Source organism: Lepidothrix coronata, unplaced genomic scaffold (genome assembly GCF_001604755.1).
Source record: "Lepidothrix coronata isolate B3197 unplaced genomic scaffold, Lepidothrix_coronata-1.0 Scaffold81, whole genome shotgun sequence".
NCBI classification, from domain to species: Eukaryota; Metazoa; Chordata; class Aves; order Passeriformes; family Pipridae; genus Lepidothrix; species Lepidothrix coronata.
This window is the reverse complement of record NW_016690261.1, coordinates 487797-559885: the sequence shown is the minus strand read 5'-3', so window position 1 is coordinate 559885 and position 72089 is coordinate 487797.

Sequence of the window (72089 nt, the reverse complement as noted above, 5' to 3'; positions counted from 1 at the left end):
CAAGTTAAGATTCCCAAAGGGTTGGTTTTCAGGTTATTATAGGAATAACAACTATCTTTCGAAAGCAAAAGGCATTTCCAAAAAGATGTCTAAAACCCCTTTGGTGTAGCTATCTTATTTTCTGCTTGTTTATAAAAGGTATTTTTCCTCAAGAGAAAGAATTTAAAAGCACTAGTTTTGAAAGAAGGGCAATTAAGATCATATGGTCACAAGAAAATTCAGGTTGGAAGCTACTTTGAAAGGTCTCCAGTCCAACTTCCTACTCAGAGCAGGACAAACTCTGAGATCACAGCATGATGCCTGGGTATTTTTCCACTTGAATCTTTTAAACCCCCAAGGATGAAGCTTACCTCTGCGGGCACCATGACTGCCTTCAAGAGTGTCATTTCCAGTGAGGACGTCTCCTGTTTCAGCTTACACCCCTGTCCAGCCACCAAGCTGGTCTGTTAAGACCTGGCTCCCTCTTCTCAGTGGCCTCCCTTATAGTCACTGGGGCACTACTGTTAGGCTGAATTCAGTCCCTGGGAAAACTTTTGTGTGATTTACCTTGGGGCACATTTCTAGGTAGATGAAGGATAAGACTTTGGGAACAGTCAAAGGGTAAGCAGTAAACTAGATCTGATTGTCTTCTGTGCTAAAATAACTGGGTCTGTGGAGAAGGGGAGAGCACAGAGTGAAGGTCACTGACTTCCAATACAGCAATTTCCCATTCCTGCATCCTACTTGGCATATAACAGTGTGGGTGGGAGGACAGATGGGTAAAACACAGGATGAATCAGCGTAGTGATGAAGGGGTTCAGCTCTTATGAGTGTGTTCATATTTGGAGAGGATGTGTAATACAGTTTATTAACCGTTATTACAAGAAAAAAAAAGGAAAATCATGAAATGCACTGTGGGCCTGATGCAGCCCCAGCAGAGACAGTACAGGGCAGGTCTTCTCAGGGTCAGGGATGGTAGTAGCCAGTTGGAGCCAGCTGGAACTGATTAAAGACAGTCAGAGATGGTTGGAGCAGATTCCTCCTTTCCTGTTCCCCTGTTGCTTCCCAAAGGGAACTGACTTGGGGAATGCTTCTCACTGGTTGGGGTAAGGATGGGAGAATAGCAGCCCTTTGTGTCACAGGGCAGGGAACACCTGCACCTCCTCCACAGGGCCTCCAGACCAGCTGACAACAGGCTCGTTGCAGTTTTTTGAAGATAGACATTTAAAGGAAAAGCATGATGTCAAAGGAAGAGAATAAATAATTACTTTTGGGTTTTCACTTTTTTTTTTAATTTATTCTATTTTATTTTAATTTATTTAAAGCCTTCTTAATGAAGCTTCTCTGTACAAATAAGTAAGTTAGCTAATAGATTCAAATAATGCATACACATAATTAAAGTGTTAAAGCATTATTTGTTCTAACAATAAATGTTAGCTCCACATATATATGATAGGTTCCTTTTTGCCCGTGATAGAGTTTAACAGGAAGATTTGAATTTTAATTTCCAGATAATTTTTGAAAGATCAGTGACATTTGCAATAGAGCTGTCAGCTGGTATTTTTTCAGTCTTAATTTTTCTGCCATGACATCATTCCCTTTAAAAAGCTATTATAAGCTTAATATTAGCAAGGTGTACTCCACTCCTAAATAGAAAAATCCTAAAATCCCTGGCAGATTAAAAAACTGGGGCCTTGAAGCCAGAGGAACAGAAGGAACTTCCCGGATAAATGCTTTCTAAAGTAAAACTTCTTTCTTGTATTCTTGTAAACTTTTTCTTGTATTCTTTCATGGACTCATATCTTCTTGAATCTACAGTAGATGTAAGACAGCATAAGAAATGGAGAACACAATTACCTGGATCCTCAGGTGATCTCAACTGCCTCGTCTAGTACTTAGAGAACTTTCCTCAGCTATGGGAGGCACAGGTTCAATCCATTTTGGCTAAGAAAAGACTGGGATTTACATATTCTAACTCTTCTTTCGCTGCTCTAATAATCAGATTTGTAAAACATGAGGGTACAAAGAATAGCCTTTTATTATGGTCTTACACTAAGAATAATTTATCTTTTTTTTCAAATCAAGAAACTGATATATCAGTCAATGCAAGAAGTATACTTTCAGACGTTAGAATGGTACTCTGGACCCAGGAGCATATCTTTTGTGAATTAGACTCTCAATAAGATACTTAAATTAGAAGTTCTAAATGACACACAAGTAGTTTCTGGTTTAACTTTGTTTTACCTCTTTTTCTCCAGTCTTTTCTCTAGCTAACATTTTGAATTATTTTGTGGTACTCAATTTTATGAAATCTTTTATATGTAATATATAAATAACAGTTTATATGTAAGTGCTAACAGTTAACAGGGGACAACTGCTAACATCATATATAGCAAAATTATACAGATATAGAATAGATTTAATTCACTGTATTCTTGAAAATTTTGTGTTTCAAAATCAAGATATTTAATGGGTAATTTCCTTTATCATCCTTGCATTTAATTAGCATAACATTAAGGGATCTGAACATCATATGATTTGAACAGCCATTCTATTTGAAACAAAAAGGGCAATCTTATGAGCAAAGCTCTTACAGAAGCAGAACATAAGGAAAAATAAACCTTTTAATGATCAACCTATTTTTATTGAGCGGCATAGTTCTCCTTGTATGGCAAGTATCACCTAATATATATGTTAATATTTCCCAATAAATATTATTTTCTCCCTATTGCTAGGGGGAGGAAATTTCCCAAGGAGTGCAAAAAACCATTATTTTATTTGGTAAAAGAAACCAAAACCAAACAAACAAATAAGCCACCCCCCAAAAAAACTTCTAAACAAACAGAAGAAATGCCCCTCAAAAAACCCCAATATTTCTCCTAGATAAACATCACTTAGAATTAACTTATGTAAATGCTTTTTATCTGAACTCACCCAAGCCATTACCTTAAGAAGTTAGTCTAAGATCATTAATTAGTCTAGTTCCACTCATTTCACAAACTTAGGCTTTTATTTTCTCTGTAGGCTTCATATTTTTGATTGATATCAGAGTATTTTGCCATAATTCAAAGAAAAAGCTGAGTTTATAGCATGTACTTGCATTATTATCATGAACTTGTAGTAGCCATGGCCATTTTCTTCAGTGTAAACTGTGCAGTGATCTCATTCCACCATAGAACACAGTATAAGCTTGACCTGCTGTAAATGCTCAGAGGGAGCATTTTTTAGATACACTATGATCTCATACTACAGGGTTTTTTTAAACCTAGTTGTTCTAAAAATACCATGTTATTAGACAATTCCTTAAAATATTTATTATGAAGACAATAACCAATAGTGCCCAATGATTATTTATATGGAAAACATATGTTATTTCAAAATTATGAGACAAAAGTTCATACAATATGAATCCAAAAGAAAACACCCAAGCATATAAACACTAGTAACAAATCAGTATTCTAGGTGAGTCCTGAAATAAGGAATTAGCTGTATAAGGATCTAGTTCAGTTGCAGCCTTCTGGTTTTAAGAAAAAAACAGATATTGCTGCAATATACTGTTGCAGGAAATTAATCTACTGGAAAAGGAACAGAAAGAGACATATGCTGTGTTCCCATTACCACTTCTCAGTGCTCCTATTTTGACAAAATGGGTATTTATAACATTGTCATTGCAAAACTATTCTTAAATCCTTTCAAGTGAAAATACATAGTAGCATGTCCATGTAACATGTTCCAATCTTTATTCATTTTTGCTTACTGCAGATGTGTACCTAATAAAGCATTCATATACCATATTCTTTAACAGTCTTTTGAACTAAAGAATATAACTTTTTTTCTTTTTCCACTCCTACCAACATATAAAAATATATCTTACATTTGCTAAAACTTATGAAAAAATAATCTTATAAGTCACACCTTCATGAAAAATCAACACAGTATCTGTCTCTGAAGAACAAAAACTAAAAGAACTGATATTTAATTTGTACTTGTCTTTTTCTCCTTAAATTTTTACTATTGAGAGTTTATGTCTAAGATTAAATCAGGTAGTTATAACTTTCTTTATAGATAAAATAGTGAAAATATATTGCCGTTATCAACTACCCTGTTTTATGTTGTATTTCTGCTTCAGATTCAGGGAATTTTACTTACTGAAAGCTTGTTGGCATACTCCATTTTTTTTCCTCTCTTTTTTTTCCTTTTCTTTTATTTCTAATAAGCATCGTGGTAAGATTTTGCTACAGTAATTGCAGAAGGTAGTGAACTACTTTGATCTGAATTTAGTCCACCTAATTTTAGGCTCATAAATGAGGTGTTTATATTGTGACTATATTTGATGATGGAAGACAGCAAGTTGTAGAGGATAGTTCAGATAAATAATACTTACTTCTTTCCACTTACTCAATAGTGAGATCATAGCAATCACACTCTTAGCTCAAGTATTCTATTACAGTACTATAATAGACGAAACCAATCCAAGCTGGTTTAACAGACTGTAGAAGGGTTGAGACCAGTTGCATTCCTTTGAGATAATGTTCTATTCAGTGAAGATAAGGATGGCAGATTCACAATGTAAAGTATTTTAAATTTCATTCTGACAATATAAATAATTTTATTTACTATTCTTATTTTTGAAGAATGAAAAAAGTTCATGTGTCTCTTTGAGAACTCCTAGATTAAATACTGGAGAAGTTTTCAGCTCTAAAAGCCCTTCTTCTCTTAGGACTAATAGAAACTCTAAGACTTAAATTGCATTACTTAAAATATTACAGTGCATCCTCACAGTATTGCATAACATTTTTGCAGTGCCTCATATATCATTGAAATAACCTTGTACATAAAATAGTTTTCATCTTTGTAGACAGGGAAAATCCTGCTTTAAAACTAGAAGACAGGACAAAAATCTTTCATCCATTTATTTCATATTTGATAATATCAAATGAAACAAAATTTACTTGCAAGTTGATATATTTTGTCAAGGTTACATTCTAAAGGTTTAGAGATCCATTAGCCAGCAAGCGAGTTGGAGAAGTTACATTATTCTAGTAGAAACCAAGGACCAGCAGGAAAGAGATTCTGGGTGACCTCCCATTTATTGAAGTGAACTCTGAGTTGACTAAAAGCCTTTCCATTACTTGTGCAGTGCTACAAGGCCTGATGGAATAAAGTCATATTCTCAGGAGTAAAGGTTATTGATTTATTGTTATTTATATCAGTATTTAAAGAGTATGTTTAACAGTGTGAAGTTAATTTCGAAAGCTGAGAGGTTTTCTGTTGGTATTTTTTCTTTGGTTGGTTTGGAGTTTTTTAAATTGCTGGTTCTTTCATTTCACATATAAGCATATCTACAATACATAAATAAAGACTTGATGTTGCATCAAGTGACTGAAAACGTCACTGAAGAGCAAGAGAAAAGACAAGTATTCTCTTGTTTTGAGGCCCTGATTCCAGAAAGCCTTCAAACACATAAAATCCCTGTTCAGTGAAACCTTTAACTTGAAGATGCTGTAAACATTTTTCCAATCTTAGAGAAATGATATAAGTATCTCAGGTGAAGGGAAAGATAGCCGAAGAGAGAGCATAAATTATTTGGTTGAGGCAATCCCAGACATGACTGAGAGCAGCCCTACAGAGAAGAATTTGGGGGTTCTTGTGAGTGAGAAGCTGTACACTGACGGTCCCAAAGCAAAAACGGGTCTGCACACTTCAGGGATGAGAATGAAATGGCTCTTTATTAAACATGGTCCATCCCCCTGGTCAAATCAGAATGAACTAGGACATGTAGCCTCACATCCATGTACTGTTAGGTTTGAATAGCAACAGGGACATACGCTACAGACTTCCTGAACAACATGTTCCAGTGTTTGACAACCTCTGCAACAAAAAACTGTTTTTATTCTGTTAACAAGATTGATTTTTTTTTTTTTAATTTAAGTTCAAAATCCATTTGTCACCTGTTCTCCCAGGTAACATAAGATAGGTCAAGATCTCTTGTGCCAGAGGAGGGTTAGATTGGATATTAAGAAAAGTTTCTTCACCAGAAGGGTGGCCTAGCATTGGAACTGACTGCCCAGTGAAGTGGCGGAATCATCATCCCTGAAAGTGTTTGAAAACCAGTGTAGACATGCCGCATAAGGACATGGGTTAGTGGTGAACCTGGCAGGGCTAGGCTAATGGTTGAACTCCAAGATCTAAGAGGTCTTTTCCAGCCTTAATGATCATATGATTCTATGATTTACCTCATTAAATTGAGATAGACAAAAGAAGGTGATTGTCTTGTGGGATTTTCTTTCCAAAGTAATTATGTCATAAATGTATGAAAACACACCAAGATAACACTATATGAACTTTCTTGTTCTTTGTTTCCATTCCTTACTTGGTTTAGCCTGCTTTTTTTAATGTATATAAGTAGCTTTCTGGTTGTATTTAATGTTCATATTAGCATTGTTTTCAAGCCAGTTCTACATAATACAGACTATAAAATGTCACTAGTGTTTCTTTTATTCAACAACTGCCTACTCAACAGTTTCTTGAAGATGCTTTCTTTCAACAAATGTTATTTGGCCATTTTTCAATTTTCTTTTCTGAGTCAACTAGATTTATATTTTCCTGCAAACATGTCATTGTTCTTTTTGTTTTAGACTTTTAAAGGTGTTTATCACCATGACATCTGAGCGCTTGGTAAATGCACATGGATTTAATCCCAGATCCACACTTCCATGAGATGGAAGCTGGGGCTATGTTCCAAACCTCTCCAAAAGGGCTTATTATTCAGATTCCATCAGGATTAAGGCTTTTAGAGACATGGGAATTGAACAGTTAATTTGATCACTTTTTAAAAAATGTGTACACACAGTAAGAAATATGCTAAAGACTTGCAGCTGAATTTGGTTTGAAGATTCTGGAATTGCAACATGTAGAAAAATGCTGCAGGAAAAACAAATGGCTCTTTGCAGTTTCCTTCATGTACATACCTAAAAAGTGGCAGAAGCCCACATACTGCTTCGTTGTTACATGTAGTTATACCGAGAAAAGGAAAAACGATGACACCTAAAAGAGAATGTGTCTTGAAAAACCACCTCTCTCTGCAATGAATATTGCCCACAAATCAGAGCTGATTAACAAGTCTAGGAATCTTTTCATTGCCCTTCTTGCAAGCCACTGAATAACAGTTGAGCTATTGTACAGCATAATATTTATGGCAACTCCATCAATTCATGTAGTGAGCCTCAACAAGGAAAATGTCTATTGGATAGTAATGACACATCCATAAGCATTCTTTCTTCTTCTTGTTTCTGTGATACCTCTAAAAGATGATACCATCATGAAAAGATGACTGCTCTACAAGCTCTACAAGCTCTATATGTATTGTTCTTTTTATTTTTTTTTCATTCTTTAAAGTTTTTGATCGGATATTCAGATGACAAAAAATATTTCCTTCAAAAATATTTAGAGAAGGCATTTTTAATAGCTTGGCTATAAGCACTGAAATTCATAGAATCATAGAATATTTCAAGTCAGAAGGGACCTGAACAAGTCAGGTCAGCAAATGAGTAAGATTGTCTGCCCTTTGTGATTGAAAGTCATCGTCTACCTCTCCCAGTTAGTGTGCCATACTTGACTGAGGCTCAGGTGGGTCTAATGGCAACTTTGACTAGTGTCTAACCTGTTGCCAGGACACTATCCTTTTGGTAACCTCAGTTCTGGAGACAAAGAAGGAACTTCTCTCTGTTTCCAGATGCCATAAGTTTCCAGTAGACTTCAGAAGTCTCCATGCATTTTTCTTCTGACTATTTTCTCTCACTGTCTTTCTTCCTTGCACTGTATAGTTCAGGCTCCTGCCTCTGCAACATCTTTGGTTAGACTGCATCAGTCACCTGTTCTCCTCCTTGAGTCTGTGCTGCTTGTCCACATACTCACACCATTCCTACACCTTGTGACTGTGTGCTCAGTTGGACCATAGCTCCCCTCCTACAGGTGAGGGGGCATCCTTGCCCCAGCACTTGCCCTTCCTCCAGTCCAAGGTCTGGACAATGTCATCATCTCTTTAGAGCTCTAACAGGTCCTTGGCTTTGAGTGCCAAGGGCAACAAGAGCCACTAATGGGGTATAAGGCTTTTTATTCAAAATCTTTTTATGGGCAAAAGGAAATAAATGGTGTTTATGAAACCAAGATTTATTGTTAATATAATTAATGTTTTCACAGTCCAATCAAAAATATTGTCAGCAGATATTACTAGTCCATTTACAATGCCAGTAACAGTCATATAAAAATCAATACAGAAAATTCTCATTAACACAATGTTGGGTGTGTGGGTGTTGTGGTTGCCCTTCCAATGTCCTTCAGGGGCACAGCTTGGCAGTTTCAGGTGAATGTACCTACTGGAAGGGAAGGATACAACTTGATGCCTTGCAGTCCTCCAAGAAGGACCACAGTGCCAATGGCAAAAGTGTCCACCTCTTCCTCTGGCTTCTGTTGGGGCTCTGGAGGTGTACTTCTCCCTTTTACCTTTACACAAAGTGCTTTCCTCCCCACCTCTGTGATCTGTTAGGCCATTGTCCCTGGTCAGCTGGTTGTGTTTCCTTAGCTAATGGCAGTCATATGATCATGGCACCTCCAACCAGCTGCTTCCAACCAGCTCAAACCATCCAAGGTTGGTCCATCCACCTGGAGAGATCTGCCCTACCACTGCTTGGGCTGTGCCACTGGGTGTGTAAAGGAGGGTAGCAAAAGTGTACACTACTTCCAAGGAAAAGACATCAACTAACAAACCCCTTTGAACGGAATCATCTTTATTTTCGTTTCCTGAGAAATATCAAAATGCATATTACGAAATTGCCTATGTCTTATTTTAGTTTATTTGAAGCATAAGTTGGTTGTGAAGTCAAAAGTTTCTGAGAATTGTCAAAAAGTACTCTACTTTTAGTTTTTCTTTTAGTGAAGTAACATACACTATTTTGTCATGACCAATACCTTTACCCTTATTCCAAAACACTCTTGTCCTTTAGAAAATAATTAGCTATTGAATTTTAGTTGCACCTGAAGAGTCCTGAGATGAATAATTTAATTTTATGACTCAGACATAATTGTACTTTTCCATATACAGTTTTCCATATACAGCTCTTTTTGGGAAAATGTCGGCCCCTTTTCAATTGCCACCAATCAGGAAAGTGATAGCAAAAGTTATGGTAAAAAAAAAAAATCTCAGGGATTTTGTGATTTACTCAGTGATCCAGTTTTTCTTGTTGGCTCTTAATGCCCTTTTCATAATGCTCTGTTTTTGTAATATGTCTCTGTATTCACTCTAGGTCGCATAAAGGCGAATTAAATCTACAAGTCCTAGAATATTATAACAGGCAGGCTTTTATGAAAAGAGAGGTCCACTTTATGAAGATATTTCTATACAGAAACAGCTTTCATACAAATAACAATTTATTTTGTAGTTTCTTCTCACTGTAAATAACGCTGTGCTTCCCTGTCTCTTACACCAGAGCTGAGGAGCAGAGCTGTGTGAAATATTCATTTTACACCTTGAACTTGTTGAAACGGAGCTTGATTTTTGAGTTACAATATATTGTGCAAATTCCTAAAATGAAAAGGAAAAAAATCAAGGCACGTGTTCCACCACTGAATTCTGTAGTATTTCCTGGATTCGGGCACACAGAGCAACTGACTCCCGATTTCAGATTGTAGTGAAAGAACACCACCACCATCTCAACCTTTAGCTTCTAAAGGGAAAAAACTCAGATACATAAGTCAGGTAATAGTAGTAGTGTAGTCTAAGAATATAAGTTACCGGAAAAATCTGGAGCTAAGTGCAATTTGCCTCAGTAGATAGTCATGCATTATGATACTGGACCTTATCAAATATGAAATAGGACACAGGTATTCACTTGTAATCAATATGTAGAATAAGAAAATGTTTTTGAATACTTGACAGAACAAGTTTTGTCAGAGGTCCAGAGGAGGACCATGAAAAAGATCAGAGGGTTGGAACACCTCTCCTATGGAGAGAGACTGAAAGACTTGGGGTTGTTCAACCTGGAGAAGGCAAGGCTTCTGGGACACTTCATTACAGCCTTTCAGTACTTAGATGGGGCTTATAAGAAAGACAGACTTTACTAAGGTGTGTGGTGACAAAACAAGGGGTACTGCTTTTAAACTGAGAGAGGGTACGAGGGTACGTTTAGGTCAGACATAAGGAAGATACTTTGCTATGTGAGGGAGCAAGGCACCAGAATAGATTGCCCACAGGAGCTATGGATGTCCCATCATTGGAAATGTTCAAAGTCAGGCATGATAGGACTTTGAACAGTGGAAGATGTCCCTGCCCATGGCAGGCAGGGTTGAACTAGCAGAATCTTTAAAGATTCCTTCCAACCCAAACCATTCTGTTATTCTATGAACTGTAAGTCACTTAAAGTGGAGTTATTTGAAACTTTCTATAGTGAAGCTTTTTAAACTGAATCCTTGCTTTCGTATGAAGTTCTATCTCCCTGGAGATTCTGCTTCAGGGAAGAAACAAATTTGCATTGTGCACAAGCAAACCCTAAACTGAGTACATACAATGCATCATTTACACAGTAAATACAGATATTTAGGAAGACTGAGAGCATAAAAATATGAACAAATGAAAATAAGAGTTTATGTGTAAAAACATATCCACTATGCATCTGGAATCCAGACAAATAAATCAATTTTAAAAAGGTAGGCTCAAGGACTGCTCCTCCAGAGCAGAGCTCCTTCCAGAGAATTGAATTCTCTTCCTTGTGCATCTTAATTGGCCTAAAGATTAGACTGACAACCAAATTGCTTTATGTCATCTAGGTTGTGATAACTGTCATACGTCTGTTCCTAGAAGAATCAAAGTAATATAGTACTGTTTAACTCTCATTCATTCCAAGTCATTGATCATGACAAATTCTACACTATCTAAAAATGAAGAAGAAGTAATAAAATTAGAGCCTTGCATAAGAATATGCACTTTTAAAACATATTTTTAGTTTGCTATGTTCCACTGAAGTTACCTAAATGAGAAGGATATTATATTGGGTTTACATGGGCAGGTTTTTGGTAGGAGGAGTGCTACAGGGGTGGCTTCTGTGAAAAGCTACTAAAAGCTTCCTCCATGTGTGGCAGAACCAACACCAGGCAACTCCAGGGCAGCTCCTGCCACTGGCCAAGGCTGAACCAATCAGGAATTATAGTAATACCTCTGTGATAACATATTTAAGAAGGAAAAAAAAAAGTTATTAGGCAGATGCAATTGCAGCTAGAGAAGAGTGAGAATATGTGAGAGGAACACATATACAGAAACCAAGGTCAGTGGAAAAGGAGGGGGAGGAGGTGCTCCAGGTGCAACAGCTGAGGTTCCCCTGCAATCTGTGGTGAAGACCATGGTGAAGTAGGTTTTCCCCCTGCAGCCCATGGAGGTCCACAGAAGTGCAGAGATCCACTTGCAGCCTGTGAAGGAGACCCATGCTGGAGCAGGTAGATGTGAACCTGCTGGTTATGAGGGTGAAGAGATCAGAAGGTTGTGAACCCATGGGAAGGTCATGCTGCAACAGGCTCCTGGCAGGGACCTACAGACCTGTGGAGAGACAAGCCCATGCTGTATCGAGTTTCCTGGTAGGACCTCTGACCATGTGGGTGACCCACACTGGAGCAGGCAGTTTCTTGGACTGCACCCCATGGAAAAATGACCAACATTGGAGGAGTTCATTAAAAGTTGTTGTGGGAGGGACTTATGCTGGAGAAGTTCATGGAGAACTGTCTCCCGTGGAAGGGACCCCACTCTGGAGCAGGGGAAGGACTCCTCTCTCTGAGCAGTGTCAGGAACAACATGTTAACTGTAACCCTCGTTTTCCGTCTCCTTGTGCCACTGGGGGAGGAAGAGGTAAAGCTGAGAAGGAGGGAGAGGTGGGGGGAAGGTGTTTTTTAAGATTTTATTTTGCTTCTCATTATCCTGTTCTGATTTTGTTAGTAATAAATTCAGTTAATATTCCAAATTTCAGTCCGTTTTGCCTGTGGTAGTATTTGGTGAATGATCTCTCCTGGTTCTTATCTCACTTAATACTATGAACGCTTCATTACATTTTCTTTCCCCTGTCCAATTGTGGAGGCAAGTGAGAGAACGGCTTTGGTGAGTACCTGGTGTCCAGCCAGGGTAAACCCACTACAGATATGCAGTACAGTGGTATTACTAGACTAGAGTCGAGTTTTGCTGATACAGAAACAGTTTTATTGTATTAGATATGTTTTGGTTTGGGTTGGATTGAGCTTTTCGGGGTGGTTTTGTTTTGTTTGTTTTTTAATATACAAAGAGTTCCTCCATTCTCATTATAATATTTTTAAAACATTATTCATAAAATACAATCTGAAGTGAATAAAACATTTTATATTAATCAATCAGATTAGAAACAACAAGAAAAGACATTTCAATAATCCTATTTTTTATTTCATAATATATTTTTTTGTTTCTCTCCTCAAACCTTTCTGGTAAGATTTTATCTTTTATTGAATAAGAATCTTTTAAAAAAAGCAAAACAAACAGAATCTGTATTTAGGTTAAACAAGCTCTTCCAGCTTTGGCTCAAATGGGCTTTGGCATCTGTAACTCTTGACTGTACTGGGCAGATGGTAACACAACAGGACAGAGTAGGATGTCAAGTCCTATAGTGAAGTGACAAAAGCTTTCTCTTCATATTAAGTGAACACCTCACCCTGAGAGACTGTAGAGATTCCTCCATGTAAAACAGTGTCTGCACCTGTGGTTCCTTGAATCACAAGCTGGAATTCACATCAGGCAAGAAACAAGTTTTATTAAAGGTAGCTGAATCTGGAAGACTTCAGGACTTGGAGGATTTCTACATCCCAGTTCACTGCAGTAGAAGATAAAGTCAAATTGTGTGGACTTTCAGGCACAGAAAATTACTATGTCAAAGCACAACAGATGCATATGTTTCTGTACTCCTAACTGCAGGTGATGGTGAAGCTGAGGATGTGTTCCTAATAAAAACACATGTACAAGAATGCACTGGGGAGTCAATGCTGGGCTTATTTTTAGGCTGATCAGGATTGATCACCCTCATTTTCTTGATTCACAAGCACACTCACATTGATGGATATCTCAATTACTAGGACAAACTTCAAGTCTGTCCAAAAGCTATACCAGACCACAGACTCCTTATGCAGTCACTATCTCTCACCCTATCAAATTTTCTAGTGGTGATACACATTTGTGTCTACCCTGTCACTGGTCTCCAGACTTGGTCTTTCCCCAGTCCCTGGTTTCCTCCAGGGCAGTTGGACTCCTTGTTTGTGGGGGGGATCTCTCCAGATGTTTGTCATCTCCAGATGTTTGTCATCTCAATTCAATATTACTCCCTGAATAGCTCACCTTGAAGTTTACTAGCTGTTATACACATACACTCAGAACATAGAGAAAAAATAAGTTTGAAATATGATTAAGGGAGAAAAAAGGACAGAATGTGTCAAACACAGGAGTCTGTAAAGTTTAGACCTGTTTGATCAGACCCTACTTACAGTCAACCCATTCCTTTTAACTATTTTCCTTCTGTTTTCCCATGGTTGTTCTTCCCTGTTCCACCTTAATGAATCCTTTTCCCTGCGTTTTGCCCCTACCTGAGACATTCCATTTTAAGGTTTGTACAGTACTAAAATTCATTTCCTCACCGCATTTATAATAAATCCTATAGCCCTTTAGACAGTAATCCCATTTGGTTTGCATGGTGTTTCAAAGAAAGACTTTCTTTCCTTGACCCTTTGGCGAGTTTCACACTAGGGATAATGGTCTAATCACTGTCCTTTGATGGTTTTAGGAGTAGCTGTTCCATTCCTAGGTTTCATGGTCTGTCATTGTTTATCTGATCCTAGCTAGGTCTCTGTGTTTAACTGGATTAGCTTTTAGTCACAAAACCTAACATTCCATATAGTGAGCCAAGTTACAGTGAAGTGACACCACCATTTTACTTTATGTTACAGCAATACCTCGCTCTGCGACACTGTGGAGATGTGTCTATGTAAAATGATCCATGGTTGCCATGCCTTCAATTGCTAATTGAAACTCACAGTGGACAAAAACAATTACTCTTCATGAAATGCATTTCATTCTGGAAGATAGCATAGTGCACCAAGATTAGCACATTCTGTGATGATAAATCATACCAAGGAACACTCGTAACAGGAATCATGTTAAATTAATCCAAAGAGATCACAGGAAAAAGTCCATGTGATTCAATGAAAGAAAGAAAGAAGTTGTTGGGAGGCACTGTACCTTGACACAAGGAATTTCCTTGCTGGAGTGTAGGACTGTTCATTAGATGTGAACGTACTGTATGCAGTGTTGGGCACCACAATATAAAAAAGACATTAAGCTCTTAGAGAGTGTCCAAAGGAGAGTCATGAGGATAGTGAAGGGTCTTGAGGGGAAGCCTTATGAGCAATGGCTGAGGTCACTTGGTTCTGTTCAGCCTGGAGGAAACTGAGGGGAGGTCTCATTGCAGTCTACAACTTCCTTGTGAAAGGAAGAGGAGGGGTGGGTACCGATCTCTTCTCTGTGGCGATCAGTGACAGGACTCAAGGAAATTGCCTGAAGATATGTCAGGGGAGGTTTAGCTCAAATGTTAGAAAAAGATTCTTCACTGAGAGGGGGGTTGGGCACATGGTGTGTTTCTTGGGATGTCCTGTGAGGGACCAGGAGCTGGACTAGATGATCCTGATGGGTCCCTTCCAACTCAGCATGTTCTTTTATTTTATGATTCTATTCTATGATTCTATGATTAAAATCCTTAACTGGGGGATTGAATTGAGTTCATTACGATTTGGACCCTTCCTCAAAGATATCAGCAATGTATTTAACCCTTTGTGGGAGGGAAGACGAGGTGTCCACTGTTCTGAGCACATAAAGCATGGCTTTTGTGAAAGGCAGAGTTGAGTGTTTACCAAGAGCTGGTTTTAAAAGCCATTGAAAAAAACTTCTGTCATTCTGACAGAATCCTGAGTAGTGGTCCCTGTACTGTAGTATCTAACAGTAAACTTAGAACATTTAAACTTAGAACAAAGAAGATTTCTGGTGTCTGCACTCCTTTTTCCTATGAGGGATGTATTTTTTTAAGTCATCTGATTGAGGCTAATCAGGATAAACACAAAGACCAGGAAGGATCAAGCGAACAGTGACAGCTAAGAAACCGTATTAACCCAGTCTGTGCAAACCCAGGTCCTTGAATTGGCTTCTCTTTCAGATGAATAAAGAAGAGGATTAGATCATTGTCCTTGATGTGAAAACTGTCAAGTTGATGCAACTAAAAAAATTCTCTGGGGACCACACAAAATAAAGGGCACTATTGCCTCAAGAGGTATAGGACTGTTGTGGTTTTAGATAAAATTGACAGTGTGGAGATTAAACGGACTTGGCAGCAAAACACTTCAGTCACAGATACGTGCAATTTTTAGGAATTACTCAATTCCTCTGTTCCATGGGTTGATGTCAGGGTTCAGAAGAATAACTGAGAGCACCAATGCAGTGATTTCAGCTGTGGGGTGCACCATCCTTGGACTGGGACAAGGATCCTTGGGTTGTCTCTTGGGTGTTTCTGGAGTCACTTAGATTTTCCTCTTCATAAGGAGTCATACTGGTCACCATTAGGGTAAGGATGCAGCACAGAATACCCAGTTCCTAACAGATCTCTTCTGCGTCACCCAGAACCTAAAACTGACTGTCATTGTCACTCATAGTCACCATCTGCCCATCTGGGGGGCTCTTTGTCTTGTCTGCAACTTCACAGTGATTGACAAGTTGTTTAAGGTCGAGATACTCTATTCTTGTAACTAGGTTACTTCCTCATCTGATAGGGTTAGGTGTAGTTTGTATGCTAACATTGCTGCCAGCGAGGTCCAGCTGCCATGCCACATGGACATATCATGAGATACAGGGGCAGCATATAAATTTGGAACTCCTAAACCTTATAATGGAATTTTTAAGGAATATTTATATAATTTAGTTCATATAATGCATATTTTTCTATATCGTATATCATAGAGGTTCTTTAGGTAAATGCAATGTATATAATTACATGCATAACATATAATATATAAATAGTTATAATTTAAATAAACTGTATAGATGGTTATTTTCAGATACTTCCATAATAAATATCATGCATTATTATGATTAGGCATTACAGTTTTGACATATATCTCTTCATATGCAGTTAGTTGCCTATAGGCAACTGCATGCATGTGAGGTAATAGCTCATATCCCAATGTGTTTTGTAGTTACACAGGTTTCTTAGGATTGACCTTGCATCCTGATAAACAGGAAATCAGTCAAAGGGTGCAAGAGATCTATGTGTATGAAAAAGGAACTCCTGTCACTACTCAAGTATAAGCAGGAAATACACAGGACATGGAAGAAGGTCACTTGGAATGAATATAGAAAGGTTGTCAGAGTAGGTAGAAATGAGACAAGGAAGTCCAAGGTCCATCTGGAATTAAATCTGCCCAAGGATGTCAAGGACATCAAGAAGGACTTCTTCAAGTACATCAGTAACAGAGAAAAACTAAGGATAGTGTGGGCCCATTATTAAATGGATAGGGGACCCTGGTAACAGGACACAGAGAAGGCAGAGTTACTGAACACCTTCTTTTCATCAGTCTTCACTGACAAGATCAACCCTCGGGGATCTCTGACCCAGGAGACCAGGGTAAAGAATCTTGGAAAGAAGACTTTCCCCTGGTGAAGAAGGATTGGTTTAGAGAAAACCCAGGCAAACTTGACATCCACAAATCCATGGGCCCTGGCGGGAAACATCCATGAGTGGTAAGAGACCTGGCAGACACAATAGATGGGCCGCTCACAATTGTCTTTGAAAGGTCATGGTGATCAGGAGAGGTACCTGAGGAATGGAAGAAAGCATGTGTCATTCCAGTCTTCAAAAAGGGCAAGAAGGAAGACCTAGGGAACTGCTGGCCAGTAAACCTCATCTCAATCCCTGGAAAGGTGATGGAGCATCTCATTCCAGAAGCCATCTCTATTGACAAAGATAATGAGAAGGTGATCAGAAGTAATCAACATGGGTTCACTAAAGGGAAATCATGCTTGACCAACTTCATTGCCTTCTACAATCAAAACAACTAGATGGATGAATGGATGAATGGATGGATGGATGGATGGATGGATGGATGGATGGATGGATGGATGGATGGATGGATGGATGGATGGGGGGAGAGCAGTGGATATTGCCTACCTTGACTTTAGCAAGGCTTTTGACACTGTCTCTCACAATATCCTCATAGGCAAACTCAGGAAGTAAGGACTGGATGAATGGGCAGTGAGGTGGATTGAGAACTGGCTGAACAGCAGATCCCAGAGACTTGCAATCAGTGGCACAGGGTCTATTTGGAGACCTGGCACTAGTGATGTGCCTCAAGGTTCAATACTGGCACCATTATTATTTAACTTATCCATCAATAGCTTGGATGAAGGGGTAGATGCCTCCTCAGGAAGTTTGCTGATGACACAAAGCTGGGAGGAGAGGCTGATACTGCAGAGGGCTGTGCAGCCCTTCAGAAGGACCTCGACAGGATGGAGAGGTGAATTAAGAGGATCCATCTGATATTCAACAAAGGCAAATGCAGGGTCCTGCACCCATGAAGGAATAACCCCAGGTACAGTGCAGGCTGGGGGTTGACCTACTGGAAAGCAGCTCTGCGGAGAAGGACCTGGGAGTCCTGATGGAAAACAAGCTGTCCATGACCAACAGTGTGTTCTTTTGGCCAAGAGGGCTAATAGTATCCACTGGTGCATTAGGAAGAGCACTGCTAGCAGGTCAAGGGAGGTGATCCTGCCCCTCTATTCAGCCCTACTGAGACCAACACTGGAGTGCTGTGCCTAGTTCTGGGCTCCTCAGCACAAGAGAGACATGGAGCTCCAACAGGTCCAGCAGAGGGCAACAAACGTGACCAAGGGGCTGGAACATCTCTCTTATGAGGAAAGGCTGAGGGAGATGGGTCTGTTCAACCTTGAGAAGAGATGTCTGAGAGGGGACCTCATCATATATAAGTATCTGAAGAGAGGATGTCAAGAGAATGAAGCCAGGCTCTTCTTGGTGATGCCAAGCAATAGGACAAGAGGCAACAGGCAGAAACTGATGCACAGAAAGTTCCACTTAAATATGAGGAAGAACTTCTTTACTGTGTGTGTGACTGCGCATTGCAGCAGATTGCCCAGAGGCTGTGAAGTCTCCCTGCCTGGCGATATTCAAGAACAGTCTGGACACAGTCCTGTGCAATGTGCTCTAGAATAATCCTGCTTGAGCAGAGAGGTTGGACCAGATGTAACCCACTGTGGTCCCTGTCAAAAACTGATTAGTGAGAGATGCCTCTGCCCAAATTAAGCTGCAAATGAGACCACAATTTAAAGTCAATAATACAGATTTTATTTAACAATGAATGTGAGATAAACAGATAGAAAGAAATAGAAAAGAGAATTGGGGGAGAGAGAGAGAGAGAGATCAAGCAGAAGGTAGCCACCACCTGTGGACCCAGAGGCACCCTATTGGTCCTTCTTCACCCTGGGCTTCCTGCTGATGGGGATCATCATTCAAAACTTCCAACTTTACCCATTCTGTGATTCTGTGATTATGTGAAGTGTATTTCCTATGAAAATACTAAAAGAGTAGGTCACTAACAATTGAGGGGTTTGTAGCATGAGATTACTGCTACTGATGCCACAGTGGCAGATAATTTGTTGGCAGTATTTATTTGTATAGCAAGAACTGACAGAACTATTTTTTTACACTCATCTGCTCATGACAAATGCTCATGAAAACTGTTATTTCCACTGTTATCTGGAAGTAACAGTGCCAGCAGTATATCCTTCTGTCTTAACGTTTACTTAAGTGAATGTCTGGAGCATTTTCTATTTTAATTAGCTGCATGATTTTCTGTTCTGTATGATAGGCTAATGATGGGCAATGCCCAATTTGACCCTTTTTGGTCATATCTTATAAAAAGGTGTTTCCTGTTCATAAAATAACAAAAAATTCTGAGGAAAAAAAACCCAAATAGTTATATAGAGACTATATATAATAAATAGAACTGATGTGTTCTTTAAATCTGTATAATTTCATAGAACATTTATTTTTCCATACAGATATAAGGATATATACACTCCATTAATTAGAAAGAATTATTATGTAAGTAAAATATATATTTTTCTATTACAACTTTTAAACCATTTTTATTAACATATGCATAACATTTTCTTATTTTGAACCATTTACAAAATCTTACATACTAAATTTACATCATCTAAAAAGAGAGTAAAAGGATAATTGTTATCTTTTTGCTAGTTATGAGGTGCTTGATATTTACAGTAACATCATAGCACTAGTGCTGGAGAAGAATTCAAATGCCTTTTGCAGCTTTGTGAAAAGCATGTTTTTTCATTTCAGAGATTTTAGTAATTTTTTTTCTATAATTTGGTTCTTAAAACATAATTCAAATAGTATTGAATGTGCCAGCTGTGGTTTAAAATTTTGGTCTGAATGGTTCAAACTTGAAATTTATGTCTTTAATTCCTTAACACTACGTCTCTAAACTTGAAGATATTCTGACATTAATAAAAGGTTTAGATTAAGTACAATTTAAGCTTTGTGAAATATCAGAGTGAGATTCAAGTAAAGTGAAGTTCCTTAGTGATCCTTAAGTGAGTGCTTTGGGAATTATTCCTTCTGAAAGTAATACCTAGGTTTCTACATTCTTTCAGACAAGAATATATGTGCGTATGTATATATATATATATATATATATGATATTAATGGACGGAGTAGGAATTTCCATGTACATACATTGGTACCTAAGCTAAGCGGAAGCCTCCTGTCCCCCAAAATCAATATAATTATCTCTATTCCATCAACAGTACAAAACAGCTAATTTAGAAGGAATGCTTCAATAGATATCTAAAACATTGACATGAATTGCCTAAATCAAAAACCCCATTCTGTGAAATGGAATTTATAGATCCCCATAACAGGCTCCTTAGTGATTTGAAATTGCTAGATTCTGAGATTCCCTATAGCCAACCTATTACATAAAGTGAGATAAGTTATTAATACACAGCAAACACAAAATGATCTTGGATGTGTCTGTCATAACCACTTTTCTGAAATGAGAACTGAAAATTTTACAGCCTACTCTGCAGTTGAGCTGTTGATCGGCGTAGTAGAAAATATTTACAGACTGATCAGACTAATAGCTATTAGGGGAAGGATTTAACTGCTTGAATAGGTATTGACATTTTGAGGTGCCCTGGAGTATCTGAGAAACCTTTGCTGATCCGGCAGATATGACAAAAACACTTAGAAAATTGTCATGCTCCTGAAGCATCAGCTGACTGTGAGGTAAACTGCCAAAGGGTATTTCAGACTTCATCCTATGTAGAAGCAACTGAGTCAAGCCTTAAACATTTAGATTAAAATACTTTTCTGGTCCAATAACTGTATTTACTAAATCTACAGTGACTACAATAAGAATTTATAGACTTATTTTACATGTAAACTATTTCATGCATGTAGTATATGCAGAGGTACCTAATTCTAAGTGCCCTATTCCAAAACAAATCTCAACACTGGATTACCATTTTCTTTCAAAATGGTAAAACCAAAATTGCCCTTGACTTACAGACTAAGAGCTAGGAGTATTGGGTGCATTGGCTTATTGTCTGAGGAGCACTTAAATACAGGATATTGAGTGATGGAATACTTTTGTGTTTAAAACAAATTATTGCATAGGTAGCTATTTCTGTGAAGGTGGAATTCATATCTTAAAAACACTTCATGTTCTTAAAGTTCTACATCAATTTTCTCATGAAGAAAGTGCTCAAGAAACACCTAAAAATATTATGATAACATTGCAGTAGAACAGTACTGTGGCAACACTGTTATAAAGAGTAAGCAATAAATAATTTTAAAGTGAAGCTGTATTAGATTACCTGGGAAAGTTTAATATAGACATTCTGAATCATTCAGCATTTGATTTCTCAACTTTATTACTCTTTTCATCTTGTGTGTACAGAAGCTATGTACGATTGTTATTCCTGGGCAATTATATTTGTGTCAGGATGATGTAAAGTCAACCTGTAGTTTCTAAATTTTTGTTTAAATAAGGGGCTACACTACACTACCACTACAGTACTTCAGACAAACAAGAAAAAAACAACAAACACCTTGAATGGCCAGGCACAGAAATCATCTCAGACTAACAAGTTCACGAATACTTAAACATCAATGACACTTAAATAACAACAAAAGAAAGCAAACCGTCAAGTACAATAAAACTTTAGGAAGAAGAAATTTAAATAATTTTACCTGCAAGTCCAAAATAACTTGCGTGACCTTTCTTTATATGAAAAATAACACACCTTGCTGAACGTAATTGTGATATATTTTTCATATGTTCTACATATTTATAAATGTATTCATATGATTTATTTAAAACACAACCATTGAACGGAAAAAAATATATATAGCTATAGATATTTGTAGCATATATGTGTAGCTGATGTGAGATATGATGAATCACACAGTTTATGAATAAAACTCTCACTTCCAGCTTTTAAGATTTTCTTACCTTCAGCAATGCTTTAAAAAGTAATCAGATTTTTAGCCTCTGTCTCATGTCTGCAGCCAGAGAAAGAAATGTAATTGTCTGAACCAGAGACCAGCACTTGATGAAAACAATTCCAGTCTATAGAGAAGGAAGTTTTTCTCCATGAAAAAGATATAAAATTTTCTTCCTTTAAAGCGAAGCATTTTGATGTATAAGAATATATTATAGGAAGTTTAGGGACAGAGAGGGAATATGAAATATTTGGGAATGACTGGGGAATGTAAGTTATGAGCTAAAGACATAAAAAGAAAAAGAAATGCACTGTGGTGGTTTAGAGAAATCAGGAAGGCCATGTTTAAGAAGAGGATAGATCCTGAAGGCTGATAGAATTTGATATATTAGACAAATAGTCTATTCATATTGAATCACAGTGAACATTGAGGATGAGTCAACTAAATTTTTTTTGCCCAGGAGAATGTTTGTAGAAGAAGAGTACACAGACAATTAGGGTTTCTAATGACTAATGAGCTTGAGGCTGCTGTAATCCTTTTCATTTGAGGAATTTTGAATTTATTGTACTTCAGTTTCAATTTTTGCAATACCACAAAAACAAATTAACTTTCTTATGAAAATTTCAGTTTTCTCTACCCTTTCTCCAATTTGAACAGTGAGTTGGAGAAAAACAGACCTGGTCAGACACAAAAACTCTGAATGCCTAAGTAGAACTTCCTTATCTGAGTAAGAGAAGAATGGTAAAGGGAAGAAAAATATCTGAATCACTGTTTGTCATTTAGAAAATCTAAAAAGCTTGCTCCCCATGCTGCAAAATTTTCTGCCTATTTTAATCTCATCTTTGACTATTGTTCCAATTTGTTTCTAGAAAATTCCTTTTTCATGAGGTTATTTGAAGTGTTGTATCCTGTTCTTGCAGAAAAATGTTCACACAACTAAAGCAAGAAGTAAGGCTTATGCTTCATTTATTGCCAAATGTGCTACTTGCTAGAACATGAAGGTGGGATTGATCCATGAAGCAATTACAATTAATTACACCTTAGTTTCTAAGGCTAATGAGACCAAGATTTTTCCCTAAGAATAAATGTACTTGAATTATGTTGCAGTTGCCTGTTCTCCTTAACATGTCATAACTGACAATTGCCCTTCAGTCTGCCCTTGTTTTACCTTCATTTTTCTGACAGCTAGGGAATTTGTTTCAAAAATTAATGCAACAACAAATTAATGAAACTAAGGTAAATTAAAATACAAAATAAAATAAAGTAAAAAACCGTAAAATAAAAAGTAAGATTGGAAATTCTCGGAAACCATTTACTTACAGATGTAGTTCATAAAGCAACTGCTCAAATGCTAACAGTAACAGAAGGGAGGTATCAGGTTAAAGAGGAAGCTCCCTTTACTTGCATTTTTGTAATGTTAAAGTGGAAATGGAATCACAGGTATTGGATCCAGATCCATATGAATAGGAATTAGTAGTTAAGTGTTTATGTGCTTTAAGGACAGCCCATATATTTAGATTTCAAAATGGTCTTTTAATATTATTTTAGGCTCCCATTTTTGAAAATTTATTTTAAAATAATCATATATTCTAATATTCCTATGATCTGTGAAATTATTATACATTTTTAACTGCTGTAAGAAATCTACATTAGAAGTGACTGCCTAATGATTTCATTGTTTGACTTGAAAATAAAACTTGATAGCGTAAAACCAGTAGGGAAAACTACAGTGAATACCACAGCAACTCCCATGACAAGTTAGAAAATAATGAGATGTGGTCAAGAATTGCTGATAGCTCATTTTTCTCAGTGTATATTTCTGGATGTTGGCCCAGCATTGTTATTTATTTATACATATTACATCAAGATAACTTAACTGAGATACAGGAAGGATGCAGCTTCAAACAAACAAACAAAAAAAAAGAGATACAGTATGAGATTAAGAAAAAAAAGAAAAGACTCAGGAAAAAAAGTTTTATAGATTTATTTGTAAAACAACACTAATTAGGGCAGAAATTTAAAAATACAGTATAAGTATTTGCATTTAGCTAACAAGATAAACTATGGAATATAATTAAGAAGCATAACTATATGACAATAATAAGAGAACTGAACCAGAAAATAATAAAACACTTGAAAAATATTATTTTATTAATTTTGAATAGATTTTACTTTAGATAAAATGATTACTCTCTGTGTTACATGAATTATTTGACAAAATACCTGTGACCATAGGAACCAATTCAATTTCATGCACATAGGCAGTCTTTTTCATCTACAGGGGAAATAACGTTTAGAGTTAGTACTTATGAAAAATTAAAAAAGATCGAAACTGCCTATGAGCTTTTGTGTCTGTATACACTCTAGGTTTTTTTGGCAGAAATGTATTTTGCCTAGGGTGGTGCTGGAATTTAAGTAGAAAAGCACTACCATCTCAGGAGACTTAGAAATATCTTCACTATAAATCTCACACTGCTTTAAACAGAAAGATACCCAGCTCATCTACACTCTCTGAGAGACTCAATACAATATGCATATCCAATCACACTGACATCATTGAATTTCAAACAAATAATTGAGGAGGAATTTCCCTGCAGGTATAGAAATTTTCCTTAACAAGAAGTGGAATGAATAGTAGTATACACTTTCACAATTATAGCTTAATGTTTAAAACATTTAGTAGAGGAGAATAACCCCTGATGTCTGAATCTGTCTCAGTTTGATGGTTCAGAACAACAGCTCCTACATTTTGAGGGAATTTTCCTGAAAACTCTTTCTGGGGTTTCACCTCAGGAGGAGAACCTGGAGCCTTGCTTTCCATTTTTCAAGTGCTCCAATCATGAAACTATGTAAAAGCATGGAACGTTTCTAAAGGGAAAGATAGGTGCAAATGAACAAATGAATAGGCAAGAATCTTTAGGCAAGAAATTTCACTTTTGTCAATACTATTCTGACTGCAGAATTATACTTATTAGACACTGGACTGCCATTGCCAGTGTAACATCTGATGAACCAGTATGAGAATTCGCTTTCTGCAGTTTAACAAGGAAGTGAACAGCTACTTTAGTTTTGTGAAATGTTAACCTTACAGTCATCACTGCAAATCTAAGCTTGAATTGTTCTACATCTTCCATTATTCTTTCAGCCTTCTTTGTCTATCAACTCATCTAACATGACTGTGATGTGCATTCTTTCTGATATAAAAATATGGTCCAGCATCTTTCTGACAAGACTATCCTTTCTGAATCTGTCAAGTGCATACTATTCTATGTTCATTTCTGGTGTTTCTGTAAATACAGTCTGTCATCTTTTATAAAACAGTAACTGTTTCCATAGAAACTAATAAGTTTAATACTATACTTAAAATATTTTGCATACTAGAGGAGTCCTAGTGGCTTTGATATGGCCACATTAGTTCACAGCCTAAGAGAATACTACACATAATAATATAAAAATAAACAGTTGTTCTAATTTAATGCCACAAATGAAAAAAAGCACAGTCAAAAGCGACAAAAAAAAAGGTTCACAAAATTAATATTTTTTTAAATTAATTACAAATGTCTAAATTTGTGACCTTTTTGGGTTAAATCTTAATTAGTTTACTTTAGAGCAATTTTTTCTGAAGGTAGTAGACATACTTGTCTGGATGAGACAGGAAGCTGGAACTTGAACAAACTATCTAGATAATTATATATTTTTGAATAAAAAATTTATTTTTAAGAAGACTAGAATTGCCTCATTTCCCTTTAAAGTGGTTATTTTTACATACTCCAGGACAAAAATATATAAGTTACAGGTTATTGTAATGATCAACTTAAAACCAAATCAAAGTGATAACAATATATAAAGTACATGAATAAATAATTTGATTTAAATATTACATAAAATATAATTTGGTTTTATGCAGAAATTTTTAAGAATCTGGGCTTTGTCTTTTTGATTGTATGTGATAATTGCATTGTTCTTTTTCCACAAAACTATTTGTCTTTTTCCACAAAATTATTTGTCTTTTTCCACAAAACTAGAAATGTGTTTCAACATCAACTTTTGTTAGCATTCTTAAGCTACTCATCTGTGAATAAATCTAGAGAAAAGAAATGTACAAACAACTTACCCTAATGTTTAAATCAGAGGAAAAAATTTTATTTCCAACCTCTTTCTAAATCAAGCCACATTTAAAAAAAAAACCTGCATTTTTCTATTTTACAATTTATTGGCTTTTCTGAAAAGTGTCTTTATTCTGGATTTAATATTTTGCTAAGTTTTCAAAAAAAACCCTAGTTCTTATATTTCTTTTTTTTTTAAGACCAGTTGGAACTATCATAGTTGAAGAGCACTTATTTAAAGTAATCTTTTTGTTGCTAGCAACTCTAAGATCCTTTCCAATTGATGTGAAGTGGCTTATTACACTATGTTCTCTATTTCTCTTGTCATAACAACTCACACAGTGATTTTTATTTCTGGTCATTTACAATTTTTGCTTAATTCAGAAATAATTACTAACCTGAAGAAAAAAAATAGGGTTAAGGGGTTTTTTGTTGTGGGGTGGGGTTTTTTTAGTTTTGTTTTTTTTAATAATCTTTTAGTTATCAAATCAGGATGGAAAAAAGACCTGTATAAAATAATCTACATATTTGCAATGTATATAGGTCCACATAAATGAATATAAGATTTTCTAAGAATTTTTATTTCCTTGTCTTTTTTACTCCCTTCATATCTCTGCTTGGACTCTTTAAATAGTCTGAGTGTTGTCTAGCTGAATCACATGCTCAAACAGCATGGTATGTAGTTATAGTGGTGTGAGGGTAGGGTTAAATAATAATTTCTGAGAAAATTACGTGCTAAACATTAAGTGAAAAATGTAAAAAATTGTTCTTGAGTAGGACATGATGGAGATGCACAAAAATGTTTTTTCTTTCACAAGTGTTTTGTTTCCCCTCTTGCACCTTAAATCTGAGTAATATTAATAAATATGAACAAAAACATTTGGCCTTCCAGAATTGATACCTTATATACACCTAAGAATGAATGATCACAAAAAAAAGACAGCTAATATTTCTCATATCTTAACCATTCACTTTTAATACTGAACAAACTGATTTAGAACCTAGAACAGACAGATTTTCATGAAGAAAAGGGTGGATTTCTGAGGTTTGATGATTTTTTTTCTTTTATATCATTTAGTTTTGGTCTTTTAAAGCCCTTGTCACCCACACAGAAGCAGCTCTGCAGCGTTTAACATCCTGCTTTGCAGATGTTGCTGAGCTCTTTGGGCTGGAAGTCAGCTTAAAGAAGACAGAAGTTCTCTATCAACCTGCACCTCAGGAAGTCTTCCATCATCCCCATATCACCACTGGCGAATCAGTGCTCAAATCAGTCCAGCAGTTCAATTATCTAGGTAGCCTCATCTCCTAGGATGGTAAGATTGATGGAGAGATAGACAACAGGTTAGCAAAGGCATACAGTGCCTTCAGAAAGCTTCATAAAAGAGTTTGGTGAAATAAACATTTGAAGAAAAGTACAAAGATCAGTGTTTACAGAGCCGTAGTGCTGTCTACTCTCTTATATGGTTCCGAATCATGGGTCATCTACCGCCACCACCTGCGTTTCCTAGAACGCTTCCATCAACGCTGCCTCCGTACAGTCTTAAACATCCACTGGTCAGATTATGTGACCAGTACATCTGTTTTAGAACAAGCAGCAGTCACAAGTATTGAGGCCATGTTGATGAGAACACAGCTGTGCTGGGCAGGGCATGTCTCAAGGATGAAGGACCACCGCCTCCCTAAGGTGGTGATCTTGCTTTATGGTGAACTTGCCACTGGCTGCCGCAAGAGAGGAGCCCCAAAGAAAAGCTACAAGGACTCCCTGAAACAACATCTCATCGTTGGCCATACTGACCACCATAACTGGTCTACTCTGGCCTCCAATCGGGAGGTCTGGAGACACGCCATCTATAATGCTGCTGATGCCTTTGAGAAAGCATGCAGGATCACTCTCAAGGAGAAAAGACAACGCAGAAGGAATCGTGGCTTGCAGAATATACCACCTAAGGAGTCTTTTTGCTGTGTCTTTTGCAACTGGACGTGCCTGTCTCGCATTGGCCTTTTTAGCCACCAGCGCACTTGTAACAAATGTCTGTAGAGCCCTCCCCAAATCTTCATTTGTGAAGCCCAGCCATGACATACTAGCAGCTGGAAAGTTGGAGATAGTTTGATTTTTGGAGAAAAAGAAAAGTACTGTAGTAGACTGTTCTGTAGTTTCCTGTCTGAGCTGTAAGGAGCGTAACTTAGTAAACAGGATGCATTTCACTTTTCTGTTACAGATAAGGACTGAAAAACAGATGCTGGAAAGAGAAAACACCAAGTTCAGTCCCATTGTACTGTAATTCTTTTCTTTATGCTGAAGGAACACAGAAGAGAACAAAGTAATTTCCACTGTAAAGCCTCAAAGAGTAATTAGGATTACAAGAGAATTTTTAGAAAGTTATATCAGTTATTAACTGGCACTTTATTGTATGTATATAAATATACACACACAAGCAAAAATATGTGACCTGCATAAAATTGGTACACCTAGAAGTATAAGACATATTTCTCAGGTGAGTAAAGGTAAGAAAGAAACAAGTGAAAGATAGATCTCTAACTACTTTACCTAGAAATTACTCACACATATAAAAGACTGAACAGAAGAATCTATTCTGTAGTGAGAGTTTCAAAACCAAACAAAATTAGAGCATGACTAGACTGTAATAGTTCATTTAATTATGTAGAAAATGAAATGCTTCTGTGTCAACCTATTATCTTATTCATTCATGGCATTAGGAGTCCCAGAAAATGATATTGCAATCATATCATAAAAAATATGCTACTTTCTAAGGCAAAAAGAAACTGATTCAGCTTCAGATCTATACATCCAAATGCCAATTTTCTACAGTTCAGACATGAACAAGGTACTGAAGTTCCCTTTCAGAGTCAATGCTGCTCTGATCAGCACAGTCTGTAGAGTCTGGAGACTTATTCAGTTGACAGCGTGAATTTTAGACTAAAATGGGGGATTTTTAAGATGGTTCCACATCCCCCTCTTTGAGAGTTGAATGCCATGATGCAGAGAGATGATAAAAATCTCCTGAATTCCAAGCCCAAAAATAACTAGTCATAGATGTGATAAATGACCTAAATCATAATACATCTATGCTCTTCAGAACAATAGAAAATCTGACTCTATATCCCAACAACCATTTGCTGACTTAGAAGCACTAGCCAAAACCAATAAAGCTACCACTACACAACATGGTATGCCTTTAAAATTTGGTTCAGAACAGGCTTTGCCTTGTAGAAATATTAGTAAACGGGGATAGGCATATAAATGTATGCCAGAGAACATAAATAAAAAAATTATATATATGAACTACCACTGTGTGACATGAGCTTTTAAGAGTGGAACACAAAATGGCTGAATGATTTTAAATTCTCACTGCATTATTTAAAAAGGTCACCTGAGAAATCATTCTGAATGTAAAGAATTATAAAAAACATACCACTAAATAAATATAAATTTAATTTTGTAATATGACAGCTCCTTCATAGTTTTTGAATTGTTATCGTCATCCCTTGTGGTATGTCTCCTATTCTTTTGTTCTCTGAACACTTTGTGCCTTTGCTTGATAATTATCAAGGACAACCATGGTAATGGTGATGCACAGTAGCTATTTAGTAACTAATTTTTCTTGCAAACTTACACATCAATAACTTATTCCTTAGTTTACACCCAAATAAAAGAAGAGCTAAGAATGGCTCAAAAGAGAACGGAGTAAATTTTTCTTAGTGGTAAATCAAGTTAGGAACTGTGATAAAACTTTTTTTTTTATACCACAAACTCTTTTATTAATAGTCTGAATATAAAAAGTAGTCAAAACAATTGAAAATAGCAAACAAATAGTAAATAAATCAATTTAAAGTATCAAACAAGCACATAAAAATAAAGTTTGGAGTCTGAAAGATTAACTACAACGTGTGTGGGGAAAAAAAAGAAGAGAATAATGTAAGTAAGAAGAAGATAAAATAAACTACAAGTACCTCAATTAATTGAAAAAAAAATAGGTGATACTGAAAAAGTCCATGAATCAACTATTATGTTCTGCTCTCTCGAACATAATAGTTGAGTTGTGACTGACCAGTAGGATGCCAGCATAGAACAGAATAAGGTAGGAAGAAATTACTACATAGATTAGATTCTAATATGCCCTGGTGAAGTTCTGGCATGTAAAAACCTAACTAAAATAACCTCCTAACCACCAATGATGATTGTTCAGCTCTTCTCTTGTAACAGGTTTAGGAAAAGCAGTAGATCTATATATAAAAGTGAAAAAAGAGGAGTCAGTAATTAGTTAATAACAGGTTACTTTAGCTTCAACACTGCAGAAAATAAGAAAAAGCCTATGAATATTCAGTTAAATATCTAAATATGATAAAACTATACAGAGAGGATAAAAATAGAGTTGCCAAGAGTCATCAAGTAGGGATCTGTCAAGAATTGACTGTGTCAAACTAATTTAATTTAGTCTTTTCATAGAAAATCTGGCAGAGCTCATAAAAGAAGTAATAAAACAGATCCACTTTGACTAGTGAAACTTTACTTCCAAATGATGTTTTTATAAGAAATCACTGACAATAAAGATGAAATAACCAAAAAGGTGGATATAAAATCAACAGAATAACTTTACTAGAAGCACAGTTAGGCTATCAGACTGCCCTTCTAGCAGGAATTCATGGGGACCTATGCTAGAATTTGTTCTGTTCGGTATTTTCAGCTGTGGTTTGGATAGAATTGTAGAGTGTCCTTAAAAATTTCCAAATGACATGAAGCAGTAGGGAGTGCAAGCACTCTGAAGGGTAGTTTTAGAATTTAAAATTGTATTAGTAATACAGAGAAATGGTCTGAAATCAGTAGGTGAAATCTAAAAAGGAAGAGAGGTCAGGGGAGAGAAGGAGATGGGAGAGGAGGGAGGGAGGGAGAGGGAGAGGGAAAGGGAGAGGAGATTTCAATTTTAAGGCAACTACAATGATCATCTAGCCCAATTTTCTCAACACTTCAGGACTGACCAAAATTTAAAGCATGTTGCTGTGGGTATTTTCCAAATGCCATCAACTACCTCTTTAGGATGCCCGTTCCAGGATATGACCACTGTCTCAGCAAAGAAATGTTTCCTAACATCTGGTCTGAGTCTCCCCTGATGAAGCTTTGAACCATTCCCATGTGTCCTTTCATTGGATCAAAGGGAGAAGAGATCAGTACCTCCCTCTCTGCTTCCCCTCCTCAGGAAGCTGTAGATAGCAATGAAGTCATCAGTCAGGCTCTTTTTCTCCAAATAAGACAAACACAGAGCTCTCAGCCACTCCTCGTGGGACATTTCTTCCAGCCTTTTCACTAGCTTTGTTACCTTCCTTTTTCAAACTGGCTGGTTATACTTTGTTTGATGCACTGCAGGATGCAGTTTGCAAAGTATGTTCCTATTATTAAGTTGATAGAGTGAGAATTTTGACATTAAGAGACAAAAAGTCAATAACTTTCTGATAATTATTGTAATCCAAACTTCATAGATTGTTGAAAATTTATTAGAAAAACTATTAGAAAGTAACTGAAGTCAACATGCTGTTATGATCTGGTTATTAAAATTACTAGAAATGCCTCTGCCTGAATTAAGGTACATATGAGACCAAATGCCAAAGTCAATAGTATGGGTTTTATTTAATGGTAAATGTGAGACACAGAAAGAGAAGTAACAGTCCAATGGATTAACATAAGTTCAGGAGATGCAGCACTTCCCCTTGGTGGAGGGAAGCTTTGCAGTCTCTTGTAACAGATGTGGTGCCTCACTTTGAACACATGTAGCCCTTTGGTGGCAGAAGGGCTCAGGAATGAATTAGGGGGGTGCTTTGGGAGTCTTTGGTGGTTTATGGCTACCTCTCATGTAAATGTCCCGTGTGTAAGTGGTCTTCCTTGGGAGGGGGGCAGGAGGTTAGTAATACAAAACTCCTTTGTTTTGGTGTGGAGAGATTTTGCCATCACACACTCCAAACCCTTCTCCCCCACCACCCCCTGAGCCCAGCTAGGGCTGATTCTTAATACAGATACATTCTTCTTTCCTGAACCTTGTTTACTTCTCCTCAAACTTGAGATGATTAGACAATACTCTTATCTCGAGTACTTAGTCACAGTCCAAATTCCAGTAGGAAGGCATTGGGAAGAGGGGGTGCTTCCGTGGCCACAGACAGACCACTGCTTCCTTGCAGTTTGACGAAAGCCTTTCTATGATTTTGACAATATTTAAGACATTACTGACATTTCAGTCCATCTCACATGTATTACAGGATTTTCTAAACTTAATCATTAAGTTTCAGCTAAATTTCATTCAATTGATAGCAAGTAAAAATATCAATCTATTACTAAACTCAGATTAGTGGTATCAAAGAAATATAAAAATGTTATGTTGTATACCATGGGGAAAGAAAATCTACCTGACTGTAAGACTGCTGAGGCTCTCTCTGGTAATTATAAGGTTTGCTGCTCCATGATAATTATTCAAATCTCTCCTTCAAATTCAAATCTTAAGTTCATAACTTAAGTTGTTGAAACTCAGTGGTATGTAGGAGGCTCGCCTGTATATTCTGGTTGTCCTTTTCCCATTAAACTCCAACAATCTATAAAGTCTGTAAATTACAAGTTGCAATTACATTAACTGTAATTCAAATGAGCTGTACCATTCATAAGAAATGGACTATATAAATCCATGTGCTTCTTGCCTAGTTTTGGGTGAGGGGTGCAGTGTATAGCTAGGGTAAAATGTGAGGAGAGGGAAACAGAGAAAAAAAAAAGAATAAGCAAGAAACTAAAAAAAAAACTCAGCTGAAATAGGGAAGAAGAAAGGAAGAGGTGAGATACTCCAGTTCCAGGACTGTAATATTTTTGCCTTACATAAGATCAACTTTATATTATGGAAGTTATACCTGCAAGCCACCACAGCAGGATTTGACTCTAAGTTTCCACTGAATCAATAAGCTGAAAGATAGATTCCTCTATGAAAGTATTTTTTATTTATTAGCTGTATTACAACTTGAGCTGCGTGCCTCCAAAAGGAACTCTAAACAACGAAATCCATAAGTGATTGTATCCTTTCAGCCTAAGTTCCCCACTACTCACAGAAGAATTCAAATAGTAATATCAGGGTCAGGGGGTCTCCTGTTCTTCATTGGATCCCTTCAGCTTCTCTAGATGGGCTTTTTATTTTCTTATCTCTAAGGTTGCAGCTCATGCTGATGATTGTAGCATCCTCCTCTTCTGACTTGAACCAGCTCTGGGGCCTTCATTTACTAAACTAGGTAAATGCTAACACATACAGGTAAATGTTCACCATCTAAGGCTTCAGCAAATTTAGCTACCAGTGCTAAGCAAGATCTATATAAGTAGTATATCAAATTGTACAACAGCTAAATAAAGTAAGCAGGGACCAAACTTCAGGCTGTTTTCCCAGATAAACACAACATTTAGGTTATCATTAGAATTTCCATTATTGTTCTTCTCCAGATCCAATGAAACCTATAGTCTTACATACACGTTATTGAAATTTAAAGGTGAATGATGAAGAGCTAACCTAGAAAGAAGGTCCTCCCATGAAACAGGTCTCAATCTGAAAAAGACCACTCCCTCTTCCTGGAAAAAAGTAGTCTGAAAATAAATAATTACTATACATTTAAATAATTCTGTTGAAAATTTAATGGAAGGATGAACTCTAACACCATCACCACCATGGCTAAACTAGGAAAAAACCTGGATTTTGTGTAGGTTCATCTATTGCATTTCATTGGCCATCTCTAAGTATCTTGTTGAAGGCATGAGAACATTAAGGCAATTCATTTCCTTCCTCCACCAGGGAATATTGTTATATATATGTATATGTATATATATATATATTTAGAATTTTACATCAGTTTCTTTTAGTTTAGATCAGAGCATAGTTTCTGAAGCAAATCTCATTTTCTCATTTATTATGCTACTGTCCTCTGATTTTCACTGCAGACTAATCTTGGAGCTTGCAAACTGCATTTCTTTCAGTTGAAAATGAGCTAGGACTAAACTGAGTGGTCTCCACGGACCCTTTTATTTGGATCAAGCTAGTGTCAGATAAAACCGTCTGAAAAGCTGATAGTCTACCAGTCATCTCCTAGCACAGTGAACTATTTTCCAGGGTCAACACACTATTTTAACTGTCCAGCTTAATGATACTTGTACTGACCTGAAGCAGACTATGCAGAAAATAATATTTTCATATGCAACATGTTACAGAAAAGATCAATCTTCTTTTGGCTGGGACATTTACAGATACTGCAACCCTAGGGACCACAAAAGTTCCTAAGATATTCCACAGATATTTAAGCATTTTCCTACTTAAAAATGAGAATAATCATACTTAAGATTCCAGATGACCCTACGGTGTAGCATATCCATTAAATATCAGTTAAGTGGAAAAAAGAATTCACCCCACTTTCTTTAATACTGCAGATTTCAAAACATTTAAATGAATATTAATGTCTTGATACTTTTTATCTAGGCAAGCTGAATACATTCTGGACGTGTCAGGCCATCACAACAGTTATTTTATGAGATTGCCTACAGCAACAATGCAGTCACAGGTTCAATGGCATTTATCACACACTAGGATTAGAAATACATAGAAGTCAGTTTGATAGGCTTTGAAGTCCAGAGAAGAGATGATATTTCCTGCACTGTTTGAGTAGCTTTTAATAAGATTTAGGAATCTTGTGTCCATACCACTATAAATACCAATTCAATTTTCTCACAGTGCTGATAGCCTGGTGAAAACATCCTTCTGAAAAGGAGGCCAGAACTATATATAAGGGTAGAAAATGAAATATAGTCACAATAATCATTGTACATTAGTGCATGACAGGAATTTTCAAAAATTGCCCATTAATTACCCACTTGACTAGACAATATAAATAAACTTTGAACATTTTAAAGGTCCAATTGAATAAAGCCCTGAACTGCTTTGAGCAGGACATTGGACTTGGGTGTAGTTAAACCTGAAATGTAGAAAGGAAATGCAGAAGGCAAGTCTCCCTCTATTTGAAACAAAATGAAAAGTCGTAACCTTCCATATACTCCTAACTTACAGTGTTGTGAAATACCATCTGTTTCTGACATTTAATCTTGCATATGGAACTAAGTGAACAATGAGGTGTCTTATGAATATTTTGTAATGTTAATGTTACAAAGTGTGTTTGACGCACAACTGTAAGCAGGTCTTAACAGAATTTTAGAGTACTATTTTATTTAGTAAAATTTTACCATGGGAAAGCACTCTACTAAAGGGATTTTTTTTTGATGCTGTTTGCTTTTGGTGTCTATCTCTTTTCCCTTCATAAACTCCCAAAGTCTAACAGAAATGTAAAGGTGCCAGTAAGTTACAAACTTACTGCTTTCCAGGACAAACTGTGGGTAGGCTGTGTGGTGTAAACAAAGAGTTATACATTGCCCTCATCTGTAATGAATACTTACAGGTACATAAATATAATATTTATTTTTAAAGTTTTGTAAGGGAGAAGGAATATTTTGTATTGCTAGATAGTACTTTTCATTCCTTTCTGAGAAATATGCAGAGGTATTCAGTACCTATAGTCCCCACCCTAAACAGTTCCTTTTTGGGGTGTTTGCTGGAAGGGATACCAAGAGAATTAGACAGAGTAGCAAATAGTGTTCAAGAAAAAGTAACATAAATGACCTTCAGAGATCCTTTAAAAAAAAAAAAAGGAAAAATCAAGAATGTGAATTGGTTTTTTTCAGTTTTCTTATACATAAAATCCTTCTATTAAAAATAAAAAGGGAAGGTTCACTACATTAGAAGATATTTTTTCCAGGTTAATATTCTCATTATTTATATTTTTACTGCGTAAAATGATGCATCAGTTCTGCTTATTAGCAGAGGTTCAAGGGGTGAGTTCAAGAACTAATCCACCTATTTAGCAACAACTGTTATCTCAGTCATTGACTGGCTTCAGGAAATCTCCAACTAACTCTCCAGAACAAATCTGCTTTAGAGATACCTCTTAATGGAATGAATGCAAGACAAACAGGGCCATTTATCCTCAGTTTTGCTTCTAGGCATTTGACATTCTAGATATAGATTAGCAAAAAATTTTAGTATTTCAAAAGTCGTTAGAATTCATCATTTCTCTTTCTTTTTTTTTGTTTTAAGAAGGTTTGATATCATTTGTGCAACATACAGAAAATGGGCTTCTTCATGAAACTGTTTATACAGGTCAATATGAGCAAGTAATTATTCTTGTCAAAACAGTTACCTAATAGCCATGGGCAGGGGCACCTTCCACTAGACCAGGTTGCTCAGAGCCACATCCAACCTGGCCTTCAATGCTTCCAGAGATGAGGCATCTGCAACTTCTCTGGGTGACATGTTCCAATGCCTCACCTCGCTATGGCAAATAATTTCTTCCTAATATCTAATTTGAATCTTTCAGTTTAAAAGCACTACCCCTTGTTCTATCAATACAAGACCTTGCAAAAAGTACATCTTCATCCTTCTTGTAGCTCCTCTTAATAGAAGGTCACTAAAAGATCTTCTTGAAGTCTTCTTTCCTCCAGAATGAACATCCCCCATCAGCCTGTCTTCGCAAGAGAGGTGCTCCAGTAACCTAATTATCTTTGTGGCCCTCCTCTGGACTCACTCCAACTAGTAAAGAACTAACATAGAAATCTCTGTGCTAAAGCAAAACACTGGAGTAAAAATAATAAAATTTCAAATGCCTGTCCCAGTTCTACCATGTTTTAACAGGATAAACTCTCGCTGCCATTTTTCTGCATTAGCTCTTCATGTGCTTTCCTTCCTTTGCTTTCCTTCATGTTTTTCTGATGAGAAGAAATAAAAAGCAGTAGTTTTAAAGTCTCCAATTCCACCTTTAAAGCGCTTTCAGTACTAAATGTGCACAATATTCAATGATTGATAATTATGAAAGAGAAGAAGTCCCCAGAGAAGCTGAAAAATAGGATCAGTTTAGACTATGAGTGAAATATTCCAGCTTCATTCAAATCCATATGAAGGTGGGTTCCAGTCTTATGTGAGCCAAAAGACTAGATGCCTTGCTCAGGATTCTGGAGACAAGGTTTGGAACCTATTATATTTGAAAATAATATAGAATCTATAAGGTTTTAAAAGCAATTAACCATTTAAGGAAAGTAACAATTATATGTAAAACTGAAAAGGAAAAGACAATACCACAAAAACTGTTTATATTAGACCGCTAGAAAATGGCAGTGATTCAAAATTCTCCCCATCTTAGTGAGCAGGAGTTCAGAAAAATACAGCTTCCCACATAGACAGGAAGCAGAAATCTAAATAATATCATTTGGAGGCACAGAGGAGCCATAGACCTTTTCCACAAAATTCATTAAAAATTTAGGCAGTTTAGATCATTCTTCTGAAGGCAGGTACTTTAATTTTGGACTTCCCCCCCCATATCTATTTAGAAATCTAGATCCTGTCAAGTAACATTTGTTATAGAAATGTAGAGATGCAATAAAGGCTGCCATCCTTTGAGTGGCATTGTGGGAAGTAAAAACAAGGTGTCAAGAAATGTGGAGTAAGCTAACCATGTAACTGATAGGAATTTGACTTGGAACATAATGAGAAAGTACTGAAATATTTCAAATCATATGGAGGTGGGCAGAATAACAGATAAGATAAACTATTCCGACAGCAGTTTTTTGGACTGCAAAGATCTGGAACTATCACAGAATATGCCAATTTGGGCTGGACCCACAAGGATCATTGAGTCCAACCCCTGAACCCACACAGGATCATCCCCAAGAGTCACACCATGTGCCTGAGAGTATTGTCCAAATTCTTCTTGAACTCTGTCAGGCTTGGTGCTGTGACCACTTCCCTGGGGAGCCTGTTCCAGTGCCCAACCACCTTCTGGGTGAAGAACCTCTTTCTAATATCCAACCTAAACCTTCCCTGATGCAACTTAAGGCCATTTCCTCAGGTCCTGTTGCTGGTCACCAGAAAGAAGAGATCAGTGTCTGCCCCTCCACTTCCTCTCACAAGGAAGCTGTAGACTGCAATGAGGTTTCCCCTCAGTCTCCTCTTCTCCAGGCTGAACAGACCAAATGACCTCAGCTGCTCCTCATACGGCTTCTCCTCGAGACCCTTCACCATCTTTGTTGCCCCGCTTTGAACACTGTGTAAAAGCTTAACATTTTCTTATATTGTGGTGCTCAAAACTGCACAAAATATTCAAGGTGAGGCTGCACCAGTGCAGAGCAGAGTGGGACAATCACCTTCCTTAACCGACTGGCGATGTTTTGCCTGATGCCCCCCAGGACATGGTTGACCCTCCTGACTACCAGGGCACTGCTGACTCATATTCAACTTGCCATCGACCAGGATCCCCAAGTCCCTTTCCATGGCACTCTTTTATGTTTAAGCCAAAAAAAAAAGCTATTGCTATTCCTTCTCTCACTGACCAATATAGTCTTATTGTTTCTGAGTATTCCCTGGTCTGTCTGAGTGCATCTGTTATCTCCTGTGCTATATTTAACTCCTAAATATCATAAAGCATAGATCATCCATCTGTTTTCTGCTTACATGGCTGTTTTCACTGTAAGATCCTTATACAAGTTTGGGTGGTTTACTGTTATAGTAATACTCAGACTGATATATTTGTCAAGAACAAATCAAGCCAAACAATTTTAAATCTTACTTCAAAACAATTTCTGGTTCAGTGCATAGAAGGAAAAAGAAAGACTTAACTTACTTGGTTTGATTGGCATTTTGTTTTTCATGCCAACTTCCTAATTTGACTTGGAAAATTAGGTGGCACAGCAGTACTTTACATCTCATTAAAAACCTCTACTTAAAAGAGTAGTTAACAGTGCTCACAGGAAAATGAGCAGAACATTCCATATGGAGTCCAGTACACCTAACAGGTTCAATAAAATAATTACATTTATTATTTAGATAATACAGTAAAAAGGGTGCATATAAAATCTCTTACCAACTCATAGTTGGAAGTGGTTGCAATTTCTTAGGACAAAACTAGAATTTAAAACATCTTGATTAAACTGGAAGAATGATTTAAAATTTTTAATGATCAATAATAATTATTGATCAATAATCAGTAATCAGTAATCAATCAAATCCCATTAAGACACAGGCAAAGTACTGTGTTTAATTAAGAAATATGAAAATCACAATTCAAAAATGGGAAATAACTGATTGAAGGAAATGCTTAAGAAACATGATGACTGATAAACTGAATCAAGCCAACAGTGTGCTCCTGTTGCACAAAAGTCAAATTTCATTTTGTTGTGTATCTAAAAGAATATCATATGTAAGACAGAAGGTTGTTAAACTTTCAGCTGAAATGTTACTTTCAGTTTTTCAATTAAAGTCTATAAAATATGACTGTATACATATGTATACTTACCAAATTTATAAGTGGTAACTTAGGAAATGATTGAAAGTAATGTTTTAGAGATGTGTAAAGAAAATCTGAACACTTTTCTTCTGATTGAAATTACTTATTTTTATACAGAAAAGAATAGGACCAGTGTCGTGGTTTGAGACCCCTAAAAATCCAATTCCCGAGTCCAAGCCCCCCTCCCACAACTCATCCCAGTGTGAGATGGGTTTTCCAGACACAACACAAGACTCAATATGGGGGGAAGGGAATTATATTACAATCACTACACAAATAAATATTATAATACATTATATATACAATCCTAATTATCTTTCCTATGATAAAGCAGTATTTACATTGGATCAAATCTCTTCTCCCTCCAATAAAAGTCCAGAAGAGAAGAAGGAAAAGATCCTTTCCACTCAGAACAGCAGTGTCTCTCTTCCATGCAGCAGTCATAGCTGAAGTTGTAGCTGGATCTCTTTCCATTACACACAAGGGGAGTCTCCTCTCACCCCTTCTCAGCCCTTCAACTCCAAGCAAAGGTCTCTCTCTCCCGTGGACTGCGTTAACTGGGACAAAGGCTCACTTCACCACGTCATATCATGAAGTGCAGGGGTCTTTGTGATGGTCCCTTTCCTCAGGGGGTTTACCCCTGAGTCAGAACTTCTCGAGCAGCTTTCAATTGAAAGTCTTTGCCTCAAGAGTTCTACCAGAGCTCCTGTGCTCTGTCTCAGGCTGCCAGCCTGGCAGCAGCAGCGGGGGGCAAGGTCACCCCCTCCGCATTCCATCTGGCCGTCCCGGTCCAGCTTCCAGGACGTCTTGAGCTTCTCAGCTCCTCTCTCTGGTACTGCTGCATCCCAAGACTCCCTTCCAGTAGGGGTCCACCGCCTCCTCCTAGGAGGGGTCTCAAAAGGGTTTAGGGGATTTGATTCAGTTCTTACCCCAAAACTCTCTCTCTCTGTCTCAGCTGCATGCTTGTTTCTTATCTCTTGGCTTTCTGCCATAGTCTCTCCGTTCACTGCTGCTCTGCCGCCACTTTCAGTATCTCCTGCTGCTGCTCACAGTGGAGAAACTTCCCCCAGCTCTTAGCTACAGTACGTGGCCCAGTTTAACACTGTTCCAACTTCCTGCAGCCCCCCAGCTGGGGCTGGGGGGTCCTAGGCCCCCCATCAGGGCTCCTGCCCCTTCTCCTCATGGCTTCAGAACATGACCACTTCTTCTCCAACTACATCATCATCCTTCTTTTCTGGTCTGGTGTGATATGTTTAAATTTTGCAGGAGCGCTGATTGGGTCAATACCAAGAGAGACACCACTCCCTCGGGGGTTACCATTTTTTTAACTCCAGGGGGAAAAACACTTTTTTCCCCCACCACAACCAGAAATAGTGGAATTATCTGAAAGTTGGAAATTACATTGTTCAAAAACCTTCTAAGAATAAGAATTTTTGAGTATTACTTCAAGTATCTATTGATGTTGTATTTAAGGGGAGGGTAATGAATACCTCTCAAGACACTGAAAGTATGCTTTATCTCTTAGAAATCGAATAAACCGCAAACACTTAGGACATTTGCAGATTTGTTTGGGTTTGGTTTTGGTTTGTTTTATTTTTTTTAATAGAATGTTCATCTTTGGAATTACAACCAAAATAAAACAAACAATATCAATATTAACAACATTAATTGAATATTAATATTTTTTAATTTTGAGTATAAAAACCTTGAATGTGAAGACTTGTTAAATGATTGAAAATAAAAGAGAACTACTTTAGAAAATAATTATGTCTCCACTATCTCAGCTTTTCCTCATATGAAAGTCAACAGAATAGTTGAGATAGAAAAGGACCTTTGCAGGCCATTTGGTTCATTCCTACCTTAGCTGCCCAAGATCATGTCCACACGGCTTTTGAATTACACTGAGGATGGGATTCCACAGTCTTTCTGGACAACCGGTTTCAGTGATTGGTTAATCTCACAGTAAAGGGTATCACATCTGTTATTGCTCTATCTATGTTACTGAATTCCACTTGTCCCTTGAAGAAGTTGTGTGCTGATCACTGGGGGGAGTGTTGTTTGTTATTAAAATTAACAAGACAAATGGTTCTACCAAGGACTGCCAGGCACCACTAGCCATGGAACTGAGAAAGAGCTCTCAATCTGCCAGCCCTTTCTGTGTCCAGGCTGGGTGAGGTTACCCACGATGCTTTTAACCATCTTTGTGGACTACTTCCAGATGTTTCCAATAAATCCATATGTTTCTTGTACTAGAGCACCAAGAACTGGACACAGCACTCTAGCTGTGGCCTCACCAGTGCTAAGCAGAGTGGAAGGATTAGCTCCCTCGACTCACTGAAAGTGCTCTTTCTAATATAGCTCAGGAAGCTCATCCTAATATAGCTCATCTTTTTTGCCACAAGGGTACACTACTGGCCTGTGGTCAGGTTGCTGTCCAACAGGAACCCAGGGCCTTCCTCAGCAGTTCCTGGCATATACCAGTGCCCGGGTTCATTTCTCTCAAGTTGCAGAATTTTGCCTTTCCTCTAGTTGAACTTCAGGACCTTCTTCTCAGCTCAGTTCTGCAGACTGTAGACAGTACAACTGATAGTCTGCAGTCTGCAGACTAATGACAGTACAACACTAGGGCATCAGCCCCTCCTCCCAGTTTCATATCTGCAAAAATTTGCTCATCATGCATTCTGTCTCAGCGTACAGGTCATAAATGCAGGTGTGAAGCAACACTGGTCGTAGCACTGACCACAGAGTATAAGACTGATGTCTTGACTCCAGGTGGATTCTACCACTGATCACAGTTCTCTCGGCTCAGACCATTCAGTCAGTTTTCAATCCACCTCACCATACATTTATCTAACATTATCATTTGCCAGTTTACCTATGAAGACGTTATGGGAGACAATATCAAACACTTCACTGAGGATAAGCCTTACTACAGCAAACAATGGTGGACTCCTCTATATATGTTATATCCATGTTTTATTCCTCATGAATAACCTTTCACATTTTGAATTTTGTTGGTTTAGACACACAGTATGCAGTTAAATCAGAGTTTGGCATCATTTTTCTCTTAAAAATTGCAGAAACTGATTTTAGGATTCTGTGTGAATAAGGTATGAAGAAGAATCAAAATAAGTTACTGTCTTAGTGACCTCATCGCCATGGTGTAATACTGCTCTACATTCAGGTCACTAAATGCCAAGTGGAACAGCATCAAGAGGAAAGACTGTATGTGACCCACATCAGAAGGCAGGGAATGTATCATCAAATTCATTCATTTTGTCAAAGTATTAAAGTAAGATTTAAGAGTGCTCTAATGACTGAGTAATGTGTTGGACTGGCACAGAGTCAGCACAGATTTTGTCCTTTATTAAATATGCCCAAAACAGTTCTTAAGTGGAAGAAAACCAGAAGGTGAATTTGTGAATAGCTAAGGCTGGCCTCAATTTGACTGACTATCTTTCTTTCAAGGAAGGATAAGAAGATCAGGAAGAATGGGAAAAACAAGAAACAAGGCTAAAGTGAGAGTAATAACAATGAATAATAATGAAAAAGAATCATTTCAAGGTGGGTTTTACCACTAAAAGCTGTATTCAATTTGAATATTACTTTTTATTTATGTCTGTAGAGTTTGATGTTATTAAAAGTAAATATACCCTGTCAGATAATTAATGGAAATAGACTCACAGCAGTTCAGCTTTAAAGAAGCTGTCTAGCTAAAGGAAAATGTGTATTAATTTCTAGAAATTACAAATTTTAGGCTTCTAGGATTATAGTTTCATTGCAACAGCTATTCTTCAGTTCAGTAGAATACAAAAATAGATAACCGGTAGTTTTGGCCATGGATGTTTTTAATTGGAACCATACCTTAAGGGGCAGCTGTACTACATGAGCTTCTGTTGTAGCTTCTATATTTGCACTCATAGAGTTCTTTCAAGATTTGATATTCTAATCCAAAATGGAAGGTACTTATTAACTGGAAGAATCATGAAGCATACCAATCAGGATATAGAAAAAAACCCCAAAGAACAGGGAAAATTAGCACAGTCATTTGAGGAATACAAAGTACGAAATTGCATAATTGAGAAACAGTCAAACTATAGGAAAGTTATATCAAAACTTGAAATAAATAACAATCTTAAACAATGGACCCTGACAACAATATATGCCTTCTGTAATATTAACATAAATTAATTATCATAAATCTTAATATTCATTACTTTTTTGTGTGTCAAAATCTTTTGTGAATATTGCTAAAATTAACAGGTAGAAAAACTGAAAGAAATTAAACAGTACAAATATTAGGATATTATTTTGTAAACATGGAATAGAGATCCATTGTGTCTTGCTTGACTTCATGGGTGCATTTGTGTTTTGATTTATTTACAACACTAGCAAAGATGTAGGAAAGAAAAAAGAAAAAAAAAGCCAAGTAAGGCAGAATCTGATGAAAATAAATTAATGTGGGACTATTGGAAACAACAATAAATGACAAAAGAGTTTGGAACCTAGTGAAATGCAACTAAAAATACTGCATAACATTGCTTCCAAACTGAAAAGAAATATTTTAAACCTAGTTGCTTTTTTATTTTTTCAAGAATGGTGTTCTGAAATAAAGCACAAAACATGACCTCATTTATAAGGTTGCTTTGAAGACTAAATGGAAAACAGAGCTTCCTAAGCATATAAAAAATGAAAAAGGAGGATTGTAATTTTTACTTTTGGGTACAAATAAATATTACTGCTGGTTACTTATTCTGACTATAATAATGTACACTGGTAGCTTATTGGAACTCAAGTAAGTTGTGTACTTCATAATCTAATTCAGTGAAGTGAATGTCATTCTTTGTGGAATGCTAAGTACAGACTCATAGATATTTATTAATTTGCAAAATTTAAAATGTTAAATTAAACTATACTAGATAATGTTAAAAAATTGAACATAGCTGCTGGTATATAAAGGTATGATAAATAGGTCATAAACATTATAAAAAAAGTTTTAGTATTTGGTTATATTTAAAAATTGTCATATGGTGAAGCTTACCTGAAAGCATGCTCAAACAAATGAGATCTTTAATCCATCTGTCCAGCTCTAACTCATTAAAAGATTCTGGCATTTACTAACAAACAAACAAAACAAGATAATTCCTTTTAGGGGGGAGTATTTCCAAAGGCTCTAGACTTCCTCTACTGAACTCTAATGATTTAGATATGTCTGGGAAAGAAAAAAAATGAGAGGGAAGTTCCTAATTTATCTCTTTGTAACACACTGAGGGCAAGAAAATAAAAAGTTGGTAATGCACTTTAGACTATTGACTATTAATTTGCTTTAGATATCAAGAAAGTAAGAGACATTGGCTTGAGGTTACATGGCCAAAAAGACTATTGTCTGTTTATGCTGAATGTCTAAGTCAGAAAACAGTAAAAAGTGAAAACAATAGCTCTTTATGAGAAATACATCCATGAATGTCTTGTACAATGCTGAGAGCTGAGTTTAAGGAGGAACGCAGCCATGTAAAGGCCAGAGACCAGACCATTCTTTGACCAGCTGGAGTCAGCATACTGTTCCCTGGAGACCACAGTATCAGTTGTACCTGGATCAGAGACCTTGGCTGACGTGAGCAGGTTCTGTGCAGACTGCGTGTGTGTATATGGGCGTATGTGTATATGTTTTTTGTAGAATAGAAATTGCTATCCACCCACTATGTCTGTCCAACTCTGAGAGAAAAATATTAGATATTATGTCACTGGATGGTGTGATTCTATTCTTGGGACTATTTTGCCCCAAATTTTATCTGTGACAGACAGTAATATAATGTTATCAGAAGAAATTTTACATGAAATTTAGGGTATTGGTTAGGGAAAAGAACTTGTAAGCCAATTTTAAAACTAGTTAAATTAAAATTAATTTGAAAAGGTTTTCAGGAGCTGTAAAGTTCAAAACATGGAACATAAATAGAACAAGTAAATGGGTTGCACTTGTGGATTACAGATGTTTTCCCCTAGAGAAAACAGACAAAAATTAACCAACCAAAACCAACAAAACCTAAAGATCTACACTTAAAATAACACATTTGTATCAACCTAAAAATAGTTTCACTTGAATAAAATGCAATTCATTAAACATTTTCTTAACTACAAATTTCAGTTAGGAATAACTGCTTTCTTTTATTCTACTCTGACAAATCAGTTAAATTTCTTGTTTTGTTAAAAAACAAAAACCATTAATAACAAGTTTTCATTTATTTAAATTTTGTATAAGTAGTTTGAAATAACAACTCAAAGTATAATTTTTAGTGAAAGAACAAATTAAATATTACAACTTCCACAGCAGAAAATAGAAAAATGTTCACAAAAATAAATGTGAAATACAAGCCTTCTTATAGAACTAAGCCTATTGGTTAAAGAGTAAGATCCTTAGTCACCATCTACTATGCATTAAGGTGCCTAAATGTGAATTTAAAGGAAGTTATCACATAAAGAAAGAATGAATGATGTATGTCTTCATATAGCTTTTTGTCTCCAAGGAATAGCTGTCTGAACCTGGAGTAGAAGTGCTGGAACTGAAGATGGATACATTAATTGTATAAATTAGTACCTTTTGCCTAGTAGTGCTGGCAACAGAGAAAAGAGTATGGAAAGGTTAATATATCGATACAGAAGAAAGGATAATCAATATTCTGAAAAATGATGTGATAAACAGTAAAAAAAACCAAAAATAAGTAAAACCACTTATGAGCAGTATGAATCACAAAATAATTCTGTATAGCTTTTCCAATCTCATATATGATACACAAAACAAAGATAAATAAAAAGATTTATTTATGCGATGCGTCTGAGAAAGCAGTCATTATTATGTATTAACAACTGGACAATGTTAATACTATTGTTTTGGGATCAATTTTATATGTCTTGGTTCTTGAAACAATTCTACCTGAAAAGATGAAAACCAAACATAATTCTTTTTTTTTTTTTTTTAATGAAAAGTAGCTGTTCATTCAAAAATGCACTCTGGTCTAATTTTTGATAAATGCCCTTTAAAGTGATATGACCAGCTAAATAGATAAATATTTGGAAAAGAGCTGCACATATACCAGTGTGATTTATGCCATTAACAGAAGAAAAAAAAAATTGCAAAGAAAACAAATCTTTCTAAAATAATAACAGATTTATAAATAGATCAAAATTAAATTTATTTGTTAATAAATAGTAGACAATTTAGGATGCATAGTTTATTTTTTAAGGCATTTCTATAGGAACAATTATTGAAAAAAACCAAAGAAAGGGAATATCTTTAATTTAAATTGAACTCTTCTTTAGGCAAAATGAGCAGAACAAGCCTGATATTATGATGCAGAATTGTCTTATACTGAGACTACAAAATTACTTAATCTAGTAGTTCCTCTAAAGAAACAGTATCAATAATTTTTTTGAAGGTTAACTTTCATTGTTTTATTAATCATCTTAGTTAATTCTTGCTATCAGTAATTTACCTTTAGTAAAAAGTGAAACAATACTTCGAAAAGCATCCCTATTTTTTTGCCCCAGCACTGTCAATGTTATGGATGTTGATGGCCAGGCCTGACCTGACATCAGCAATCTCCAACCAGGAAGACCAAGTCATCTTTGTGACCTCACTGTCCTTGTTCTTTTAGGGTTTTAGAGCTTGCTTTTTGGTATTTTCTTTCACAAATCCTTGAGGTACTAATGATCTCTCCCACCAGTCCCACCACCATCTGTACCTGTGACTTTCTTATCCTGAAGCAGGCTTTTATACTACTCTCTTTCAGAAGCCCAAGTCCCTAAAATGCGGCTGCACAGTATCAGAGCTCAGCCTGATACAACCCAAAGAGTAACCAATCAATTTCTTTTTTTTTTTTTTTTTTTTGTTTTGTTTTTTTTCTAAATATATTAGAGGGTCAAGTTTGGGCCTTTATGAACTCTTTGCAGTGAAGTGGGGAGAAATTTATTCAGGGAATGGTTTACCTGATGGTTACAGTTATATGTTAGAGTGATAAGAACTGCTGCCTGGTAGTCCTTACTTCACTAGCTGTGACTACTCAAATGTAGTTGAACACATTTTGTCACAGGATCTGTGTGTTTGGAATAGTTGGAGACCATCAAATAAACCACTCTCAGAATATGTATCACATCTGTAAATGGGATAGACATCCTCATAAAAGTGTGCTGAGGTGTGGTAGCATGTCAATAGAAGCATTGAATATTCCAATAAGTGGGGAACATTCTTTAGATAGGAATAAAAGTGAGAGAGTAGTGTAGAGAAGAGGAACAGTGCTGGTGGAATTGTGAGAATACTGCATTTCCAGTTACTCCTGTCACCTGTGTATTGATAACCATTAGCAAGGACTGAACATTTGTCCTTGCTCTGTATTTAAGATTCTGGAATAGTCAAAGTCACAATAGTTTTAAAGAAGCACAGAGCCAACAATGCAGCACTGTGCCATGTAGTTGTATGCCATAATGCTGACTAGAGCATACATCCTTGTGAAGTTGTTTCTTGAGCAGAAGTCTGAATTCAAACACATATTTAGGTGATATCTGACTAGATTCCCTTAACGTTCTTTAGCCTTTCACAAAAATTTTACACACAGTTGATTAAATAAAAAAAAGACTCTGTTTTCCATTGGAGAGAGGTAATACTGAAGGGAAAATGCAGTATTTCTTTCATGGTAAGCAATGATACACTATTCAGCAGAAAAAAAAACCAGTATTTTTATTACTAATTGGTTTTAAAACTTATGATTTAAAACATTCATTTGAAAATTTTCAGTGAGGTCATCTAGCCAAGTAGGTCCCCAGTACTTCTATTAAAAACAACAGAAATATTTATTATTTTTTAAAAATAATTCTGTCTGGCCTAAAAAAAAAAAACTTTAAAATTAGGAAACTGACTTACTTTAATTCGTTTTAAATGAAACCAGTATCTGTAGAGTTAGGTAGAGTATATTTATCTCTTATTTTTGTGGATTCCTCATTCACTTCATCATAATTCAACCTTTTCCTTTACTGGGTTTTGTGGTTTTTCTGATAATAATTCTACAGAAGTCTGTGACAAGCTTTATACATAAATGTCTGAATAGCTTTAGGACTTCTGAATCAACATTTTCTGCTATTTCATCCATCACTGCATATAATTTTTACATCTCTACTGTACTAGTATTGCATATTAAATTGCTAATCACACTGCTGGTAGATATTGTTTCTCTTATAATTTATTAATATTAGGTTTATCTCAAAAGACACATATTACAGAATCAGAGGTACATTATATATGTATACACAGAAACAAAGAAATGACAAATCTCTAGCTGTTTTCCTCCCTATATAATTTCATTTCAATCTTTCTTTGAGATAATGAGATACACTCACAATAAATTTTTGGGGAATATAGCTGTGTGCCTCCCAGTGCTGTTGTTTTAAAAAGCATATTTTTCCTTTTATATACTAACCTTAAAGGTCTAATTTCAACTTTAAAAATAAAAATAAGAGAAATGAGGGGGTTTGTTTGTTTGTGTTTTGTGTGTTTTGCTTTTGGGTTTTTTTTTTAATCAGATATATTCTGTAAAGATGCTAAGCATTCCTTAGGAATGTGGAATATGTGACCTCAGTAAAGACTTTAAGGTTGATTGCTGTAGTATTTATTAGAAATATTGAAATTCTTTTCCAAAGTTTAAATGGAATGTCCATCTACTTCCTAATAATATCAGAAAATATAAATTAGAAAGCTTTCAGAAGTGGCCAAGTCATCTCAAAGGGAAGGACAAACCAATTCCAGAAGGGGATCCAACCATCCCAGAAGTGTAAGGGCAAACAAAACCAACTCCAAAAATGCGTCCAAAGAACAGTAAAATAACAGACAGTCTCACTTCAAAGATGATCTGTGTCACAGAGTCTAGAGTCAGTCAGGTGTCCCCTAGAAGAGTCCAAGAACCTGCAGTTTGTATGGAGAATTAAGCCTGTTTAGAAAAGTTCATGCAGCAAGGGAAGTTCTGGGAGAGAGACAGTCAGTTTTGCATAAAAATTAAGAGTAGCTTAAGAGTTGATAAAAGGCTTTTTTGTATTCTATCCATGTTCCGTTTGTGGTCCAAGGCTGTCCTTGCTTCTGGTCTAGGAAGAGGGACTCAACCATTTCCCATGTAACATTTTCTTTTGTTTTGTTAAGATTATTTAGTTCAGTCATTAATATTTGTAAAAAATTCATAATTAAAATTTGTTTTCCTTGGGAACACAGTTAAATAAACAAAACTCACTGTCTTTAAGACGGTTCACAGTCAACACCTGCTGAAATNTGGTCTAGGAAGAGGGACTCAACCATTTCCCATGTAACATTTTCTTTTGTTTTGTTAAGATTATTTAGTTCAGTCATTAATATTTGTAAAAAATTTAGCCAAATCATCATAAATCTAAAGCCTTCTGAGGCAGAACTGGGAAGGTCAATGCATATTCCTTGATTTGTATGATTCCAAATATGCATAAGTCCTTGTAGCAGACTAAATTTGCTTGAATTCCCTAATTCTCAATTAGTTGAGACAAAATTATACATCCATAAGATAAAAGTAAAAGCTTCCCCCACATCCAACAAATCAAGACTGCAACCATCACTTTGACCAAGGGATATCTGAATTGCAACAATCAAGTCTCGTTGCCGGATCCATGGGTGGTGATCCTTTTCCTCTCTGCTATTTATTCTTACACTTTCTTTCTCTTTCTTTCTTTTCCTTATATATTTTCCTAAGTGATATTTTCATAGTTTTAAACTGTCATATTGCTATAGATAACAACCAAAATGGATACATACCTCCTTTCCTTCGCAACAAATTGTTCAAAAGTACACACACAAAAATGCACACATGCACACACATATATCACATACTGGTCATTCAGTGTCATTTCACTCTAATCTACTCCAAAGGATATATTAACAAGAACCTCCACAGAGGCTGGATGTAACATTAAATTGGATGCCCTATCCCTGGAAATGTTCAAGGCCAGGTTGAATGGAGCTCTGAGCAACCTGGTCTAGTGGAAGATATCCCTCTCCATGAAAAGACAGTTGGAACTAGGTGATCTTTCAGGTCCCTTCCAATCCAAATCATTCTATGATTCTATGTGTCTGGTTTCTAGGTACCCAGGCTGTAGTTCAAAGAGGTCAGCTGCACTTCTCAAGAATGCTTTTGGGTCCAAGGTCTAGTTACCGAGCTCAGAGCTCCCAGTCTGCCAGGTAATTCCTCTATCAGTATTTTTCAGCATGGTTAGGGTGCAGGACTCTCACCGCTGCGACCCGGGTTCGATTCCCAGCCCCCCGGGCAGATGGAGCTCGTCAGCCTTGTAAGGCAATCCATCTAAGAGAAGGTCACTCTAAACAAACCTACGTTCTGAGGACCTCACTGCCACTGTCCAAGCTTGCTCGGCCCCGGCAGATGAACCTCAGGATTAAAGGGTGGGCTCAGTTCAGCGCACGCTGTGTCTCACCTAAAAAATCCACTGCGCAGGCTCGAAGGGTTAATGACCTTTCCCAAATCTTCGCTCACGAAGACTGGCCATTACATTACATTTTTCAGCAGACATTTTCTTTTCCTTCACAATTTTCATTGCCTTTCTGGCTGCTTACCTCATAAATATATGAAATTCACTTGATAAAAATACCAAGCTTCTACAAAAATTTATGAAACTATATTACTGTATTTGTCTTACAATCAGGGACACAACATCAGTTAGGAAATCTGCTTCACAGCAAGGACTAAAAAGACTGACTTCACAAGTCTTAATCTCATGCATCAAAGAAAGTTCCATGTGTTCCTTGCGTTGAGAAAATTTCTCGATGCCAATTAATTTACTTCCTTTTATAACTTTATATCTAAGAGTCTATATGTAAAAATCAATAAACATGTGGTGTCGTTTCAAAACAGAAGCCTATTAGCTAATAGTTTGCTGTAAACAACACAAGGAATAATGTCAATAAGAATAGTAGTAATTTTGAGAATATTCCTTGAAACAGTCCTGCAGATACATATGTCAAAGCCGGCTTGTGTGTCCCCTAAATTCTCAAATGCCTGCTTCCTTGATGAAGTTAAATATTTGATAAAATGTTATTCACCCATTACTTCCATTAAATGTTATGTATCAGATTTAAATACTTGTGAAATTCCTGGGCAAGATTTTCAAAGGCACGAGTAGTGTTTATTAGACACTACTTTCCTTCTTTTGACACCTTAATAATTTCAAATGGCAAACCTTCCTACTGTTGAAGTCAGATTAATTTGCTGTCCTTAAAATCCTAGTGTTAACAGTGTATAGTGATATTCTCTTCATCATAATTTCTGTAGTAATGGTACCTACCTTAAAAAATATCAAAAAGAGTAAAGAAGATTTAAAAAGATGGGTTACTATAAGAAGACAATCTTTTAAATTTGTTTCTGAGAGGTTGTGTTTTTTCAAGTGCATCCATGAACTGTCAGTGCAATGTAACATGCATATGTAATTAGTTTTTCTTTTTTTTAGATTGCCTATTTTCTTTTTTCAGATTGTTTATTTTTGATTTTCCTGTATAAATTCTAGTCAGATCCTCAATGTGAAATGTATTTACTATAACCTGCATTTGTAGACCTTTCAAGATTCTTGAAAAAAATAAAACAAAACAACATTACTGAAGTAGATTAAAAAATTACACGCACTTACATGACCAGTCTTATTTCACAAGGAAATTAAAGTGATTGTTCACAGAATACGAATGTAACAGATTGAAAGCTAAATACTGGTCATTTCAAACTTGTGCTAAGTTATTTAATATTCAAAAATACTTGATCATGATAGAAACATGGTCTACATAATTTTGTTCTGTGAAATAAGCACACACACACAAATCCCAAACCAAGACCATTTGGAAAATAAAACATGAAATGAAGATACTTACTTCTGCTTTCCCTGTATGTGGGTTTAATATAAATAATTTTTGGGACCTGAATTTCGAAACCTCACATACAAAACGTATCTGTGTTTATAAGACATGCTAATGGAAAATTCCACATTTTTGAGATCTATGAGCTTTTCCCCAGTTGTATTCTCTACAGTATTACAAACTTACTGTCTTGATCAAAGCATAGATGTGTATGCTGCTTGAGAGAATGGAAAGATCACCATTTCAGCATTATAATACAAGATAAATATTACCACTTTATAGTATATAAACTGTGATCATTTTATCAGTAAAAGAAGAGATGGATATTCATACTAGTTCCATCAATTCATATTATGGGTAGTGAACTGCTGGTCAAACTAAAGGGAAAGAAGCAAATGCAGAGGCAAGTGGAGACAAGGACAGACAACTTGGGAAGAGTATAGAGATTAAGTTTGATTGTGTAAATATAAAATGAGGAAGGGCAAGGAGAGCTGAAACTGAACCTGGTAAAGGACACAAAGAACAGCAGGAAGTGCTTCTACAGGTGTGTTAACCAGAAACAAAAGGTCAAAGAAGGTGTAGCCCCCCAGTAAACAATGCTGGAAAATTGGTAATAACAGATGAGAAGAAGGCTGAGGTACTCAGCAAATTTTTTTTGCTTAAGTCTTCAATGGCAACCTCTTTTTCCACAAGTCTTGCATGGATGGAAAGCAGGATGGGCCTGGGAAGCACAGTCTCTCCCACTGTAAGAGAAGAGCAGGTTTATAACCATCTGAGGAACCTGAATGTACATAAAGTTTAGGGGACCTAATGAGATGCATCCCACAGTCCTGAGGCAATTGGCTGATGATGTTGCTAAGCCACTCTCCATAATATTTGGGAAGTCATGGCAGTTAGGTAAAGTTCCCAGTGACTGGAAAATGGGAAACATTGCACCCATCTTTAAAAAAGGTAGAAAGGAGCACTGTGGGAACTATCAATCTGTTGGCCTCACTTCTGTGCCTGGAAAGATCATGGAACAGATCCTTCTAGAAGCTATGCTAAGGCACATGGAGGACAGGGAGGTGATTTGAGACAGCCAGCATGCCTTCATTAAGGGCAAGTCCTGCCTGATCTATGTAGTGACCTTTTATGATGTAGTAAGTGCATTAGTGGACAAGTGAAGGGCTACAAATGTCATTTATCTCGACTTCTGTAAAGTCTTTGACACAGTCCCTCACAACATACTTCTCTATAAATCAGAGAGAGGGGGATTTGATGAGTGGACTGTTGGATGGGATAAAAAAGTGGTTGGATAGTTGCATCCAGAGGGTAGTGGTCAATGGCTCAGAGTCCCCATGGATATCAGTAACAAGCGATGTCCCTCAAGGGTCCATATTGGGACAAGTGTTATTTGATATCTTCATTAATCACATAGATGCAGGGATCGAGTGCAGCCACAGAAAATTTGCAGATGACACCAAACTGAGTGATGTGGTTGACACACCTGAAGGATGGGATGTCATCCAGAGGTCCCTGGAGAAGCTCAAGAAGTGGGCCCATGAGAATGTCATTCAGTTTAATAAGACGAAGTGCAAGGTGCTGCACCTGGGTCAGGTCAATGCTCAGTATCAATACAGACTGGGGGATGAACAGATCAAGAGCAGCCCAGTGAGAAGGACCTGGGGTGCTGGTGGGTGAGAATTGGGTTTGTTGAGCCTGGAGAAGAAAAAGTTTTAGGTTGACCTAATTGCGGCCTTCCAGTACCTGAAGGAAGCCTACAAGAGAGACAAGAGCATATAGTGACAGGACAAGGGGGAATGGATTTCATACTGAAACAGAGTATATTTAGATTAGATATTAGGAAGAAATTATTTACTGTAAGGGTGGTGAGGCAGTGGAACAGGTTGCCCAAAGAAGTTGTGGATTCCCCATCCCTGAGGGTGTTCAAGGCCAGGTTGGATGGGGCTCTAAGCAATCTGGTCTAGTGAAAGGCATGCCTTCCCATGGCAGAGGAGTTGGAACTAGGTAATCTTTGAAGTCTCTTCCAACCCAAGCCATTGTTTGTGTTGCTTGTTTTGTTTTTTTCTTTCTTTTTAAGAGAATTACAGTAATTGTTATATATAATGATATTGTCTTTAATGAAGATTCTTTAAACTGTGTCATTTACACTGTGGTGTTCAGTAAGAGTAAATGGATCTCAGGACCAAAAATATTTAACAATTTTATTTATGCACAGTAGCTTGTACCTTCTTTAACAGTTACTGACTACCACTCCAGAAAAGCTAATTCTGTCAGAGTGCTGTCTCACTCCAGTTCTGTCTGCAATGAGGACGAAAGTAATTCAGAGATGAAGGAACAAATACAGATAAAATAATCATTAAATTCATAATTAAAATTTGTTTTCCTTGGGAACACAGGTAAATAAACAAAACCCACTGTCTTTAAGACAGTTCACAGTCAACACCTGCTGAAATGCTTATGTTTTGAATAAACAAAATGTATAAGGCCTTTTAGGGTTTAATTATACGAGGGGAAAAGTATTCACAATTAATAGTGTCTTGTAACTGGTTCCTCTAGGATATACTTTTATGACATAAGGATGAGGCTTAACTAAACAAAAAACCAGTCTTAACCACAAGCATACCTTTGGACTTTTTTTTAGCCAGTTCAGTTAATGAAAGCTATAGATAGTATGCAATTGATTTAAGATCTCGAATGGCTAGCAGAACCCTACTTCACATTTCAACTATTAGTGATAACTATAATTAAATAAAATCTTGTAATTAACTGAATACTAAAAAAAACATAGTTGGTAAGCGTGAGTTTTTTAATATATTTTTTACTATGAATTAGCTTCACACAAAGCTCTTGACCATCTTGTTTTGGAGGTGGGAGAATCAATATACAAATGGCACGATTTAAGAAAAAAAAGTTTGATGAGATGCAGTAGAGGAAAATACTTCTGTTAGCTAGTCATGGAACTATTTGAGCTAGAAGAAATAGTACTGGAACAGATGTTCTCATTTAGAAAAGGAGTTCTAAAAGCTCAGAGAAATAAAAAGGCTTAAAATTAGCCTATTCAGTTATTCTATACGCAAAAAAATAACCATTTAGCAAACTCTCCCCTTCCCATCCTCCTTCCTGTCTCTCATTCCAAATACCTACAACAGAAGTTTTAATTTTAATGAATAAATCATAGCTTTCAGTAAGGCCTGAATCACAATATCAGCCTACTTAAATTTAACACTACTACTGTTGAGAACTAAGCAACCTTTACCAAATTCAGAGACAAGATGGACTGCTGAGGAGAAGCATAATGCATTATGTACTATATCAGAAGGTGAAATTCTAATGATAAGCAGAAAAAACAGAAGGAGTTGTGGCTTGAAAAAGTAACAGCATTATTCTAGGCATCGATGTGTGTCTTCTATATCACTTCCACTGAATATATTCACAGAAAATATGTGCTCCTCCAGATGTACAAATATTAAATAGGAAATGCCTTGATGATTAAAATAAAAATCAAAGATATAAAAAACATAGTAAAAGTATGCTGAGTACTCATACATATTCAAGATTAGACTGAGTTATAACAATGAAGTGTCAGCTCTTATCTCATTTAAGACTCCTACTATTAAGACAAAGGTCATCCTTTTCTTTTGAATATATCCTGCTAGTGTGATAAAACTAGTGAAGCTTAGAATACAGTGTTGATGAATCAGCAAGTTGCATGGTTCCTTTTACATCCTTTTTGAAGGCTGATTCTACAGAGTGCCCTAAACTGAATGTGTTAGATATGCTGCTTGAGAAACAAAAAATATCCAGAAATCATCTTCCATAGGAAAAGTCACAAATCATGATTATATCTTATCACAACCGTTAGTATTAATCATTTGAATTAATAAAAATTATAACTGAAAAACATTGTACGTTTCTACTTGACTGTTCCACAGGTTGCTGCTAGTTTGTTTTTCCCTCTCAGAGAATGATTTCCTGGCTGGAAATGGTAATCTGAAACAATTCTGATAAAATTTTCATGCTTGTATTATAAGGGTTTTTTTCTGGGAAACACCACACTTGTGTAATAGCATCCAGTCTAGGAACGTTCCTTTCTCTGAGGCTTGTAATTGATTACAATGACTGAAACTTAAGCAATTTATTTGAGGGTATCTGTTCAATCTTGATGGTTTCATTCTGTCTATACATAGCAGAGAAGATTAATTTACTCCACCAAATTGGCTCCAGAGGACTTTTTTTATTCAATATTGTGTTTCTCTCATGGAAATGGGAGTAAAATGCCCTAGATAGTGCAGGATACATAATTCACAAAACTCATAATATTAAAAAACATACAATTTATTTCATTTTCTACTTATCTGAAAATGTTAGACAGTTTTTGTTTTTACAGATAAGGCTGAAAGGGGTGAAGATGAACAACAATGTATTCCGCAACTTAGAGGGGATATAATAAACAAACAGTGTAACAGATTGAATTATAAATCAGAATATTCTAATTTAAGCTATAAATATCTACCTTTGAGACATATACTTGTCTGAAGATTGCAAATTCATAAATTTATTGGTTTTAAATCTATAGTATAACAGTATCTTTAAAAAGTATTTTTTGTGATTGATATAATATTGTCTTTTGTTTATTACATGCTCCTTTCATTTGCTTACATTACAGAGTATACCCAAAGAGAGAATTACTGCCATTCTGTATAAAGTCTCCAATATGCAACAAAGAAGTTAAATAAATAAGAAATATTTTTTTCAAAGTTCTTAAGGTCTATACTGTAGAAGTATCCATATTGAACAGTATGTTCATATCTGTGTTTACAATAATGAAAAATTAGACAAGCATACATGTGGAATAATACACGTATTATATTGTTGAAAAATAATAAGAAAAAACCCCCACATAGAACTACCATCAGAAAAATTTGAAATGGCATAGCACCTGCAGAGAGAGAAAACTTGACAAAGGTAAGCATATGTAATTGGGTGATGTGATAAATTGTTTAAACGTGTTGCTGACAACATGTCATTGTTGCTTATATTTAAGGTTTTGCAAGGCTACGCATATGTTTTATGGTAGGTATGTACTTCATGTATTGTTACATCATGGCCCTTTCATTGACAAAGAAACAAGGTATTTGGATCTTGTGTGTTCCATAACTTCTTTCCATAGGGATATTCTATATTGTAACACAGATATAGTTTATTGTATAAACTATGTATATTTATATGCATTTTTTATGTCCTGACATGAGAATTAAGAAACAAGGTATGTAGTAACCTCTACATTCCTATTTTTTTTCTTTACGAATAGTAATTACCATTGAGAAGTCCGAGCATAAACTGAACATAAACATCATGGACCTTAAAAGTTAACTAAACATTCCAGCCCAGTATACACTTTGATAAGACAAATTATCAGATAAATAACATAAAAATACAGAAATTTCCAATTAGGAGGATGGAATTAATCTCATTGCACTTGTTTTCCTTATTCCTCAGTTTGCTCCTCAAAACTGTAACACCACTAAGTGGCTTGAGTAAATTGAGAATGCTTGTAAATATATTGTGAAATTATTATATTTGATTATTTCATATTCCTCGTCACGAGAAAAAAAGAATTGAGCTCCAAACATTTAAACATGTCTTGGTTAGAGAGGAGGAGATTTTTCTTTTTTTTTTTTTACTTTCTGGTGAACTCAGATGTGACTCAGTGTACACTAGGTGTGTGGATTTACATGGCAAGGTTTTGGCAGCAGCAGAGCTACAGAGTTGGCACCTGTAAGTAGAGGCCATAAGCTGTACTCATGTCCAAAAGAGCCAGTTCCAGCCAGCTGCAAGACTGACCACCCAAAAATGAAACAATCAGCTGTGTTGGTGGCACCTCTATGATAACATATTTAAGAAAGGGTAAAAATTGCTATGAAACAGCAATTGGAAGAGAGGAGTGAGAAAATGTGGAAGAAACAACTCTGCAGACACTAAGATCAGTGAGGAAGGAGGGAGACGAGTTGCTTCAGGCGCTGGAGCTGAGATTCCCCTGCAGCCTGTGGAGAAGACCATGGTAATGCAGGTTGTTTACCTGCAGACCGTGGAGGTCCACAGTGGAGCAGAGAAATTGGTAGTGAAGTTGAGCCCAGGAATAGGGAAATAGTCAGGGGAAGATGTTTTATGATTTGTTCTTATTTCTCATTATTCTATTCTGATTTGATTTGCAATAAATTAAAATAATTTCCCCAATTTCTGTCTGGTTTTGTCTGTGATGGCAGTTGGTGAGTCATCTCCTGCCCTTATCTTGACTCATGAGCTTTCATCATAATTTCTCTCCCCTGTCCAACTGAGGAAGGGGAGTGAGAGAGCAGCTTGTTGGGCACTCAACAGTCAGCCGAGGTCAACCCACAATTACGTATTTTGCTTTCCTGTTAGTACAAAATGGAGGTGCATGCTTTCAAGGAAAATTCCAAATTATTTAACAAAAATAAATACATTAATGCCATATACAAGCCTTTCATACTAAGTTCTTTAGTATGAGTTTTAAATGGGAAATAATTGTAAATGAATTCCGAATTAATTCTATATTGTTCAAGAGACATGTTATATGCCACAACTGAATCATGGAGATTTTATGGGATTTTACTCAAGAATCAATTTACTGTTACCATAATAAAAATTTAATACCTCCTCTGGCTGTGTAAATTTTTTTTGTATCTGAAAAAAAAATCATTCTTCTTCTGCCTTTATCAGAGCTTTGGAAGAAAGATCAGTTTTTCTTTTAATCAGTGTATTTTTGTTTTAATATTTATTACTTTACTTAAGGTCATTAATTCCAAATATTTATAGTGAATTTCAGTTATATTGACTTACTATTCAGCATGACATATATAGATAATCTCTGTAAAAAAGAATGGAGTCAGATCCATCAGAAATATTTTGTTGCTTGTCTTCTTTTGATGGTCTTAAGAATTAAATGCTAGTATGCCAAATGTTTCATTTGCAGCCTCAGAGTAATAAATGGAAATTCTCTGCTCAGGTGATTTGCAGCAAAGAGTCCAAAGCCACATTTAACATGCTAATCTAAAAGTCTCCACACTAGTAAACTGAATAAGGGCTGTATTCAGACACAGCCAGATACTTTTGCATATCTGGCTGTTTGGCTCTTCTGGCTAGCTAGAACTTTTCTAGAGAGGGCTTGGGAAACACTGACACTCTGTCAAATGGACAGCATGAATAAGGTCATCCTGCTCTTGGGGCAATAAGTTCAATCACAGAGCTATAAACTGTGGCCTACTTCCTGTCTTTAGGGACAGAGAAAGAGCCTGACTGAGGTTTATTTATATCATAGTTTCAGTCAAAATGATTCAATTTCCGATACATGTATTACTCTTGACTCTATATAATGCTTAGCAATTAACTTGAAAGTAGATTCCTGGGAGAGTCAGCCAGTCAAAAGAGTCTAGAGACCTGTTCAGCTGATAGGCATGATTTGTTCATATTGAGGCAACATGAAAAATTCTCTAGACTCCATTGAATATATTGATTATATTTTCTTAGACTATGATGAATCCTTACTATATAGATGTTTACATGCTCCTATTCACCCCAATTCATGAATTTGCATCAGTAGCTGGATCTGACACAAAGGTCTAAAGCATAAAGGCATGTTTCAGAACACATTTCAATCTCTAGTATTGACATTAATGTTTACGATTATTCATCCCATTACACTTTGCTCAAACTATTCCACTTCCTAATTTTCACAGATATCATGATGAATGTTACAGATCATCCAACCAGGATAAGGAGGAAGACAAAATATTCTACAACTTGAATTCTTCAAAGATTATGGAGTTGTTCGGAAAGATTCTGGAGTGAAATATATGGAAAACTATTTGTGTTATGTATGAAATGATACACTTACTAACATATGTTACTTTCTAGAGCATTCTGACCTGGAAAAGCAAATAAGCACATGCGGAAGGAATAAGCATGTAGGTAACCTATAAAGTCTAAATGAACAGGAGGCTGACTGACAAAAAGGGATTTTGATTTCTAAAAAAATTTGTAGTTAATGAATGACGTCTTGTAAAATGTTCAGAAATTGATGCAGTTCTGGAGAAAGTTAAAGAAATCAAAAATTGAAATTGCTGCATTCATGTCAAATCCTCTTACCTATGAGAATAAAAATCAGTTCTGTGGCCACTAAGATATACCTGAAATATACTATTTGCTGGTGAAGCAGAGAACAAGCAGGCAAGTGCCATATAAAATTGACTGCACTTTTAGGAATAACGAGTGGGTAAAAGAATTGCAACAACTTTGCTAATACATGTCTATTAATTTGCATTACATGTTTATACAGTTAGATTTTTCAGTCACATAGCTCTGTATTTCTGAATCCTATAGATTCTGGAAAATTCTACGTTTCTTCTTCTTTTTTTTTTTTTTTCCCACTAAGACCATGAATAAAAACCTTGCTTAACAAATTGCATCAATTACCTATACAGGAACCACAAAATCAGTTAAAAAATGATATCCCAAATGACAATATCTTAACAGATAAATACACGGAACTGAACACATTCAAAGGAATCACTTTCTCTCTTACAGTATAATTTATGGATTAATTTTGATTTCACAGGCATTCCAGTTGGTTTTGCATTTTGATTTCTTTTTTTTTATTAGAAACTAATTCATGGCATAAGAGAATTTTCTGACCAACAAAATACAGAAAATTTCCAGCCTCTTATATATCAGCTGGATTTGTCAGCAATATAATAATGCTACTGTGAAGTTTTGAATTACTAATATATTTGCAAAAGTAGGAAACTATACCTGTAAAGATTAAATGTTTGCACTGGAAGGAAAAAACTATAATAATAAAATATTATTAAAGAAAATCAAAAATAAAAAATGAAAAAGAGAACAGAAGAACTGCTGGAGAGACTTCTCAACTATTTTTTTAATTTCAAGGCATGAAATATGAGGAGACTTCAAACAAAAATCCAAGAACTTTGTGAAATGCATAGAGGTAATTCAATTAAAGAAAGTGCTATACTGCGTTTTTGACACTCTACCTTCATACTTTAAAATTTTCACAAGAAGTAACAGCTTTACAATATATTGAAATAGCTTATTAAAAGGACTTTAATTCGTTGATATTCTGCTACATAAAGCAATTTTATAAGTTGGTTTATCTAAACCAGAAGGCACAATTATTTTAAAACATTTAAATTTAAATGAAAACATTTAAGGATAAAATAAAATGCAACTCCTGCACTTCTTTATATGTTTCTGTTTCTTCATGCAAACTTCTTAACCAATTATCTTTTGAATATTGACTGACTTCTATGTTCTGCCACAAAACCCTATAATAGTCAAAGAAGAAAGCCATTAGCTGTGTCTTTATTCAAGACATTGTGTAGTGTTTTGGAGATGAAATATCAAAGAAATTATGTCAGTTTAAAAAAGTCAAAACAGTAAGACATAATAGCTATAAAAGGGAGCTCTTCTACATCCAGTATGAGCTGCCTCTGGTTTTTGAGTGCTAATTCCTTCTGTCTCAACGTTTGTACTCCTACCAATGTTTGCTCTATCTTTCACTATGTTTGTGTTGTTATAGACTGGCTGGTTCTCAGGACGCTGTCTGCATCATATTTATCTGCAGAGTTATTTATATGCAAATCAACACATATAAATGACTATTCATTTCACTAGTTAATTATAAATAGCAACAATGCTGTTTCAGTAAACTGGTTTATTAGCTTCAGAAAACATACAGCTTTTTATTTGTTAAAAGTTAGGAACTGTGGGCTTTAGATACTGAGGTTAAAGTCTGCCTTCACTAAGAAAATCCTAATAGATTGAAAGCTGCGGTGTAAAGCCTGGGCACTTCTTATGTGACACAGCACTGACCACAGGTAAAATCAGGTCATCCATGTTCTATGAGTATTTAAACCCCGGCCTATCTTCTGAGAACTAACAAAAGTGTAAATTAATATCAATAATGGTGGAAACTTTGGTCTACTGGAAACTTGTTTGAAATATCCTGCACTGACTTTATATAGATGAAGGTGAGCTGCATACTGGGAAAAAGATCTTACAGACATCTTAGGAACAGCATTTTGACACTTTTTTCTTCTCTAGTAACTTATTCATGTATCTATCTGATTGTCATTTCTATGAAGGTAAAATATCAACAATATGGTAACACAGATCATGGATTTTATTAACTATTTACCAATCATTATCTGAAAATTTAAAGTTATATATCAATAGTAAAAGTCATATTCTAACTTAGTAACATATGGAAAAAACAAACCTGTGTACACCTCAATAAATGAGGTGACATGAACTGATGACTTCATGAACTGGAAGAGACCCTAAAATGCAACATAAGATGTTCAATAATCATCTTTCAGGAATGACTTTGGAGTCTGAAAGTTTGGCCTATAGGAATAAGAGGGAGTGAGAGCAAAACATTTTACGAACAGTGACTGTGAAGGCAATCCATACAATGTCTTTAAAGAAACTACAAACAAACACCTGGAACAACTCTGAACTATTCCCATGTCCTTTAAAATATATTCCCCTCACCTGTAAACTGAAGTGGAAGGAAGAAACCAGAACTGTAGCCTCAAGTTAGAAAGCTCTTTAAAAGATTTAGATGTTTGATTCAATGCTCAAATTTTAAATTATTGGAAAACAGAGTAGAAGATCTCACAGGTAAAAAAAATAAATGTTGGCATTACCACAAAAAGTGGTTTAAATTGTCATGCTTCGCCTTTTCCAGAGTTCTCAGTTACAGCTGTAAAATCTTTTAAGTAGGTGTCAAGTGTCAGTGGAGAAATAGCAAATTAAACCTGCTTAGTCTGATTCATAACAGTCAAGTAAGGTTACTTTAAGCAATGCCAGTGAAGGTTCCAATTCATCTACCACTGCACTGAAGCACATTATCAGTACTCATACAATCAGTTACAGCTGACATACAGATGCTTTTTATAGTCTGTTTCCTACCATCTCTCACTGCAAGTACACTCTTACGCATCAAATATTGCACATCAGATTTGCACATCAGTATCAAATATGTTTTGCATACTGATAAGAATTGCATGAAAAATTTCTAAACTGTGAATCAAAATTTTAAAGGGATATTCTGCGTGTATTAGATTTTCTCTTCACCTTCTACAATGTGTGGTACTTCAGTAAGACACTTAATTCAGAAATATTCTAGCATGATTATTAAATCAAAGTAAATGAATTAATTCTGGACATATATTGTGATTTTTAATGTCAAGATTTCAATAAGTATTCCTAGATGTGAGCTAGAAAAATGACCACACAAAAATCACAATTCTTAGTCACTATGGTGACATTAATCTTCTTTCTAAAACTTTTCTCAATTTCTTGATCCAATGCTTATTTTAGACAACGTTCTTGGTGTCTTCAATGATGACAGGTAAAGATCTATTTAAAATACCAGTAAAGAAGGGAAATTATATGAAGAAATTGGAATTCTTACACTAGTGCTCATTGAGAGGCTCATGTAATATTGGCAGAATAATGATTGGGACATGAAGCCATACTAATATATCACCTGAGTATCTGAGTACAGAGACTTCTTCCCTCAATATTCATAAAATTACAGAACAGTCATAAAAGTGGACACTGTTAAGGGATGTTGACTTCTGTAAACTTAAAGGCTCAAGAGATTTCTTATCCTTCACTTATTTGCTGCTATTCCTGTTTACAGGTCCATCCAGTAACAAGGTAGAACACATATGCCAAAGATCTAGCTATACACATTCACAGTATATACACAGCATATAATGTATAGATTATGTGGGGCAATACCTACAGTCCCTTCCTTCCAGCTGATCAGGATGCAAGCTCATGAGTGGACATAAACATGTTCTTTAATTTGCAGTCATTCTCACATTTGTGGAGCACTCAAAACCTGTACCAGACCATAATAATCCATGCCTAGACCTTGTTTATCCAGCCTCCATCTTCATCCTCAAATCTTCCAGATTATGGCTTCCTCCTACTTTACCAGCTAGTATAGGTTGAGATTCACTAGCAAATCAAGCACACACACAGAATAAAGAGCAAGATCACAACTGAAATAGGAATACAGCTTAATAACAAAAAAGGACAGACTGCACTGATCGGAACAGAGCTTGGTCATAAAAGCATATTCATCTGCAGCATATTTACATGTGTATGGCCTCTTCTATTCTCCCTCCTCTCCATTTTCACACACTCATTTCTCCCTCCTTGATCCATCTTCATCCCTCCCTTTGACTTTTCGCCTGAACATCTCTTAAGTTTTGTACATTCTCACAAATAAATAAATTTCCTATATTGAATCTTATGTAACCACACAAGTACTCACAAATGTTCCTTAATAAGTGTGCTCTCTCCTATGAGACCTCTGATCATTTTGTTTCCTTCTCCTTCTTACCAGCTACAAAATTCTGGCTCAATATTTACAAGGCTACAGTTGAGAGTTGCCTCAATGGCCCTCCAGTAAGTGAGTTGAGAGCTCTGGTCTTTGAGAATATACATATTAAAAGAAATTTCTATCTGGTTTCCATTTTTTAAAGATTCATTTGACAACCTCATTCATTGATCCATTACCTACTTACCTGTGAATACGGATGAATTGATTTTCCAAGGTAGCACACAGCTTGTCCACTTAAGCTTTTTTAGAAGACTGGGCTTTTCAATCACATCTGTTGGAATTTCACACCACACAGAGGAATTGTCACAGTGACACTTAAATGTAAACAGAAAGTAGTTTTCTTTGTAGCCCTCCAAAACCATAGAGTTACTCCTTTGGAGTACATAATGAGGATTTTCTTTAAAAGCACTGCTTTACAAAGAACTTGAAGGGTGAGATTCACTTTAAAAATGTTGGTGCCTATAGCAAGGTATCTTAATTGCACATCTATAAATATACTTAAAATAAAATATGTTCTGTCAATTCAGTATATGGAATCCATGGAGTCCTTGATCTCCTCTCGACACCTGCATTTTGTCCAATAAATAGCTTTCTAGACCCTATTGACTGTGTTCACTTGAGATAGCCTCACTTGCCTAAATAGAGGCATTTAATATTACTTCAAGAAGTCTCTAAGGCATCCCACCTGGCCTCCAGGTTACTGACACGGAGAGGTAAGAATCTCTGCTTTATCCTAAGGCTTGTCCAATAGCAAGCTTGGATATGCTATCCACCACTGGGTGCCTAACCATAGCAACCGCATTGACTCTCTCAGGGACTTAAATTAAGCAGCCCGAATGACATACTGTAGTGTGGAATTATTGTTCATAATTTATTAAGAATGAAGTACAAGATAATACCATTTAGAATTTCATTTGTGTTGCCCAAAACACCGACATCACAGAAATCATTGCTATGAATTGGGATGAATTATTAAAATAAAGGCTGGGGGAGAAGTCCAGAAACAACTACATTTTTTAAAAGTAATACAGTCTAAAAGATAAACAAGTAATAGAAGAGAGGAATGTGAAATCAGCTGCCTATTGATATAAAAAATTGAAAATTGACATATATTTGCCAAATGTCTGTTCATTTTGCATGTGTATTGATGCCTCAGAGTTTTTTTATTTTTTAATTTTTATAGATTTTAGAGGTAGTTATGTAGTGGATGTAGATTTTAATGTACCAGTATTTCTATTAGAAGTAACTACAGCAGCACATAACTCAGGTATCATTTCCACACTGAAGTCTCTACCAGCATAATTAACATGCATTCTTTTACTGCCTCACTGTATTATATCTCTCACTAGAATTTTCCAGTAAAAGTAACAGCAGTAGCTTAATGATTGCACATACCAAACCCCATCCCATATCAATCCCTCAAAATTCCGTTAGCTGTTTAGTCTTCTTTTCAAGGTGGAATTGCAGAAAGACACCTTAAGGCCTGCACCAAAGATGTAAACCTAGGCAAAAGTGACCTTCAAGCCTGGAACTTTGAAGGGCCTCCAAGGACTCAATGTGTTGAGAGGAGGATGAAGATGATGAAAGAGGGGTCCCAAACTCCCCCAGACTCTGTTCCCGAGGGGGTGTGCCAGGGGACAGAATGGGGCAGAAGGGAGGGGGTGGTTGAGCAGGGGTTGGATGGACATCATTATAAAATTATAGAAGCTGTATCCGAGTGCACGTGTGTGGGTTTGTATTCCTGTGGGCCAAGAGCTCATTAAAGTTCTGCTCTCCTTATCTTATCTCCAACCTAAATTGGCCTGGAGTCTTTTTTTCTCCTTGCTCTTTTACGGAACAGTATATACACTTTATGTGTGTGTGAGAAAGAGAAAAATTCAGGAAACCGATATAGGAGAAGATTTTTTATTTAAAAATACTCTGTTTTATATTTTAAAAGATTCTATTTTTTATTTTAAAATTATCTGCAGGCAGTGGTTTCTGTCTGTCTTCCTAGCTACTGTCTGCTATTGCATCTGAGGTCAGCACATCATGATCTGCTCATGAGTCAGTATTCTAAGAATAAAAACAATCATCTAAAGAGAAAAACATATCACGCATGAGCAGAACAAAAAAAAAGATTACAAATTTTTTATTGGAGTTTGAAAGTGTATTCAATAATTCCTTATCTCTATTACTTTCCTCTTTGCTGTTCTGCACATCTTTTGCATCATGATCATAATGACTGCTTTTAACTTCATCTGTCCTTCACAGTCTGCAGTGTAGCTATCTATATCTGGGCTTGTAATTTAGATGGCACTTAAAGTCAATGGCAAAAAAATGGTTCTTGTCAGGAATGATTCACCAAACTTATTTTAGTTGTTTATGTAAATAGGAAATAGTCATTCTAGAAGCTCCCATTTCTGCCCTTTAGCCACGTAGGGAGTTCATGTAGCGAACTGAAAGGGTGACATCTCTTTTTTTAGGCTTCTGAAATCAGGCAGAATGAATTAGTTTATCAGGAAGAATTCGGCTCTGTATTACTGTGAGGTAGGAATACACTACTGTTCTACACTGGGGGAAAAGAATCTTCTGGTTTCTGTTGGGGAATGGTTATACTTGGATGTGTTGAACTCCATTCCACAGGAGAGGTCTGCACCCAAGGCTGTAACAGAGGGCATGAAAGAGAAAAAAGACTGGTTTGGAAAAAGGAATGATAATTAAAAAAGAAAAATAAAGTTGAGTTGAAAGGACTCAGTGCCAAGCTGGTAAGATCCATTCTTCTGCTTTTGAAATTGTTTGCACATGACTATAATGTGGTTGCTGAGACTCACATTGTTCAGAGATGGTCAATGGCTGTAGGTGAAAATGAGGTGATAGGCCTTTTCAAGATTATTAAGAACATTATTATTCTTGCATAAGTTGGATATAAATAAAACCTCCCCCCCCCTTATACAACAGCTGTCTACTGTCTCTCATTTAATGGAAGTGTTGGTGCTTCCGTATTTACATAAAGGCTTTTTTTCCATGCAGTTTTTCTCCAGTTAATGGATACTTTTAGTTGCTTTCTGCCTTTTCATAAATACATCTGCATACACACATGCACAGAGGTGCACATGCACAAAGAAAAAAACAACTCATACATACTGTCTGTTACTTAAATATAGGTGACTCCCCTGCAGTTCTCACCAAGTATTTGGGAAAGTACTTTTATATTTTTCTTGCTACCTGGAGTGAGTGTATATGTATATGTTTACATTTACCTAGTTGTTTTATTGATCATAAGTATTAGAAGAGTAATGTTTCTTTTGGTTTTTTTTGGTGCGTTTTAGATTTACAGTAATTATGTCTAATATTGACAATCTAGAATTGTTATGTTTTTTACTTAACATTACCCTTTGGCTCTCAAGTACAAAGCAACAGGGAAATTTCAGTGAAACTCATTACCTAAATGGGCATCATATTGTATTTTCAAGTTTTGTATTTTCTAGATTTTTTCATCTCTGCTGTTTGAAATTTCTTGCTTTTCTTCCATACTAAATGAAATCACTTCTGGAAAATTATAATTCAATCAGAAAGAATGCCCACTCAATTAACTTCAATGCTGACCTTCACTTGGTTACCCAAATACATCTTATATACATTTTCTATTAAATGGAATTTAATGACATGACATTAAGTTTTCAGACTTCATAATAGTAATGAAATAATATTTCTGAATATTCAGAGTTTTAAAAAAATGCAACAACATTGGCTGAAACCAAGATAATTTTTACAAAAAATTCAACTAAAAAATCTGAAATATAAAATATTTCAGAGGAAAAAATTACTTTCAAGTAATTTTTTGCCCTTAAGGTTGTCCATTGCAATGTACTGAAGGTGTACATATTCTGGCTTCCTTTTACTATTTTGGTAAATATAACAGCAATTTGGTTAACAAGTTAAACCAAATACTGAAAAAGGCTTCCTAGAGAGGTGAATGATGCCCTGAGCCTGTCAGTGTTTAAGAAGCATTTGGACAATGCCCTTAATATCATGCTTTATATTTTGGTCAGCCCTGAAGTAGTCAGGCAGTTGAATGTTCACTGTAGATCCCTCCCAAAAGAAATGGTATATTCTATCTTATTCTTCACATATATTTTGGTTGCATTAATCAGAATATTGAAATATTATCACTACTGACACCAGGAGTGTTCTCTATGCACTTTAATTAGAAAAATATTTGCTTGTCTTGCAAGAACAACACAAAATAGCCAAAAAAGCAAACTGAGCAGTCTTACACACTGCTTTTATTGAAGAACTTGAAATAAAACTGAGATCCAAATAGATTCAGATTTTCAAATCAGACCTGTCTTTATTTTCTATCAAACATCTCACTAACTTTGACAATGTAACACACTGCTACATAATGAAAAACCTGTTATATTTGACTACCGCAGATGTCTCTGTAGGTGTATGTGAAGAGCATCCATCATATTATCTTTGCATATTGAACAACATTTGAGTCAGCCAACTAACACTTTTTGATTTTTCTTTAATTATTATTTTTATTAATATCAATATTGGATTATTATAAACTATTATATTAACATTAAAAATCATCCGTCACACAACCTACCTGAGGAAATAAGTATCATCAACTATTTTTCTGCAAATGGGTGTATCTGGGCTGTAAAAACACAGCGAGAAGGGCCCTGAACTCAACTCATCCTAACTCACATATAAACATTTAAATTCAGAGGAACTGCTGGCAGTAACACATCCTCTGAAGAAATTGAATGTAAGATTCTCTCAAGTAACCAAAGCTCACATCAGTCAAGATCTATGGCTCAAGGCAAGTACTTTGAATATGCCACATAATAAATAATATTTATTAACAAAACAGAATTTTTGGGGTTTTTTTCAATAACTCATAAATATACATACATTTTCAAATTATACCTGAAAAATTAGACCTGAAGAAAATCACCCCCTCCTAGTCATTCAGTAGTGGTTATGATATAGAACATACTTAAATAAATTTTTTCTTTTTTGTCCTGCCAAGAGCCTTCCCCAGTGTGGGCTCTCCATGAGTTGCAGTTTCCTTCAGGACATTTCCACCTGCTCCAGCGTGGGTTGTAGTGTGGATAACTGCTCCACCATGGTTGTCCATGGACTACATGAGAACTAATAGCTTCACCATAATCTCCTCCATGAGCTGCAGGGGAACCTCTGCTCTGGTGCCTGAACACACCTCCTCTTCCTCCTTCTCTCACCTTGGTGTCTGCAGGGCTGTTTCTTTCACAGCTTTCTACCCTTCTCTCTCACCTATACTACTCAGTATATTTTTACACTTTCTTAAATGTATCGCAAAGGTACCACCAGCACTGCTGATGAATTTAGCCTTAGCCAGCAGCAGGCTTATTTTGGAGCCAGCTTAAATTGTTTGTGTCAGACACGGGGGCAGCTCCTGGTGTCTCCTCACAGAAGGTTCATGGGCACCTTTTCAGGCATCCACAGGTTGCAGGTGGATCTCTGCATCCCCATGGACCTCTGAGGGCTGCACAGAGACAGTTGCTTTACCATGGTCTTCACCACAGGCCGTACAGGAATCTCAACTCCGGTGCCGGGAGCACCTCCTGCCCCTCCTTCTGCACTGACCTTGGTGTCTGCAGAGCTGTTCTCACAGATCTCACTCCTCTCTTCTCTGACCTATATTACATCCGCAAAACAACTTTTTTCCTTCTTAAATATCTTGTCACAGAGGTGTTACTGTCATTCCTGATCGGCTCAGCCTTGGCCAGTGGCAGGTTCATCCTGAAGCCACCTGGCATTGGCTTGGCTGGACATGGGGGAAGCTTCTGGCAACTTCTTTCAAAAGCCACCCATGTAGCCCCCACGCTACCCAAACCTGGCCGCACAAACCCAACACAAATGATAATATTTTAAACTTAATCTTCTTACAGTCTTTCACAGAGGCTTATATAATTGGGCTACTGAGAGTGTGACAGATTAGTGTCCTGCAGAAGTAGATAAAATGGCTTTCTGAATGTATGAACTACTGTGTAATACAATCCCTTAAATATCCATCAGAAACTGGAACTATTACAAAATTATTTTCCTTTTTTCAGCTTAGATTGACATCTAACGTATATGATCTGTGTAAGCCAAATACTTCCGTAAACAAAACAAAAAGAAAAAAAAAAAAAAAAATTAGTTTCCGTTATTTGCCTTGGGGTCCTACAACAGAGGGAAATTATCCAGATAGTGTTATCAATGTAAAATATTGGATGCTAGACAGAAAAATTAGGAAGTCAGATATACAAATTATTTGTGCATACATAAAGCTAATAAGAAAAGTAACTAAGGTAGAAATGATCTAATTTCACATTATATTTCTTTTCTAGGATTAATAAGACTGAATCCTCTGAATGGTTAAATGATCTATAATTTGATAACATCCTAATTCCTTGGTAGCAATCTAAGGTTCTTGGATGAGGTGATTTAGGTATATTATGTGCTATAAAATCTTGAAATACTTTTATTATGGCTGTTCAACTCTTAAAATCCACTTGAATTCTGAAGTTTTCTTGACAATTTCAGTATAAGAGCTGGGAATATTGCCTTCAGTTTTAAAAAATCCTCATATTTAAGGGAATGCAGTCATATTAGAGCATTTAAAATACATTTTTCTTCATATTTAGAATGGTAAAGAAAAATAAATGTTCTAAATCTTTTATTTCCAACATTGTTCAAACAGCTTAATTTAATTTTGCTGCTCTGTCTGGTCACTGTTACAACAATTTCAGTGGATGCCTCATGGGCTGTTTTGTTGGAAAAAAGCTACTTTTACAAAAAAAATACTGGTGTAAGAGTCTAATATAAAAACTGTCTTTCAGGGTCAGAATCCTAATTCTACAGAGGCACTGCAGTCCTGAAACGAAATTGTAAACTCATTCAGGCAACAGAGTTTCAAGCAGCTCTCTGCATGATATTTCATTTTCCTTGTCTTAGTCTCAGAACCTTAATGAAGTTAGCATTTAGTGTGCTGATTCTTATGAATCACCACTTAACACACATAACTTCTATTGTGAAGGCATTTAAATATTGCTATTGTGAACTCCTTTCCTACTTCTTCATAATTGCAGAAACCATGGCTCCATAAAAGCTTTTGAAGTATATGCTAAGCTTTCCAAACATATTTTTGCAAAATTTTCCATTTTAAGGTAGATCCACTGCCTTGTTAACACAGTTGTACCATTCACTCTAATTTTAATTTAAAGGCATCTTTATTGTTTGCAGTTCTGCTACACATATATCTAAATATTAAACGAGATGTCCTATGAGATCTTCTGTTGATTCTTTAATATATGTCTTTGAGAAAAGGAAAACTGGAAAATTAATTTATCAGAATTTAAATAATGATTATAATATAATGCCAAATAAAAGGTGTTCCTTTAAACTGGAGAAGGCTCTAATAGTGTATGAAATATATAGACAGCACTAAATAAGGAGGAAATAAATCTTTGATTAGAGAGGAGGCAGCCAGCTGGAGGTTTTCAGGGTGGTATGTTGGGACTAACTTCATGTATATTCTAGTTTGTTACCCTAGTATAAGAAGTAGG